This window comes from Populus alba, chromosome 8, assembly GCF_005239225.2.
Source record: "Populus alba chromosome 8, ASM523922v2, whole genome shotgun sequence".
Classification (NCBI taxonomy): Eukaryota; Viridiplantae; Streptophyta; class Magnoliopsida; order Malpighiales; family Salicaceae; genus Populus; species Populus alba.
This window is the reverse complement of record NC_133291.1, coordinates 9,289,200-9,349,402: the sequence shown is the minus strand read 5'-3', so window position 1 is coordinate 9,349,402 and position 60,203 is coordinate 9,289,200. Positions and strand designations below refer to the sequence as shown.

At 33.2% G+C, this 60,203-nt stretch overlaps 10 protein-coding genes across 14 annotated transcripts; 6 read left to right on the top strand and 4 right to left on the bottom strand.

Annotated features, from left to right (window-relative positions):
* Window positions 1–1,333: 1,333 nt before the first annotated feature.
* LOC118053130 (ubiquitin-conjugating enzyme E2 4-like) lies at window positions 1,334–1,663 on the bottom strand. Its single transcript, XM_073410904.1, has one exon. It carries the CDS (start codon window positions 1,661–1,663, stop codon window positions 1,334–1,336), a length of 330 nt encoding a protein of 109 aa, XP_073267005.1.
* An 839-nt stretch (window positions 1,664–2,502) lies between these two features.
* On the top strand, window positions 2,503–3,577 carry LOC118054240 (probable calcium-binding protein CML25). Its single transcript, XM_035065736.2, has one exon. The coding sequence runs from the start codon at window positions 2,682–2,684 to the stop codon at window positions 3,306–3,308; it is 627 nt and encodes a 208-aa protein (XP_034921627.1). The 5' UTR covers window positions 2,503–2,681; the 3' UTR covers window positions 3,309–3,577.
* Window positions 3,578–5,913: 2,336 nt separating this feature from the next.
* LOC118054223 (uncharacterized) lies at window positions 5,914–9,381 on the top strand. The gene is made up of 5 exons (XM_035065710.2): window positions 5,914–6,304; window positions 7,052–7,218; window positions 7,545–7,844; window positions 7,953–8,216; window positions 8,745–9,381. Exons 1-5 carry the CDS (start codon window positions 5,974–5,976, stop codon window positions 9,120–9,122), a joined length of 1,440 nt encoding a protein of 479 aa, XP_034921601.1. The 5' UTR covers window positions 5,914–5,973; the 3' UTR covers window positions 9,123–9,381.
* A 904-nt stretch (window positions 9,382–10,285) lies between these two features.
* On the bottom strand, window positions 10,286–10,990 carry LOC118054231 (uncharacterized). The gene has a single exon (XM_035065723.2). It carries the CDS (start codon window positions 10,750–10,752, stop codon window positions 10,516–10,518), a length of 237 nt encoding a protein of 78 aa, XP_034921614.1. The 5' UTR covers window positions 10,753–10,990; the 3' UTR covers window positions 10,286–10,515.
* Window positions 10,991–24,555: 13,565 nt separating this feature from the next.
* On the top strand, window positions 24,556–26,054 carry LOC118054213 (nudix hydrolase 17, mitochondrial). Its single transcript, XM_035065698.2, has 5 exons — window positions 24,556–24,970; window positions 25,134–25,245; window positions 25,327–25,410; window positions 25,529–25,657; window positions 25,751–26,054. Exons 1-5 carry the CDS (start codon window positions 24,897–24,899, stop codon window positions 25,883–25,885), a joined length of 534 nt encoding a protein of 177 aa, XP_034921589.1. The 5' UTR covers window positions 24,556–24,896; the 3' UTR covers window positions 25,886–26,054.
* A 3,914-nt stretch (window positions 26,055–29,968) lies between these two features.
* Window positions 29,969–33,595, top strand: LOC118054203 (ubiquitin-conjugating enzyme E2 variant 1A). Its single transcript, XM_035065691.2, has 5 exons — window positions 29,969–30,184; window positions 30,937–31,076; window positions 32,358–32,483; window positions 32,556–32,682; window positions 33,176–33,595. The coding sequence occupies exons 1-5, from the start codon at window positions 30,157–30,159 to the stop codon at window positions 33,232–33,234; spliced, it is 480 nt and encodes a 159-aa protein (XP_034921582.1). The 5' UTR covers window positions 29,969–30,156; the 3' UTR covers window positions 33,235–33,595.
* Window positions 33,596–34,959: 1,364 nt separating this feature from the next.
* Window positions 34,960–39,178, top strand: LOC118054194 (probable peroxygenase 4). Its single transcript, XM_035065684.2, has 6 exons — window positions 34,960–35,130; window positions 35,208–35,306; window positions 35,438–35,523; window positions 36,771–36,865; window positions 38,559–38,684; window positions 38,790–39,178. The coding sequence occupies exons 1-6, from the start codon at window positions 35,088–35,090 to the stop codon at window positions 38,938–38,940; spliced, it is 600 nt and encodes a 199-aa protein (XP_034921575.1). The 5' UTR covers window positions 34,960–35,087; the 3' UTR covers window positions 38,941–39,178.
* A 2,299-nt stretch (window positions 39,179–41,477) lies between these two features.
* On the bottom strand, window positions 41,478–45,538 carry LOC118054179 (plant UBX domain-containing protein 2). 2 transcript variants are annotated; one of them, XM_035065672.2, is made up of 3 exons: window positions 44,337–45,538; window positions 43,061–43,339; window positions 41,478–42,065 (listed from the first exon to the last, which is right to left on the bottom strand). In XM_035065672.2, exons 1-3 carry the CDS (start codon window positions 45,264–45,266, stop codon window positions 41,850–41,852), a joined length of 1,425 nt encoding a protein of 474 aa, XP_034921563.1. In that variant the 5' UTR covers window positions 45,267–45,538; the 3' UTR covers window positions 41,478–41,849. The 2 variants fall into 2 exon arrangements, with proteins under 2 accessions (XP_034921563.1, XP_034921556.1); XM_035065665.2 differs by having other exon boundaries at window positions 41,478–42,078; window positions 44,337–45,535.
* A 3,072-nt stretch (window positions 45,539–48,610) lies between these two features.
* Window positions 48,611–49,232, bottom strand: LOC118054173 (uncharacterized). Its single transcript, XM_035065651.2, has one exon. It carries the CDS (start codon window positions 49,191–49,193, stop codon window positions 48,801–48,803), a length of 393 nt encoding a protein of 130 aa, XP_034921542.1. The 5' UTR covers window positions 49,194–49,232; the 3' UTR covers window positions 48,611–48,800.
* Window positions 49,233–52,505: 3,273 nt separating this feature from the next.
* LOC118054108 (plasmodesmata-located protein 6) lies at window positions 52,506–55,489 on the top strand. 4 transcript variants are annotated; one of them, XR_012170457.1, is made up of 4 exons: window positions 52,511–53,522; window positions 54,718–54,840; window positions 54,982–55,049; window positions 55,156–55,489. XR_012170457.1 is itself a non-coding variant. In XM_035065562.2 (3 exons), exons 1-3 carry the CDS (start codon window positions 52,796–52,798, stop codon window positions 54,990–54,992), a joined length of 861 nt encoding a protein of 286 aa, XP_034921453.1. In that variant the 5' UTR covers window positions 52,512–52,795; the 3' UTR covers window positions 54,993–55,489. The 4 variants fall into 4 exon arrangements, 2 of the variants coding, with proteins under 2 accessions (XP_034921446.1, XP_034921453.1); XR_004688471.2 differs by having other exon boundaries at window positions 52,512–53,522; window positions 55,133–55,489; XM_035065562.2 differs by having other exon boundaries at window positions 52,512–53,522; window positions 54,982–55,489.
* Window positions 55,490–60,203: the final 4,714 nt, after the last annotated feature.

Genomic DNA, 60,203 nt, shown 5'->3' with positions numbered 1-60,203 from the left:
ATATATTATTAATATATTTTTATAAATAAAAATTATTTTAAAAAATAACTATAAATAAACTTTCAAACACGTATTTTGAGTAAAAAAATGCTTAAGAAAAATCTGGGGTTACGCCTTTTAAGCATAGGGTGAAGGTCATGGATTCCCTTCGTTAAAGAAGATTTTAGATAGTACAATAATTGTCATTATCATAATAAAGCCAACATGGCCATTATCACTTAATTAAAATTAATGATTTGATTAGAGTATCGAACAGGGCAAGCCGAGGGAGAACTGAAGGCGAGATGGTCCTTACGCGGGCAAGTCAAGTCAAGGATTCTAACCATGTGTTTCCCCTGTTTAGCTCTGCGTGTTTCAACCAATATTTTTATTAATTTTAAATTTTTTAATTAAAATTGAGTGTGTTTATACTTTTTGAATCATTTTGATGCTGATATCAAAAATAATTTTTAAAAAATAAAAAAATATCATTAACATGTATTTTAACACAAAAAATTATTTAAAAAACAACTACTATCACACTGACAAACACGTTCATACTGTCCTTCCCGTGATGGCTGTCGCTGTCTGCATTTACCTATATGCCTAGAATTTACAGTGCTAGGCATGTGGCTGGTGTCAGGTTCCACGAAAATATTTTTTTTCCTTTTTCTACTGTTGGCAAGCGAAAATATTTACATTAAAATTAACTGCATGCGTCCTAGGATAGAAGCAGAGTAGCGGCGCGTAAATACACTCGATGAAGCGAAGGAAGAGGGAAGTGAGTCTAAAAAAAAGGCCGCCATTAGAGCATTTTTCAGCTTGGAACAAAGACGTGGCAGACAAAAAGAAGCAAGCAAGTTCCTCAGCCTATCAATCAGGGATATCTTAGAATAAAATATTTACATTTTATTTTATAAGGAAGATCAGCTTTTTTTACTATCCTTAACCACTCTTTTCTTTTTTCCATTAGTTTATATATTTTTTAAATTATTTCATTAACCATAAATTAATAGTACCATCCTTTTATTCTAAATTAAAAGGAAATCATAATGCTCGAAGGAATAAAAAAATAACAACGACACCTACGCAATCACTTATCCTGCTGGCCCAGACAATCAAAATAATTATAAATTAAACTACAATTCTTATTTTCGTATATATAGTATATTAATACGAATAGGATGTGCTTGTCCATAACTCGTAATTCTTGGTGCTGATCCTTAAGCCTGCATATTTGACAGTCCAGATGCTAGCTACCTGCTCGAACTCGAGTCTATCATTGATGTACTTCTTACCAATACCAGGCACCAAAGGATCATCTGGGTTCGGGGATGCCAGTAGAAGCAATATGCTAGCTGTTGAATACAGCAGTCGTTGTGTTGGCTGCAGTCCGGTTGTTTTTCAATATGTCTACACAGATGCTACCCTTGTCGTTGATGTTTGGGTGGTAAATCTTGGTTAAGAAGGTTAGCTTCGGTGGCTTAAATGGATATTCTTGCGGAAAACTGACACCAAACTGAAACACACCGCCAGCATATGGGGCGAGCGGTGGCCCATGAACCGTGGCCTCCCAGTCGTACGTGTTTCCGGTGGCAATACCTGCACTGAAATATTCAGATGAATTGTCCCTTGCAATGTCACTCGACTCCTTCCTCATCCTGTTCTCCCTGATCCTCGACATTGAATCTATTTATTGATTAATTAATTGGTAGGCACTGAAAGATCAAGGATGTTGTGTATTTCACTAGCAGAAAACGAGGCTTGTGCAAGAGATGGTGAGAGAGAGAGAGAGTCCTGAATCTTATATAGGAAACATTTAGGATGGCTTATTTTTAATGCCTCACCATGCATTCATGCATGCGCAAATTAATTCTAAATGCTCCATTACAGAAGAATTAAATACCGTTTCCATGCCCATATATGTAAGTCATTAATAAAAGCACGTAAATCATAATTTATTAGAATGATCTTCTACAAACTGAATTCTTAATTCCTTCTGTCTTTAAGAAACCATCTATGTAGACTTTATCTGCACAGGGGGATTACTAGTTGCTGGCTGTCTGAAGCACACAAGCCATCCATAGATTAACCCAATACACAAGGCTCTGGAGATGCTGAAGATGCATCCTCGACGTTGTCCATCTAAATATTTTTTTAATTTTTTAAAATTTATTTTTAATTATCACATCAAAACAATAAAAAAATATATAATAAAATTTAAAAAAAAAAAAATCAATTTTTTTTTAAAACACGTAACTAGCAACATTCCCAGACATTTCAAGGGCTTGTTATGATTAGTTTCTTGAATATTTTCAGTGTGCTAAAAGGAGGATCTTGTTGTGGTAAATATATATACGAGTTGCAGAGAAATCCTGAGTAACGTATCAGCACTAGCTAGATGCGATTCATAATAAGAACATGCAAATTCTATCCTCTTTGAGATTTTTTAAGAAAAAAGTAGAAAATGAATAATAATAATTACGAAGAGATTAGAAGCATTAAGAGAGGATGGAATGGACTTCTATGATGGGTATGAAACGCCTAAACTGTCTCCTTCCTCCCTAGCAAACCTTCCAAATTTGCTTTTCCCGAAACTAAATTAAATTTCGAACAACTAATTTTAACATTCTATTTTAAAAAATAACACCACCATTCTCTCCCCTTCATTCATTTTTTTTTTTTTTTTGCATGGGAAAGGAATGGGGTTTAAATGCCTTTTCAACCACAAATCCAAGAAATCGGATTCTTCTATCAATTCGCCATCTGGGATGGCTGCTTCAATAAACGGATCCAAATCACCCTCTAGGATGGCTGCTTCGATAAACGGATCCAAATCACCCTCTGTGAGGCTAAGACCCCAAGTTGAAGAGCTTGAGCAAGTTTTCAAGAAATTCGACGTCAATGGAGACGGCAAGATCTCATCTGCTGAACTGGATTCATTCTGGAAAAAATTGGGTCATGAAGCAAGCAAAGAGGAGCTGCAAAGGATGATAACAGAATTCGATGCCGATGGTGATGGATTCATTGATTTGCAAGAATTTGTGGCGCTAAACACACAGGGGGTGGATACAAATGAGGTAATGGAGAATCTGAAGGATGCCTTTTCAGTTTATGATATTGATGGAAATGGGTCGATCTCTGCTGAAGAATTGCATAAAGTGATGGCCAGTTTGGGGGAGCCTTGTTCAATGGCTGAGTGCAGGAAGATGATTAGTGGGGTTGATAGAGATGGTGATGGGATGATTGATTTCGAGGAGTTTAAGGTGATGATGATGATGGGTGCTAGGTGGGATTCCATGGATACTCTAAGAGGAACTAGGGGTTAGAGAATTTATGGCGGTGGTGGTGGTCGGTATTGTGTTGGTGGTGATTTATGGATTCTGTTTATTTCTCGAAACAAAATCTGCAGGTTATTTTTATTTTTAATTTCTTGTTATTTTATTTTTATTGTTTTTTAATTATAAATTGGGAATTCTGTTGCTGGATAATGAATTTGTGAATATTAAAAAAAAAAACTTGATGGTGTGAAAAAAATATTGTAACAAAGGCGTGATTCATAGTGAATTTACATCTTTGCTTTTAATAAAAAAAAAAAATTGGGTGAACTAGCTTGGGGTAGAATGATCTTTCACGGGTCCATTTATCTTTCACTTGTCAAGGGATAGCTTAGTTTTTTTCTATTTTCTTTTCACAATAAATTTACTTAAATACTTTAAAAAAAAAACACATTTTTAGTTTTTTACTAATATAAAAAAAATATCTAGGTGATTGATAGTGTTTTTAAAATTAATAATAAAAATCTAGGCTCCATATTATTGATATAAATGGATTAAATAAGTTTCGATTAATTCAATAATAGAATTATATATATGAAAAAGCCTAATAAAAATAAAAAACAACAATTACTAACAGGAAAAAATAATACTTATCAATATTATAAAAAATATCATCTAAATATTATTAAATATCTTAACAATCTTATTTAATAATAAAATAAAAATTTGATGCAAAAGAATAACATTATATATATATATATATATATATATATATATATATATATATATATATAAATCAAAGCTTAATTAACAATAAATGAAGTGCAAGAATGGAAAGAAAATCAATTCTAAAATATAATAAAAAAACATGACTCAGTTAAAATGTTCAAATTCATGGTTTCGTCGTAAAATAGAGATAATCCTCCGCAAAAGAAATTGAATAAAATAATAGATATCAACTCTCAAGCAAATTAAATTATGAAAATACAAAACTAAAAAAATTAATGAAAAAACATAAAAAAATCAAGTTAACTTGAATTAACACAACTAATTTATGATTCATTAAATGAGATTGGAATACCCCAATAAAAAAAAAAAAAAAATAATGAAATTCAAAACCCAATAATCTAATGTTAGATAATAAAATTGATTTTTTTTAAATAACCTAAAAAAAATCAAAATTAAACTGAGTTACTTTTCAAAATCCTATGATATGTGTTATGAGAACATAATTATCCCGTAAAAGACAGGCAATAAAAAATCACGAAGTAAAATTTCTAATCATTCAATTTTTTTTTTGAAAAAAAAACAAATAATAATAAATGATAAAAATATGATATAAAAATTAAATGAATAAAATAATGAGGGATGTAATTAAAAAATAAAATCAACCAACTAAATGATAAAAAAATAGCAATAAAAAAACAAGAATCAAATCGGATAAAAAAAATTAAATAAAATCAAATGCTCAGGGACAAAAAAAATAACTTCCAAAAACATTAAAAGCAAAACAAATAGTAATTAAGATAATGAGAAATAAAATTGATACAAATACAAACTAATGGACAAAATTAAATTTTGAAAAGGCATACGTGAAACCTTATGAGGAGAGGGAGGGTAAAAAAAGTTCATTGGTGCCCTTATCGTGTATACTCGCCTGATTACCGGGAAAAGATGTCAAGATGCTTTTAAAGTCATTATGTGAGGTGATGTTTGGACCACTAAAAGATGCCTTACACACCACTTAAAAAAACGATGCATCTTTTCCACTCTCTAAAAAGTGTGTTATAGGTACCAATCACTTTTGATTTTTAAATAATATTTTTATTTATTAAAAACAACAAACTGCTTCTTAATCAACTCATTATAACAAAAAAAATCACGGTGAAAATATAAAAAAATCTCCCAAATTTTAATTCAAATATTTTATTTTTATTATGTTTTTTATAATGTGAGATTTTTTTTTTTGGGGAAAAAACCTAGCTGGTAGTTAAATAAATCTTACTTAAAAAAAAAATATTATTTTGAAAAGATTATTTTAAGTTTTTGTTAACAATATTAAGTAGTTTTATCTGAAACTGTTTCATGTCACTACAATCTTTTTTGACCGAGATTATTTCGCTCACGCAATGAATTCAGTAAAATAATGTCATTAACTAATTATCAAAGAAAGTCCTGTTTCATGTCAATAACCAAAACAGTGATTATCATGCTTTCCTCCTTTACCTCTGATCAAAATTAAAATAGACCACATTTATTTCAACCACTCTTAACTCAAAACGGATAATAGCTAAATAAATTAGAAATCGATGCGTTGGCACTATAATCATTCATTTTTCTCAACACGTGTGAGTGGTTTGATCAGATTTTCTTTGCCGATGGAAAGTGGATGATCAAGATTCTAGACCAGTCTAATCGAGTAAGAAATTGTTTAAATCAAACTTAATCACCTAAACCATTGATTATACTAGTTAAACCGACTGAAGGTCAATATGAATGGCAGCCTCAAATTTGAGGAGCTTAATGTGTTGGGCTCTTGGCCTCACCTTTGTGGCCCAACTATAGTGAAGACCCAAAAAAGAGCAAGATTTATTAAAATCATAAAATTTACTGGTTTAATTTTTTTTTTTTATTTTTAATTTCTTCTTCTGTCTAGTTGTACTCCGTGGGCGGCTTCACTTCAGTGTAGCAGAGCTTGAGGTTGAGGATACCAATCATGGCTGTTTCAAAGTTTGTAATGGCCTCGCTAACCAATTGCCGTCCACTAACATGCGCTGCCACGGCCACAGCCTCATCCTATCAAGAGCGTCTGGTCCCACACCCACCAGACCTGATCAAATGGGTGAGGCGCGAAGGTGGGTTCGTGCACCAGGCCATTAAAATATCCCAAGATGGAACCAATGGTCTTGGTTTGATTGCCTCTCATGATATCCCAAAAGGGTCTCAGCTTATTGTCCTTCCTGATAACATACCCTTAAAATTTGGAGCTGAAGATGGAGTTGATGAGGCACATTCTGTTTTGGTTAAACTGGCCCAAAACATTCCTGGTATGCATTTTTTTCCCTATTCGTGGGTGTCTCTGTATTTTTTGGGTGCTCGTTCTGTTTGATTTTAGAAGACTGCAAATGGGTTTTATTTGGTGGATGGGGGATTTTTGCAATTTTGCTTCATTGTGGTCCTAATAAATTTATATTAATGCTAGTATTGTAACTGTAGTGAATGTTGTATTTCATCGGCCAATATATCCTCAACCAGGATAGCTTAGAAGTCAATGAATGGATCGAAAGCTTAGTTCAAGCTTGTCAGTACAATAATAGCTTGGATATGCTTAAGTTGTTTTTTCCATATAAAACGTGGTTTGGTTTTATTATAAGCTGCTTCCTTGATGTACGGATTAAGAGCTCATGTTGAGTAAACAGGAGATATTGTTATGTACATTTTAGAGGCTCAGAATTGTGAGGCTTCCGAAAACTGAAACTCTGGACTTCTTAACCAGCATCTTCTATTTGATATCAATTTTCTGGGTGATGACTCGTGGAATGTATGTCTTTTATCTTCTGCTGTCAGTTTTTGCGAGGGAACATGTTAAATCATATGCCAAATTGATGGTGATATATTTCTGTTGGTGCTCTTTGATGGAAGGTGCTATTTTTAGTCTTCCAATAATGTGAAACCTTATATCTGTAGGATAAGGTTTTCTTTGCACAACACGAGTTTGTAACTCCATGTATTTTAAATCTGGCTGTTTACACTTTTGAACACGAGTAAATTGGACGTGTGGGAGCATTTGACAGATGAACTGTGGGCAATGAAATTGGGTTTGAAGCTTCTTCAAGAAAGAGCAAGGGTCAACTCCTTCTGGTGGCCATACATCAGCAACCTGCCGCAAACTTATAGCGTGCCCATATTTTTTCAAGGGGAGGATATAAAGAACTTGCAGTATGCTCCTCTTCTATACCAGGTATTTCCATGGATCAGCTTGAAAGTCAACGTTTTCCTCCAAAATCAGGTTGAGAATTAATGGTTGAGGTGAAACTGGAAAACTGTGCCATACATTTGAGTACATGGACCAAATTTCTGTTGATGAGTGTGATTACAAGAAATTATGTAGCTGTTCTTTTGTTTTGAAATCAGGTCAACTGATTCTAGTTATTCCTATCTATGGAGTATGGATAATCCTGAGCAGGCTACCTGGGTCTCATCATATCCTTGTCTGGACCATAAGATGGACCTTGGTTGCCGTTGTTAGCTTTGAAAATAACCACAGCTTATATTTCATCATGCCAGGTGAATAGAAGATGCAGGTTTCTTCTTGATTTTGAACAAGAAGTCAAGCGTGCTGTTGAAAACCTGAAACAAAATGATCATCCTTTTGGCAGGCAAGATGTAGATGCATCCTCTCTTGGGTGGTCAATGTCAGCAGTCTCATCCAGGGCATTTCGTTTATATGGAAAAAAGCTCCCAGATGGAACCTGCATTGATGCCCCCATGATGCTTCCTCTCATCGACATGTGCAACCATGCCTTCAATCCAAATGCACAAATTATTCAAGAACAAGATGCAGGGAGTGCAAAGATGCTTATAAAGGCAGGTTTTTCCATTTCCTTTCATTTATTTTTGACTCGCTACTAATTTGGGCCAAAAAGAAGTGATAGATCAATTATTGGTTAAAAGTCTCATGCTTTCTCAAATCAGGCTGTGGCAGAAACACCAATCAAACAAAACGATGCCATACTACTGAATTATGGTTGCTTGAACAATGATCTTTTCTTATTGGATTATGGATTTGTGATACCTTCAAACCCTTATGACTGCATTGAGCTCAAATATGATGGAGCTTTTCTGGATGCTGCAAGTGTTGCTGCTGGGGTATCTTCACCTAAGTTCTCTTCACCAGCTCCATGGCAACAACAGTTTTTATCCCAGTTAAATTTAGATGGTGAAGCTGCAAATCTCAAGGTTTGTGCTTTTCTGTGATGTTCTGACTATTTTTTCCCTCTCCATCATCCTTTTTAATGAAAGCAACAAGTATTAATTTTGTGGGTTTCTCTCAAAATAAACAACATATATTTTTGTGTAGAGCAACCTAGTGCCTTTATAAATGATCTCCAGGAATCTAGCCAAATCAAGGACTTAAAAACGCTCTCATCAATAATTAGAACGAGATGCTGTAAGGAAAAATAAGCAAACAAACTTTGAAGGCATGTGAATCTGCTGGAGACAATGGAATACTTTTCTCATTGCTCTATAGTTTATATAATAATTGGAACCCCAATACCGTTCTTGAAAAATTATTAGTATCCAGAACTGTAAGTCAGCCTAAAGGAACCCGTAAGTCATAAGCTGCCTGCAGCTTTTCAAAGTAATAATGGTGCTGAACAAAACGAGATTGGTTTTAACTGTATATACATAACAAATCAGGGTTTTTATTTTATTTTGAAATTTGAAGTAATTTGTTTGTCTTTTCCTGTTTGTCTCATTTAACAGGTGACATTAGGAGGTCAAGAATTGGTAGATGGACGGTTGTTGGCAGCCCTTAGAGTACTGCTGGCAAGTGACATGGAAATGGTGCGCAAGCATGATATGGACACTCTCAAATCTTTATCAGCTGATGCTCCTCTCGGAATTGCAAATGAAGTAGCTGCTTATCGCACCATTATTGCATTATGTGTGATCGCACTTGAGCACTTCCCTACCAAAATAATGGAAGACGAATCCTCATTGAAACAAGGTGTTTCAGCTTCCACTGAACTGGCCATCCAGTTTAGAATCCAGAAGAAATCTGTCATTATAGATGTGATGAGAGATCTAACAAGAAGAGCGAAATCACTTTTGTCCAAGGACACAATGGCTTGTCAAGGATAGTTTGTAAAAGGGAGGGGAGTCATTTTAAGTTTTAACTACGTCTTATTCGTTCTTGAGGTCATATTCCAATATAGCAATTGACAATGTATGCTACCATACGGATTGGTGACTGTCTCGTTTATTTACAAAATTCTATTTGGGATGGCGTCCGTATCTCTCCTTGATACTGAGTTGGGGGAGCGGCGGTTGTCTCTAGTTGCATTATGCTACACAAATTGAGGAAATATACATCTTTATAAGATCAATTATCATTTTTACCGAGGCTTTGTAGGGAAATGATCAATTACAGTGCAAGAGTTTCAACTCTGCGCGCTACCTCTTGAATTGGTTGAATTATTCAGCTTTCCCCGTTAAAGTGCTAATGAGCACAACTATGATTCTGCTTGCCGTAAGCCTGTAAGGGAAGAATTGGAAACAAATCACTGTACGTGCATAACTTCTTACTGCCATAAGGGCAAATTCTTTACAGATATTTCTTTTCTAATTTCCTTAGATTTGTTATGCCTGGACAGAGAAGATGTTTTTCAAGCAATAAATTCTTGATGGCAGATAGTAGAAAATGAATATGAAGGCAATAAATGTGTGGAATGGACAATAAAACTACTAAGATATTTCCAATATTTATAGTTTTTCGCTCATATTACACCCAGACAAACAAATGTTCCCAGATTACCAAGGGGTTTGAGTGATCAAGATGGAGATCACCTTGTATCAGAACCAAATGGTTAATGCAGGGACAAACAATGTCTATAATATTGTGAAGATAAAAAATGTACTTCTGCTCTGATCTGAGCATAGGAAAATGAAAAGCCGATTCTCATAGAGTTGATTATGGTCGTTTTAAGGTAGATAAAGCCTACAGCTCTGGCCTTTGGTGCTAAAGTCTTGACTCGAAAGGTTGGCAGGGCTTCGATCCTTTTGTAGAGCTAACTCAAAATTGGTTTCCACTTGTTATTCTAACGAGAGAAATCTGACTAATGATCTTAACGAAGAGAAAGGTTAGGTATGTGGCAATCTAATATTCTGTCCAGTCTTGAATACTATCTAAGAATGAAACAAAAGTGCTGGTTTAATCCGTCAGAAAATTGCTATTAAAAGAGCTGTAGAATAACCATGAAAATAAGAGAGAAAAAAAAAAGAAGAAAAAAAGAAAGCAGAGCAAAGAAAAGAAGCACGGATCAGGAAATCAAAGCTTTCCTGCAGGTCCTTATAGCCTTGTCCTACATCATAAAAGAAATGTACAACTGCTGGTTGCGTGACAAAATTCAAGCCATACACGAAGAAGTGGTTTTGTTATTTAGATTGCTAGACCTGATTAATACTAGCTTCCTGCATGCTTAGCTCCTGATCTTCCATATTTTTGTTGTTATTCTGGTGAATTCTCTGCTACAACTTAGTTGCCTACTGAGATGGGTCTCTCAGCTAGACCTAGTGGTGAACGCGATCGCTGCCTGTTGATCCTGCATTTTACAACCCCTCTCACCTCTAGCTGCTGTAGAGATGGATGCTTGATCTTGTCAAATTCTTGCCTGATCTTTATAACCTGACTGTGAATTGGAAACCCCACATATCCATGATCTCCATCTCCATTTCTGCCTCTGCTGTCCTCGTTGCAGCTATTGTTCTCCATTTGGAAGTGGCCAAATCTTCTTTACAGAAATCACGCTATAGGCCTTGTATGCCTGCCTTACCTAAGAGTGTTTGACGTGTAGACAAGCACACACACACACACACACATATATAGGGAGAGAGAGAAAAGAAAACACGATTGCTTCACGAATACCTAATTAATATTGCTGAAAGGAAAGAGGTGGAAGAAGGGCATTGGGTTCTCCGCATTTCGACTCTTTCGAAACCGAGTCAACAATGATTGTATAAATGGCCGTGTTCTTTTATTTGCTAGGTGACAACTGCTAAAATAGGATAGGTGGCTGCTGAACCGCTTTCTTTCACATCACAGAAGTGGAGGAAGTTTCCTAGTTTCTTTGGCCGTTGCCTGCATTAATCTGAAAATTTTTAATCTCCGACTCAGGATTACTTCAGCAAGAGAGAAGCTGATGGTTTTTCGATTTTCAACCATTCAAAACTTAATCCTTTCATCTCTAGAATAACCATCTCGATGTTTTAAGCGAAAAGTTTTTAAAACTTGAAATTGCATAATTCCAATAGCTCAATCTCTAACTCGTGCTAGGATTTATTTCAAATTAGTTTATTTTATTGATCTAGATTAATTTCAATTTCATTTGTTTTAAAAAATATTATTTTATTAAAAAATTAAAATATTATTATTTTAAAATTAATCCAGCAAGTGACCCTGGCTGAGTTTATAATCATGGCTCATATACATTTTCCTTAAATTATAATTTAATTAGTTTGATAGTTTGGTTATTAAATGTATTATGATATCGTGTTAAATAATCCTTACAATTATTTTATATTAACTTTTTAACATTTTAAACAATTTAAAGCTTTTAATCTTGGAAACCCCAATCGCACAAAATACATTCCTTCAATTTTTAAACACGTTTTAGGCTTTCTGATTAGTTACAAAAATCCCCGCAAAATTTAAGACGCAAACCTGAGAATTGCTGTCCCAGTACGCCTTGTCTTCTCCATTCAAAGTGTTAATTAAGAGTTCTCATCTTCCAATGATTTAGGAGGTGTAAATGGTAAGAATTAGAGATTAAAAAATTTGTTTTTTTTTATTTTAATTTTAAACCTTGTAATTAATAATATAATATTACTGGAAACTTATATAATTATTAATTTAAAAGTATGTAAAATTAGTTAAAATATACACAAGTTAATCCAAACATCAACATTAATAATAATAATAATAAAAAAAAACTTTTATCTTCAATCTGCTATATCAAAGATCATTAATTAGCCCTTGCCAATGAAATTAATGGCAGGTTCTCTTCCATTTTCCATTGTGACGAAATTATAAATAATTATATAATAGACCATCCTAAAACCAATATCTGGATATTAAAATATATGTAATTATTTTTATTTAATTTGGTAATTTATACCAGCTTAATTACGTGATGAAAAACATGGTAATAATGTCCTCTCCATGAACGCGTATCGCATGTTTTTTTTTTTTTTTACTTAGGGGCAGGAGAAATGCCTTTTGAGTCCAAGATAAGGGGAAAAGGACCTAAAGTATCCTAAGCAAAATCGAATAGAGACTGTCCTAAGCTCCTAATTAAGTAATATAATTGCCAGTTGCCGCCTGCTAAAAACGTGATACACACCTCTTGATCGTGTGAAACATGTGTCAGCAGAAATACTTTCGAATATGATTTAATTTTAAGTTTGATTGCTCCTTGTTCCGGTGTCTGAAAACACTTGAAAATTATATTTTTATAAAAAAAATACTTTAAAAAATAACAACAATTACATTCTCAAAAATACTTAATTACGCCGTAATTGGACGGTTAATTTTACAGAATGCTGATCATGGTCGGCGCTCTAATCAGTAATCTTCCACGTGAAGACTAGATGACTTCTTAATTCACACACAAGAACTTAAAAAAAAAACAAATATTCATGAATTTAATATAAAAGCTAAGTGCATAATTAAGATGGATATAAATCAGCATTACGCACGTCAATAATTAATTACTCATATTCCCTGGGCCCTGGACAATTTCATTAGGTTTCTTAACACTTTTTATTCGTATTTTTATTTTTACGTAAAAGGGAAAGGGAATAAAGAAAGATGACAATTGATCAAGCAAACCTGCTGTATACATGTCTTGTCGCAGCTTCAAATTAATAGGTACATTTCAATTTAACCGTTTTTTTTTCCTTGCCACAGATATTATTAAATTTCATTTAGTAATATATATATGAAGATCAACATATTTCAACCTTAACATATAGTTTTCATTATGATGGATATATTTATATTTATAATGGGTTGATGATCGTATTAGAAGTAACCTAACTTGAGTTGAAAAAAGAAGAAGTAGGAGGAGAATCTTTGATTGAGAAAGGTTGTCAAGACATGCTTGAGAAAGCGGTAAAGAATTGAAAGTTTCTTGAACTTTATAGCTAGATGATGGTGCAGTACTATATGATATTGACAAGATTGAAAGAAAATGAGCAAACTAAGCGAAGTAACTCCTCACTACTGCCAACTTTCTTCAAGAGGTTGCTTCGCATTGCAGCTCCCATGCGTGAAAATGAAGCTTCGTGCACGGCCCACTCAATTTTTCTGAGTCTTGACATGAAAGTGATGGCTAGCTAATGTAGCCGATTTCCTTCTTTTCTTTTTTCTTCTTCCAGCGGAGAAGACACCCGAGCCATGAGTAGCTTGCTCTAGCAATGACGAATTCAGACACCGAGTTTTGGAGGGCTAGAATGTAATAATATTCTTATTTTCAGGTGGCTGTTTCACTACTTGTTTGATTTTGAATTTCTTTACATTTGTCCGACGACAGAAACCTCTTTTCGTTGTCGATTGCACTTTTAAGGCGACTGTAATTTTACTCCAGACGTAGGATTTTGTCGAAGATTTTAATTTATTGTTTGATCAGTAACAGACACCATTAATTGTGCTTTTGTTGAAGAAGCACAAGGCTCCCCAAATTAATAATAATCCATGCCAATTGGTTGGAGTTTTTTTTAGTTATTATCCCGCAATCTACTGTGAATCCGGATTCCGTGTTCGTAAATTGGGCTGGCCCTGTTTCCTGGGGAGAAAACTAGGGAACAAGCCTTGTAACATGGGATCAGTGTTTAATCTTTGGGCTTTAAGGTATTCCTATTTCTTCTACTCACCAAAAAGGGAGCTCTTGGGCTTTTCTTTCTTATGCAAAAAATAATTTTATATTTTTTATAGCTATAGTGGAACCAGGTAAAAAAGCCCTGGGCTTGGTCTTTCAGCGTGGTATAGGCCATCTTAATGCTCTCTAGCTCGGTCTTCAAGATAGTATTTTCTCATTGCAGTCGTTTGAAGGCACTTTAATTTTTTTTGTTCACAGCCAAGACCGCCTTTACACAATCCTTTTCAATCGCCCAACGCTTCCGAGAATAAGTGCCATTATAAAGGTCCTTACATTAAAAATCATTTAGCTAGTTAAAGCCATATAACAATGAAAGCTTTCATCATACATTACAAGGATATATGATGGGATGGTGAGGATCCTCTCCAGTGTTCTCACCGCCTCAAGGCTAGCCTTCCCGAGGCTCGTTCTTTTTCTAACCATAGCTTTTATGAATTGTCTCTCCTAACCCATCAGAGTTGGAAAACCAAACGGATTACAACTTAAAGCCAAGTTAGAGAAAAAAACCTTGAACTTTTTAGCACAAGTTTCAGTGGAGTTCCCAGCTGCTGCTTTCTTAGCTAGCAATACAGGAAATTTAGGCACAAAGAACACCTTTGTAAGAGCCTCTATCAATGGGATTGGAGTATGGGTTTTCATCGGGGTATAGATTTTTCTCTTCTTGAAGCAGATGGCTACACCCTACAATCACTACAAGGGAGGTCATGTTTACTTCTTCTCGAGACAAAGGATGTCAAGTTTACTTCTTCCCGAAACAAGGGAAGATCATGACTCTTAGCTTCGGGAGGAGGGGGTTATAGCCCTTACTGTTGTCTTTATGGAGGTAGAGCCCTTAAGAATAAGGATTTTGTTTCCTGAGGGACATGTTCTCTCGGTAAAGAAAAGCCACCTAGGCATAAAGACCCTAATAGTTCTGTATGAAACATATAAATTCTCTTAGAAAAGGTAAAATAGCTCTTATTTACTAGTGGTAGGATATTTTCAAAATCTTTGCGTAACGCACAAGGATTTGGGAGGCTATTGATGGATTAATACTATTTTTTTTTTCTAAGTCCTTCATTTTGAACAAATAAACAAAATTTAGGATGATAACTTATCATCTCTAAACTCACCCAAGTGTTGATCCTATATATATATATGGTTTTGAAAAACTATCAAACCCACAATTTCAAGACTTAACTAAGCATTGAGCCCAAACTTGTGTGGATTTCATGAACCACCAAACCCACAATTCCTGGGCTCAACCAAGCGCTGAGCCCACACATATGTGAGTCTAACAAACTGCCAAACTTATAGTTATAGATATTTTACTTTAATGTGTTAAATATATTTTACCTAAAAAGACAAAGTTATTAATATGTGAAGCTTTTCTCCTTTCATGAAAGGGAGGACCTTATGGATTATAAAAGTAATTGGTGTAACCTTTAATAGGTAAGTTTGATTTTTCTCTATTATGAATGATATATATGTAATTCTAGGGATTTTTTTTTTTCTAAAAATGAACTATTTTTTCTCTTATATAATATTGACTTAATCATTAAAGAGTATCAAAACTCTAAAGAGAGGATTCTTTGTAGTTATTAAGCATAATTCATCAGTCATTTTTTCAAGAAAATATAAGCTGAATTGCCAGAACCAGGAAATTAATAATCTTATCACACGTCTTGGCTTGACCTTTAAGCCCATAAAATAAAATCAGACTTCATCAGCATGAGATCAAGGGCAATAATTACCAATAAAAGTTAATAAAAATTATCATTTTTTAAACTTCAACTTGTCTGAATAAATTATTTTTAAATCTGTGTAACTTGCTAATGAATTTGATTTTTGTTGAACTAAGTTGTAATTTATTTTTAAATGATAAGCTTCGGCATGTATCATAGAGAAAACAAAATATCACTAATTAACTCTATTATTGCGAATAGGAAGGGAGGAAAACTCATATTTGATTTACTTAGGAAAAGTAATGAAGAAAATTGGGTTTGATAAAGGAAAAGATAATGGCAATACACACATATAATTAATTAATCCATCTAGAAAAAGCCCAAAAATAAACAGGCAAAAGAAAATTAAGAAGAGGTGACCTAACAACCATGCATTACAATGAAAGGTATCTTGGATAAATTCAAGAGGAAATTATAATCCTCTATCAATTATTTAGTTGGAAGAATCTTTCAACTTTTCAAGCTATTTTATATTTGTATAGGTTTGAAGATAATACAGTAAGAAGATAGAAGAAAGGGAATAAATTCCCATGCAGTGGGCGGGGCATGCATGCTTTTTTTCCACTATATGTGAGTCCGACCAATTCAACTTACACGACTCACTGGATTTTTTTTAGGGTGACATATCTTGTTTAAGTATTTTGCTCCGTTTGTTATATGGGGTTTTGATCTTTAACCATTATTTGTAATATTGAAAGTAGTGGAGCACATTAAAAAAAATAAATAAAAAAGATAGATAGATTTGGCTTCTTTAACAAAATTTATTTGTATTGAAGAGTAGATGTAACAGGGTATATATCTTAAAAAATTTATTTGTTGAATTGTTAAAAAATTATATAAATTATATTTTAAAATTTTATTTAGTAGCTTAAATTATTAAGTTAAGATGATTATTTTATATATTATTTTTAATGATGATATACTTAAATTGCTAATTAGTGAAAATCATTCATGTAGGAGTGAATTATAGAATTGAATTGGTTGAAGATTGAATTGTATAAATGAAACGTGTTAATTTAAACGCATTATAATTACGGAACCCTTGAAATTTCTAATATAAGAAAAATAGAAGAGAAAATTATCTCAATTTCCGGTCTACCGGTCAATATTATTTATAATCTAGGAAAAATAAAAGAGAAAATTGTCTTATTGTCTACCGGTCACTAAGGGACCAGAACACAAAAATTGATTTTTTCGTCTCGTTTTTGATAAATGAAATAGAAGTTACTTGTAAGTAAAGGAGATTAAGACGCAGATAGATGAGCGACTCGTGGTAGCGGTATTACAGTGGTGAATTGAATCCCATGAGACTGATGTCGGCTGGCTTGATAATTAATTTAGAGCTTATCGAATTGTGGGACTTTACCCCCCCCCCCCTCTCCATCTGTTGAGAAAGTGTTTGGTATTGTAATAATTTTTATTATTATAATTTAAAAAAAAAATTTAATTATGGTTGGTTTGATATTTATATATGTTCAGTTAAAACTGTGGTTAAAACTGAAATTAAATAAAAAATAATTTAATATATTTAGTTGGAAATACTTTTTAAATTGAGGTTATATATATATATGATTTTATATTTAAATATTGTAGATTTAACTACTATTATTATTATATTATAAAATAAATAATATTTTTTATTATTCTATTAAACTATTACAATTTCATTACTTACAAAAATTCATCCGATAAAGATTACAGTTTTCATAATTTTTTGAACGTGCAATAAAATAAAAAAAATATCATCAAGAATAAAATTAAGATTACAGTGCGAGTGAATTTAATTCACTCTATACTAGTTTTTCAAGGAAAAAATTATTGTTCCTGTGAACATGAATGTGCAAGTGAATTTAATTCATTGCCCTAGTTTTTTTTTTAAATGTTGTTAACTTCAAAAAAAAAAAAAAATAGTGCAGTACTGTTGCAGTGTTTAGTTTATTGCATAGAAAAAAAAAAAAACCAAAAACTGCTTTGATTTTACCTGCCTTTTAAACACGAAATGCAGTGAACCCCATTAAAGAACTTTAAAAGGCGTGGGGAAAGTACTGTAGCTTCCCCACGCCTTTTAATTTATACTTAATATAATAATAATTATTATTATATATAATAATTATTATTATTATTATAATTATATTATTATATTATAATATTTTTTTTCTCTTCTATAGCATTTTTTTTCTGTTTTTTTTCCTGCTTTTTTTTTTTTTCTGTAGCCTTTTTTTCTCCTTTTTTTTTCATTTGTTTTTTTTTCTGGAGCTTTTGCTTTTTCCCACTTTTGTTTCTTCTTCATTTTTTTTACATGTTTTTTTTTTTTACCCAAAATTGACTTCTTTTTTTTTTTTAATTTTTTTTCAAAATTATCTTTACTAATTTTTTTAAAAATATTGAGATGGTTGAAAATTTAACTATGTAGTTTTTTTCTTTAAAAACATTATGGATTGCTATAATATTTTCATACATTGTTTTTTTTTTTTTTTATGATTTATTTATTCTTTTTCTTTTTCAAAATGATCTTTGTAGATTTTATTTTTTATATATATTAAGTTGGTTGAGAATTTAGCTTTGTAGTTTTTTTTTTTTTTTTAAAAAAAACAATATGGATTGCTACAGTATTTTCCCCTTCATTGTTTTTGTTTTGCTACAGTGTTTCCCCCACATATTTTTTTAAAAAATTATCTTTATCGAATTTATTTTTTCAATATAGCTTTAGCTTTCCCCACATGTTTTTTTTATTTTTTTTATTTTTTTTTTTTCAAAAATTGTCATTTTTTACATATTTTTTTTTTGTTTTGTTTTTTTTAGAAATTATTTTTGTTGATTTTATTTTTTTTGCTATTGAGCTGGTTGAAATTTTAGTTTTTTTGGTTTTTTCTTTTAAAACATTGTAGCTTTCCCTGCGTGTTTTTTTTCTCGCTTTTGTTTCTTTTTTTTTATATGTTTTTTTTTTCATTTTTTTTACCCAAATTGAATTTAAAAAAAAAAAAATAGTCTTTGTCAGTTTGTTTTTTATATTGAGCTGGTTGAGAACTTAGCTTTGTAGCTTTTTTTTAAAAAAAAAAAAAAAAAAACACTATGGATTGCTACAGTGTTTCCCTTACATGGTTTTTTGTTTGTCTACAGTGTTCCCCCCACATGTTTTTTTTTTTTTAAATTATCTTTTTTTGTCGAATTTATTTTTTTTAATATTGAGTTGGTTGAGAATTTAGCTTTAGCTTTAGCTTTAGCTTTAGCTTTAGCTTTAGCTTTTAGCTTTAGCTTTCCCCACGTTTTTTTTTTTTGTTTTTTTAAATTTTTCCCAAAATTGTCTTTCTTCTTTATATTTTTTTTTCATAATTATTTTTGTTGATTTTATTTTTTTACTATTGAGCTGATTGATAATTTAGTTTTTTAATTTTTTTTCTTTAAAACACTAGATTGCTGCAGTGTTTCTCTACATGATTTTTATTAAATAATTTTTTTTTCAAAATTATCTTTGTCGATTTTATTTTTTTTTTATATTAAGCTGATTGAAAATTTAGCTTTGTAGTTATTTAAAAACACTGTAGATTACTATAGTGTTTTCCACATGATTTTTGCCTTGCTACGGTGTTTCCCCACATATTTTTTTTGTCAATGTTTTTTTCCAAATATGTTTTTGTCAAATTTATTTTTTTCATACTGAACCGGCTAACAATTTAGTTTTTTTCCCTTAAAACATCATTGATTGCTACAGTGTTTTCCCATATAACTTTTTTTTGCTATGTTTTTTTTTAAATGGTCTTTGTCGTTTTTATTGTTTTTTGATATTGAGCTGGTTAAAAATTAAAACTGTTAGATTTTCTCATGAAACACTTTAGATTGTTATAGTGTTTCCTTGGATGTTTTTTTTTCCTTTCGTTTTTTTTTTTTATATTTGTCAAAATTATCTTTATTGATTTTTTTTTTTTAATATTGAGCTGGTTGAGAATTATAGTTGTATATTTCCTCACAAAACACTATAGATTGCTACAATGTTTTCTTAAATGATTTTAATATTTAGCTGGTTGAAAATTTAGCTTTAACTTTCCCCACATGTTTTTTTTTTCATTTTTTTATTATTATTTTTTTGCTTTTTTTTTCTTCCAAAATTGTCATCTTCTTTTTTTCATTTTTTGTGTTTTTTTTATAATTTTTTTTGTCGATTTTTTTTTTTAATATTGAGCTGGTTAAGAATATAGCTTTGTAGTTTTTTTCCTTTAAAATATTGGTGGATGGTAACATTTTTTTATATGATTTTTTTCACAAATCCACAATAATGCACAAGCATGCACGAGCCCCGCATCGCGCGGGCATGTCACGCCTTTACTAATATATTTACTTATTAATATATTATATTATAATGATAAATATAAATATTATTATATTGTATTGTATTGTACTATATTATATAACTATTTTTTCCTTTTTTTTCTTTTTAATTTTTTTTAATGAATTTTTTTGTTTAATTTAGTTTGTTAATGTTATTTTATTTATTTTATTTAGTTATCAGATTTTTTTCATGATACGGATCTCGGGTTTGATGAGTTAGCCTGATTTGACAAATTATTTTTTTCATTTAGTTTAGTTTGTTAAAGTTAATTTTCTTTCTATTTAATTATCAGACTTTCATACTTTCATGACATGTGTCCTAGGCTTAACGGGTTAACTTGGTTTGATAGGTTAACCCAGTTAATTCTGGGTAAACCCATCATTTGTTTTTCTATTTAGTTATCAAACTTTCATGATGTGAATCTCAGGTTTTACGGGATAACCTGGTTTAAAGGGTCAACTCAATTAATTCAGTTTTTTTTTAATCAATCTATTTAATTATCACACTTTTATGACACGACCTTATATTTAGACCCACATCCAATATTCTTGGGTTCAATGTTGCAGCCAGACTCACTTAAACTTGGGTCATGCAAGTTTAATTTTATTATTAGTATTATAAATATTACTTTTAGGTCAAACGTTGCAACCAAACCCAAGTTTCTTGGGTATAACTTTGTAGAAAAATCCAAGATTTTTAAATTTTTATTTGTTTTAATATTTTTTATGCAAAAAAAATGACCCGCGGCATCGCGCGGGTCAAGTGTCTAGTAAATAATAAATAGCGTTTGTTACTTCACCAAATAATTGTTTGCTGTGATTTATTTCAAAACCAGACCACTTAAACAACAAACAGCCACTTAAAAATAGATTCCAAGTATGCCGCATGGGATCCTTTACGGTTACTATCAGATGTAAATAATCTGGTTTTATTTTAGGTCATCTTTGGAGACTCTGCATAGTCAGGAAATTTATATTTATAATTTTATATAGTATATGAGGTGCCTACTAGTTCTCGTGGTAATTGGCTGCCAAGGGTTCTTAATGATGCTGGACAAGTAAATATTTAAACTATTGGAGTAAAATTTTTTGTTTTCACATTTGATTCCCAACATTGATTTTAAAAAAAAAATTATTTAGAGAATTTTATAATACACAAAAAAATTTATTTAGAGAATTTTATATAAACTAATTGATACAGAACAATTAAATGCAAATGCATATTATAAATTAAGACAAATGATGATAATTAATTTTAAATATTACGATGGATGCAACCACCGCGAGATATGAAAGTTACCATTACGTAACTATCGTTATATATAGCTACGATCGATGCATCCAAAATGCTCCGTTGCATGACAAGATATGGGTTGTAATGTAACTAAAAGCAAAATGCTGTTTATATATGTGAATAGAAAAAAATTACAATTTTTTTCACGTGTACACATCCAAAATTAAATAGTACACACACACACATATAGACATATGAGACTATGATCACGTTCATGTCCACCAAGGATAGTAAATGGGTAAATGAGTGTGCAGCTTCATTGTTTTATATGGAGCTTCATTGTTTTATATTATCATTGAAGCTTCTCTTTGCTTTTTTTTTTTTTTTTTTTTTCATTTGCCCCCCTCTCTGATTGTTTTTCCATTCCCCTCCTTTTTCTTATTATTTCAATTTTCATTTTTTCTCTCAAATTCATCCTCTTATTCTTCTTAATAGTTGCCTAATTGCTTTTAGATTAACCAAGTTTAATGAATCATATTAATATAACTTCCATGTAATTTAATATTTTTGGGCTAAACAAAAAGTCGGGTCAAAATATTTCAATATCATAATTTTTTTTAAAAAATTTATTCTTAAATTTTTCTTACTTGTAAACCAAGTTATCTTTGGACTTGTAAAGTTGATAGGTCAAATCAGAGCAATTTTCATATAGTTTACTTTTAAACTCATGTTAAATAAAAAGTTAGACTGAAAAGTTTTTTTATGTTAATTTGATTTTTTTTCTCAAATCCATCTTTAAATTTTTTTTATTGATTGACCAAGATATCTTTGAACTGGTCAAGTGAATTAGATCATACCGGGACAATTTCTACATGTTTTTATTTTAAACTTAGATTATATAAGATGTTAAATCAAGAGGATTTAAAATTGATTTCAATTAATTTTTACCCAACTTGCAACGTAGATCAGTAAACTAGTTATTTTAAAGATTATAGGTCTAAAAGCTTTTCATGTCAATTAATTGTTTAAAAATAATTTTGAAGGTAATATATGCTATTACCATGTCTTTAGGTGTGTTTAAATATATTTTTCAAAGAAAACCGAACCGTAAAAAAATAAGATTTCGAGTGCTTATGATGCCGATGGGACGAGGGAATTCAGCACAAATGCCAGATCCCAACGATTAACCAAAGAATGCTGCGGTGTTACATCCTCCTTTCATTCTACTCGGGCTTGCACAGTAGCCTAGGTCTGTGTGGCTATTTTTTTATCGTTTATTTTCATTTGCTTCCCTTTTTCTTTTTTTAATTTTCCAACGTTTATTTAATTTGGAAGTGAGTCCTCATGAAGTTTCTTGATTTCGCTCTTCCATCAAGATTTTGGCTATAGCTGGTGGAGGCGTCATTAATGGAAAAGAAATTAGTAATATATATTAGTAGCAGAAAAGTAACGAAGAAACCACACGTGTTTGTTTTGGGCCACAAACACATGTTCTTCTTTGTTTGGATGCTCTATATATGGTCAAATTCAAAAAAGATCAACAACCCCCCCCCACCCCCCCCCCCCCTCTCTCTCTCTCTCTCTATATATATATATATAACAATTGGCATTTTTCATTCAAGAGTGAACTCCTTTCTCGTATGTGACATCTCCTAGGGCATACATACATATATGTATATATGTATGTATGTATGTATATGTAGAGAGGGGGGGCTCTTCCATTATATCGTCAGCGTAGTATTAAATGTATGTATGTATGTATATGTATATGACACATAATGATATGTGTCATCATATTAAATAGATTTAATATGGGAATGCCCCTTGAAAGAGTAATAAACCGCAAGATAAAGATTTTCAATGCACTTAAAGCTATTTTCAGAAGAAAAAAAGGCCATTAATTTCAAGCAGGAGATCCACTAAATCTATGAAACTAATATTTATTAAATCCAAGAATATTTAATGAACACTAATTACTTTTTTTCATTTGTATCCGTCCATACAGTGCACTGTTTCTGCGTGCAGTTATTGCACATAGAATAAATATAAAAATATATATTAATAGTAAAATATTATAGAATACTTCACTTACTATAAGATCTTAATTAGTTTTTGGATCAACTCAAATTAATTTAACTATCAAATTCCTACATGAGCATAAAAGTAATATAAAAGACGTTTGAGAATGCATCACTCATCACAAAATTTAAGTGTTTTGAATGTAACTCAAATTTAACTATTTAATTATAAGATATTTTTCACAAACACCATATATATAGATTCAAAAAATGCTACGTGGATTTATTATTTCCCTCCAATATTTACTAATTAATGAATCTATTTAAATAGGAAAAAAAAATAAAAATGAATATTTTGAATGTGCGTAAATTTCTTTAAATAATTAACACACCATAAATCTTTATTTTTATATGGTTTAGTTATGACCAATTATTTAAATTATTGCATGTGCATCTATAACAATACTTTGCACTCAAATCACCGACGTCGATCCCAGATGTAACTTATTTCATTCTATATATTATATATATATATATATATATAGAAGTGTGCATGTCTTTTTAAAACTTGGAGGTTATAACGTGACATATATAGCTAAATTATTTTGTCCCCTTTTACAAGAGGTTAGTTTGATATGATCAGGATCGCCTGCAACTCTTGCAATATTCAGGAAGGTAAATAAAAAGTCATGCTTAAGCCTTGATGCAAAAAACTAAGTATCAAGTGACAAATTATTCAAGGCTAGCCTGACATGCATGCATACTACTATATATATGAAGCAGGGAATAAAAATAATAATAATAATAAAAAAACACAGAAGCAATTAGGAAGGGGAGGAGACTTGGGAGAGTAAAAAAACAGTGAAGAAGGAAAGAGGAAAAGAAAAGAAAAACTATTCTCCAAAGACAGGTCAGTGCTGGCAATGTATGGACCACTGTAACACGGAGCGTGATAAGTTTGTAATATAATATTCCATACAAAAAGAAGTTAAAATATTTATATCGATCTAGGGGCTACATGCATGCATCCCTATCCACCCAAACCTAACAACTATGACTATACTCGCACGCGTGGGTATGTTCTCCCAAGTCAACTCGCCTTCTTCATACACCGTGTGGGCTAACCCAATAAAATCACCACTACGAAGTCTACTGCCATTATACCATTATACCATACCATATAATAATAATAGCTGGGAAACTACACAGAAAGGACACGTACGTATACCACGTAGATGCCGACGCGTTCATTACACATCTTTGTGACGACCAAACCTTAGTTTTTCCTTAAACTCAAAAACATATAAATGTAGAAGCATCCCTGTTCTCTATATATAGCAGTTCTGCATACTCTTTGTCAGATAAAAAGTATCTCTTTAACATTTTATAGCTAGGGAGCCATTCTTGCTGATCCCTTGTTTTCTATTTAAAGCCTTTGCTTCGTTGTTGTTGCCAGCCAGCCTTCCAGCCTCATTTTCTTACTAGTTCCTTCTATTCCACCCCCATTAAAGCTAAGAGAATATATTTGTTAAACCTATCCTTTTTCTTTTATTAGTGGTGGATTTTTCGGAAATTAAAACTGGTTAAGGTTTACTGATCAATCCCTCACCGTAGATTGTCTTAATTGAAGAACTATAAAAGGCACCTTTTCTTCTCCAGTACGAATTAATCTCTGGAAAATGGCGTGTATGGTTGCTCGATCAGGGAGGGAGTTGCAGAGATATGATAACATGGGCCGCCGCCAAGTTGTTGGGTGAGCTTACTTTGTTTTTTTCTGAATTCGTGGTCCCCATGAGTTTTTCCTTCTTGATTGTGGCGGCCTTCCTCTTCTTTGCTTGATATGAAGTTAATCATGATTTGTTTATATTAATTTATTAGAATTAACTCCTAATTTTACTCAATGTTTGGAATTGCAGATGCATCCCATATAGATTCAAAAATTGTAGTGATGGTTTCAATGGTGATGAATTGGAGGTTCTAGTCATCACTTCACAGAAGGGTCAAGCAAAAGGAATGATGTTCCCCAAGGTAATTACGCAAAAAATTAGAAAATGGCTTCGCATTTTACCTCTCATGTATATCAAGAGCCTAAAATTGCATGTTTATCAGGGTGGCTGGGAACTTGACGAGTCCGTGGAAGAAGCAGCTTCCAGGGAATCGCTTGAAGAAGCCGGGGTTCTTGGCAATGTTGAGGTTGGTGTTTTATAGCCAGTTGCAAATTACCTTTGTAGTTTTTTGCCTCGTTTTTAACATTATGTGCTGGCTTGATGTTTTTGAACAAGTTTTTAATATGGATTCACATACATGGCAGGATAAACTGGGCAAATGGAACTTTTTAAGCAAAAGACATGGCACATTTTACGAAGGATTTATGTTCCCTTTGTTTGTCACAAAGCAACTTGATCTCTGGCCGGAGAAGAGTGTCAGGCAAAGAATTTGGGTATGTTGCTTTAGTTTCTGCTGCTGTACCCTGTTAAAATCACTAATTTGCCACGATATCCTGTCCTAATAATATAATTACACTTGAAAACAGATGACCGTGGACGAAGCCAGAGAAGTTTGCAGGCATTGGTGGATGAAGGAGGCCTTGAACATATTAGTTGAGAGGCATTCATCTCTGCAACAACTACAGAAGGAAGAACTTGAGCTGTCATGCTCTTTAAGTTAGGAAAGATTAGATTATTTGTACATAACAAATTCCCAAGTCTCCAGACGGATCGAGAACTAGTAATCAGGCCAAGGCGTGCGGATTTAAGGCGCACGATTGTAGAAAAAGAATTGACAACCGTCGTTTTCTTTATTGGAGGCTAATATAATATAATAATTAAATCAAAGCAGGACGAAGTAGTTGAAAAATATTACATTCATTTCTTTAGCGAGAAATTAAATCCTTCATTTTCCATGGAATGAGCTATTTAATTATGTGTTCATACTTGCTGCCGTCTTTTCATTGTCTGCCATAAAGACGTGAGTCGAGTGCCTTGATGTCATACAGATCAACAAACTAAGCCTTATCCCAACCTCGCTCGAGACAAATTTTTGCCGCAGTCTGTATGAACATGGCATTTCGAACTTCATTTCTGTTCCCTGATAAAACTCCCCCTAACAAAAAATTATTGTATTTATTAGAAAAATAATATAAATTATATCTTATAAATTTATCTAATAATTTAAGTTATTAGATTGTGATGGTTATTTAACATGGATATCAGAGTTTTGATAAGCAGTCACAAATTCAAATTTCATCAATCCTTATTTATTTGATAAAAATCAAGCATAATGTAATGTGAATTTATACAAGTTTCAAGTTTAAAGAGTTTTTACTTAAAAAAATATATTAGAGAATAATATAAATCATATCCTAAAACCTTATGTAATAATTTAAGTTATTGGGTTGAAATAATTTTTTAACGGCGTTGAATGTAATTGTCGATGTCTGTTATGAACTCAAATTGTAATGAGGACACTGGCTTGGAATCAAGATGAACGAAGCATCTTGTTAACTATGCGGACCATGAATGATTTGGAGTAGATATTCCTAAATAGAGGTGCCATGTGTTTGCTTAATTTGTCCATTAAAGCGATCAGTCAGGCATCACAATCTATGCCCTCTCAGTGCCTTTTTTTTTTTAATCCCCCAGTTTCTGCAATGAGTCAGCCAGTGGTATGACAGCGCAAGGCCAACCTGAAAACTTCGACAGTTTGTGGCTTTAGCGGAAAAAAGTCTCCATAGCCGATCATCATGTGAGACTTCGGTGATTCCATATGTTTAAGTTATCAAACTCCAGGACAAGATGCGCATAAAACCATATAGCATCTCATTTGCTCCATCGCCAGTAGAATAATAAACCTCCGAAGACGCCATTTATTTCATCGACAAACCATGACCTCTTAAATATATAAAATTCTCATGAGCTGTAGTTATAAGCTTGATGCTATTAACTTCAAGGACATGATCGTGTTTATACGTTTATAATTGGTGATTTCTTGTTCATTCACTAATTGGTTCTGCCATCATTAATTCATTACGCATTACCAGTAATAAGGTTTGGTATTTATGTTCATAGATGTTCGTTCCACCATCATTAACACGCTGACAATGAATTAAGATGAGTGATGGGCCGGGGTATATGCTCTCTAAACACGGTTATGTCCCGATGCTTAAAATTAAACCCGAGAAAGATACGGACCCAAATCTATTAGACAAACAGAGCTCAGAGACAAGATAATTTTGAAAGGACTTGAGAAGAAGATTGAAGAAGCCAGAAGTAGGGAACACGGAGCTTACACAATTACTAGAAAGTCCTCTATGAAGGGTCCATTTCTCCTCATTCATGGCACAAAAACAATTATGTCAGCAGAGATCAGGTGCCCCGATCATGTATATGCAGATACTGCTGACTTTAGTTGCTGCAGGTTCTGGAGAATTTTCTCAGCTGCAATTGCTGGAGTTATTGAATCCTTAGCTTTAGACACTTTCTCCTTAACACGTTACATGATTAGTTTGGATTAGGGAGCAGGATTCCTATCTTGAGTCCATATGGCAAGTCAAAAAACACATGTCATGTTTGAATGATTTGCAGGCATTAGTTTATATGGCTTTCCAAATTAATGCATGTCTTTATTTTGTAAGAATGTGGTTTTATTCATTGAAAAAAAGAGAGTGTAATACGTGTCTTTAATTTGTTTATTGTTGTTGCATGTGTGTTTTTGCTCCAGACTATTCTGATCACTTGCGACTAGGTGGATGTTGCCAGGAAAATGGATAAATCAAAGTTTGTAAACGGCTCATCTTTCATATAGACGTATGGTTTCATTTAAAGCTGTGTATTATCAGTCACAGAAGTAAGAGGCCTTGTCAAGTGTTATGGAAGAACAGTACGGGCTGAAGTGGGCTAAAGGTGTTCGTTTCAATTGTCATTTGTAGTAAGCCTATGTTAATCTAGTAACATGAAAGGTTATCGAATATTCGACTTCGAACCAAACTTGGCAATCACAAGAGTTCTTGTCCAAAATAATTAAATCACAGAGTTACTCCGCAGTCTTGTTTCACTAAATTCTCCTCGTCATAACCTTACAGTTAATCGAAATACAATATAACACAATGACATGCCTCGTAATAATAATAATATCCTACTTCAATATATACATTCAACTCGCCTCAAGTTATTATGGCGACCGATCGAGGGCTTTCAACCTGTAAAATATGTTGGCAAACTTGGAGAGAGCGTTGGAGGTTCGATCATGACAACTAAACCTGATGGCACAGGTTTTAAACAAAGCAGTTTTGTAGTTCCAAAAATGAGCAATCGGAACCCATACATTGAGCACAAAACAACCAAGAACAATATAGATTTGAACACTTTGATCTCACTTTCTTTGTATCATTCGTTATATAAATAATCCCTTTGCGTCGCGCAACAAGATGTTTCTTCAACGCATCTTTAACCTGCTGCATGTTTAAGAGCACTATATATACTAAGAGCAAATCGAGGATCATTTACTGTTAGTAGACAGTCTTGAACTTCCTTGTCCTAAGTTCCTCACCCTACTAGAGATCTTTGTTTTTACTAGACAAATCTGCTTTTTAAAGTCCACCTGATCGGTGCGAGTTTTATGAGGACAACCGTAATTAACCTCATATTTTATATTGGTAGCTTTCTATAATAGATGGGGCTGATCTGGTGAAACAGTTTTATTTTGGAGTGCCAAATTGTTGGGTAAGTTTGTGTGATGGTTTGGAGTTGAAGTGGTGATTTAAGTTTCCTAGTGGGTGGCCTGGTGGTGCTGTATTCTTCTACCTCCTCTTCTACTTTCCATGGTTTTTTTTTTTTTTTTTTCTGGAAAAATAAAGAGAAATACCAATTTAGGCTTTCATCAAGGATCGATGATTGTAAAATTTGAAAGCTAGTGGTTTGTGTGGCTTAACTGAAGAGCCTTTCTCCTTCCTCGCTCGCTCCCTGCGATGGAGCCTGTATGATCTGGAGTTGTCGCTGTTTCTTGGGAGCACATTTTATGGTGGAAAAACAATTGGAATCTAGATTGCCAAGCAAATTCTTATTGTATTATTGTTACTGGTGATGCAAGACCTTATTGTGCTGTACTGATCTACAATTTTGCCTTACTAGAGTTCCACGTCTTAAGTTAGCTAGTTTCTCTCTATGGACTTGTGTTTACCCAGTTTGGGTTGTTTATTTTTTCAGCCTTTTTTTAATCATAGTGTTTTTAAGAAATAAATACATTTGATGAGCACACAACTTCCCTGTAATATATTAAAACTAATTAATTAGTTTTTATAATATAAAAAAATGATTAATGATCATCCTCATTTTATTAGTTTTTTTTCTTTCGAATTTGTCTTCTTTGATCATCAAAATTTTATATCTTATCTAATCTACTTTTCAATCTCTCAAAAATATCTATATAATTACAAAAGGATGAACCACGTGGAACAATTAGTTTTGTTAAACGACATGTATTCTCTCGAGTGTATGGGGCCCATAATTTAAGTGTGGTGAGGTTATTTTATAAAGTATTTATTTTTTTAGAAAAGATATTAAAATAATATTTTTTATTTTTTAATATTAACCTATTAAAATAATTTAAAAATATTTAAAAAATTAAATTTTAATAAAAAATATATATATTAAAACTCACTCACAGAAACCACTTCACTCGGCCAGCAAATTTTAGACACTGTGAATCCGAGAAAGTACAACGTAATAAAAAGAACAAGTACTACACAAGTGGACTGATCTGTTCGACTTGAGATTTGGGACACTGTTGTCGGACTCAGATACATTACTTTCCCTCTTTTCTTTTCTAACCTCTCATCTCTTCCATTTTTCTTTTCCTTTTTCTGGTCTTTGAATCTACAGTATATAATTATTAATAAAGAGAAATCATACCTCCTTTCACTGAATTTAACATTCAATATCAATGGGTTCTGAAGGATCGAGTGTTGTTGGTAAGATTACCCTTTCAAGGAAAAAAACCTAACTTTCCTTGTTAGATTTTGTAGTAGTAATTTTTCTTCTTCTTGTATTTTTTCACGAGGTTAGCATTCTGTGTTTCTTTGCACTTTGCAGTATCTGTGGTGTCTTTGAGTTGGAGTTTTGCTCCGAGGTTTACAATTGGTTAGGGTTTTCGAGTTATCATTGAGGATAATCTGTTTTTGAGTTGAAATTCAGGACGATCCGTTTCTCTTAGACCTTTTTTTTTCCCTGATTGGCTGTGTTGGAATGGTTTGGAATTTATTGTTTTGGTTAGATGGTTTTCTTTACAGCATCTATATCTTGTACTCGAGCATAAAGAAATTATCTTGAAGTAATTTTTTTTTTAATTTTTTTTGCCTTGGAAGGCTATTTTCCAACTCTTTGGTTTTACCTTTAGGGGGTACTTTTAAAATGGGATGTGATACGTGGGTAATGGCAGAAGTTAGATGGTATGAGTTGGTTGAATTGAAAGAGATCAGATTTAAGAGGCCTAGAAACAATTGATTTTTTTGCTGATTTGGGCAATGATGCAAATTGTCCCTGGAGTGGAAAAATAAAATCCTACTCATGTGTTGTAAATCAAGTGAGCTTCCTAATTAAAAGTAGTATTGATGAAATACCACATTTTTGCCCCATGATTTAATTTCTTTTTCTATTTGATGATTCCTAGAATGCATGCTTACATGATTACTATTTTGTAACTGAATATTTCTGTCCTCTTCAGTGCCTAGGAACTTCAGACTACTGGAGGAGCTTGAGAGAGGAGAAAAGGGGATCGGAGATGGAACTGTCAGTTATGGAATGGACGATGCTGATGATATCTACATGCAGTCATGGACAGGAACTGTAATTGGCCCCCCCAATGTATGTAATTTTTGTGCTATTCTCTCTTTCAATGTTCTCATTCATGTTTTATGCATGCTGGATTGCTAATGCATGAACCGGTTTTAATAATATGCTTGGTTTAAATTGCAACAAAGTGGTAGGTTACGATTCATGATGCCAGCTCATTTCATTGGTGAGATGTCTATGTTTATCGCCTTATAGGATGAGAATTCTTGCCTTAATCCTTTAACTATGCTTTAGCTGGTGTGGGCTGTGGAGGCATAAAAGCAGGGTTTTCTGTCAATATGGATATCGATTTAAAGTTTCCAAGATGATATTCGTGTTTATATGTGTGGGTTTGTCTATCAAAAAGTTTAATGTATATGAGTTCACATGTTTTTTGCTTATCAATTAGACTTTCTTTCATTGTCATAATGAGCTATTATAGGATACAGACTGCAGTTGACTGGCAAAGCAACTTTCTCGGATTTGAACATCCATATGAGCAAGACGAAATTTTCAAGGAATAATTTATCTTTCTTACAGTTCATGTCATCAGCCCATCTACATTTAAAGCTTTACTACTCATGAAAATAAACATTTGTGAACGTCATGTTCTAAAATTATTATTGGATGTCATTTGAAACAATTAAAATTTCCTCAACTTCACAGCAAGTCAGTTACTTATTTTTTCCCTCCAGAATCACAACTGTCCTTTATCTTTTGATGACAGATGTTATTTGACTAACTTAATGTATATATCTGCAATCTCTTTAAATCTCTTCTGCTTACTTCAGCTCTCCTATTAAAAAAATTTATCTTAACATTGTTAAACCTTGGTGTCCTTTCAGACACTCTCAATCAGAAGTGTAATGTCTTTGTAATGCATTAGCAATCCAGTTGCCTTTGCATATTGTTCTGACTTTTTTGTGAAATCTTCAAGGTTCTCTTTTTGTTTGTAGTTTGAAGTTTTAAAATCATTTCTCTTTTATTTCTTTTTCTGCATTAGATTGTCAATGGAAAACTTATTTAACAAACAAACAAATAAAAGATTGGCACTGCAAATCATATGTTGTCAAATCTTCTATAATGTGATAATTCCTCATAAATCAAGTAGCTTTGATGTCAGTCCTGGCTTGTCATCTGCAGAGGTTGATTTGCAAAGCAGACCACCTTATGACTTTGTTGGCCTGGCGTGATAGTCATACTATCTCTGCCTTGATCCTTGAATGATGAAACATGATTTTTCAATGTAATTATGTATGCTTTATATTATTCTTCAAAAGGAACAATAATGTATTGACTCATGCTACTTGCCAGACTGTTCATGAAGGGCGTATCTACCAGTTAAAATTGTTTTGTGGCAAGGATTATCCAGATAATCCTCCAAGTGTGAGGTTCCAAACTCGGATAAATATGGCTTGTGTCAATCCTGCAAGCGGAATGGTAGGTGATGCAAATTTTAGTTATTTTACACTGATTGATTGAAAATGCTCTCATGGGTAACTAAATTAACAGGTCGAGCCAAGTCTTTTCCCTATGCTTGCTAATTGGCAGAGGGAGTGTACAATGGAGGATATATTAACTCAGTTGAAGAAAGAAATGATGGCTCCACAAAACAGGAAGCTCACCCAGCCTCCTGAAGGTGTGTCTATTTTGCTTCTTCATATTCTTGGTATATCCTATCTATTTGGTATTGATTTTCTAGTCAAGCCAGAATAACTTAATGAAATTAACAACTCTTGTTTTCATGGGGAGGGAAGGAGTTGTTAAAAATAATGAAATGTGCTGTTTTGGAAGTGAAAGATAGACACCACCAGTACACAACCAAGGCAAAAACAAAATTGAAGTGTACATCAGTTAATGATTGTACTGTGAATCAGGGGTGTGAGTTTGATTTACTGCTCAAATGTTTGAAATGATTCAACTAAATTGGGATCTGTTAGCAGTTATTAAATGGAGTGAAACCCGATATGAACTTCATGCATTAGCACTGGCACCAAGTCAGGATGGTAAGATGCGGAATTATGATCTACTGAACAATGGGCATCTTCCTTGCAATGCAATTACTTGGTTTATGCATATGTTTTGTAAAATTCTCAAGAAATATACAGTAATCATTAGTTGTGTGTTTGCAGGAAATGAGGAGGCAAGGTTGGATCAAAAGGGGCTTGTCCTAAAGTGTTGTATTCTCTGAGTCATTTGAAGGTAATGAGCAAGTACTGTATATAGATACACAATTCCTCCTGCAGGCTTAATTCCAGCAATATATAATCTTGTGTATGAGACAGATAACCTTAGTTCCATCAAATGGTGGCTAAATAAATGGGTCCTGATGAATTATTAATTCCTTGACCACTGAGGTTTGGTTGTGTGAAAACTAATGTCAGCGAATGACTGCCTTGTCTGTTTCTCCCTGAACACACATTCATTGAACATTATCAGGGACAGACAGATTATGCTCGCAAACCAAAGCCATTGTCCGCTGTGTTGATCGATGCTCTGTAAAATATAATAGCATGTTGCTTATAAAAATACCATTTATATCTATTTATCCATACTGATATCTAGATTTGTGTAATCCTTTTTTCAAGAATGGGGTATTTGCATAGAAAATAATTTGTTAACTAAATAACTAAGATAATGTATTAACCTTTGTCCGCCCCTTTTTCCTAAAAGAAAAGGAGAGACGGATCAAATTTTCGTTAATCATGTCTTTGGACATTGGGTAATGAGTTACGTAGTATGTCTAAAGAAATGGTAGCAAGAACAAAAAAAAAAGCACGAGCTGATATTAGATTAGTGAGATATTTGCTTGTAATCAATTCTTATTGTTCTATACAATTTATAAATTTAAGAAGTTTGCAAGGCAAATGTTAATTAATGGAGCCACCCACGTTCCATAAACACCATAATAATACATAAAGAATCTACTTGATTCAAAGATTTAAATAATTAGATGAGATATTATTATTGGTTTTATATTACTATTTTAATGTGTTTTTAAATGAAAATCTATTTATTTTAAAATTTTCACATATACAAATTAGTTTGTGATATTATTTAATTTTAATTAGAAAAAAAACTAAGGGTAGTAAGATTTAATTTTGTGATTGGTTAGTAAACAAAATTCTAATATCATATAAAATAATTATTTTAACTTAAAATCTTAAATTGTTAAATAAGATATTATTATAATAATTTCATAGCCGTGTTCTGATATAAACGGCATCATTTATACAAAAGTACATTAAAAACGCGAGGATTTTCTTGCAATCCTATTAAACCTAAGCAAGAAGATAACTCTTTAAATCCTTTTAACTTAGATCTTTGACTAACGTGAGCTTTTGGTGAAACTATATAAGAGATAACTCAATGTGAATTGATTTTGTTAATAGATTTAAATGAAATATGAAGGTGTGTTAATAAAAAAAATCATCTTAACTCAATAACTTAAGCTGTTAGATGAGATTTTAAGATATGATTTATATTATTTTCTAACACACCTCCTCAAGTGAAAGCCTTTCAAGCTTGAAACTTGTACAGACTCGCATGTTTTATTTTTATCAAATAAATAGGAATAGTGAGATTCAAACTCAAGACCGTTTAGTCATCAAAACTTTGATACCATGTTAAGGAACTATTTTAACCCAAAAGCTTAAGCTATTAGGTGAGGTTCCAGAATATGATTTACATTATTCTCCAATAATATATATAAAAGTCAACAATAATAAACAATAACAACTTTCCTTTCGTGCAACAACAATTTACAAAATTAATATATTAATATTTTAATATAAAAATAATTTTTAATAAAAAAAATATATTTAAATTTTTAAGGGTTTGCATCGTGTTTCCAAACGGTGTCATCACAAAATGCTGTTATTTGCAATGGATGCCATCGATTTCCTTCCCTTTAAGTAGAACAGAACAGAACAAAGGCTTAGGTTCTCTTCTTTAGCACATACAGTATATATCCTTTCCACCCCAATAAACGCTTCTCATCTCTTTCTCTAATTGCTCTCACAGTTTCATCATACTGGCATAGTTATGACTTCCTCCACATTATCATCAATCGATAAGCAACAAGATGGTAATGGAATTTGCTTTCCATACTTCTTGCTCTGTGCTTTTTTATGGATAAAGTTAGATATCATTTTTTTCATGCAGGAAAATTTGTGCCAGATGATCATAACGTACTACAGAAGCATGTTTTCTTCTTTGATAGGAATCAAGATGGCATAGTTTATCCCTGGGAGACATTTCAAGGTGTGCTCTCCTGTTTTTCTTTTTCTTTTTCTTTTGTATCAATATATTTCCCACTCTTCCTTTTTTTGTCGAAGAAGAAAAAAAGAAAAAAACCAACTAATGGCTTAATTTTAACCTGGATTTGTTAACAGGTTTTCGCGCAATTGGGTGTGGTATCTTATTATCCACTGCCAGTGCCTTTCTGATCAATATCGCTCTCAGCCAGAAAACTCGACCTGTATTTCTCTCTAGCTCCTTTTCTAATTAATCTTTCGAATCCAAAGTAATCTTTCCTTTTTTTTGTGTGGTTATTTTTTCACTTCTGCTGATAAGATTTTCTACTTTTTCGTTCTTGGTGGGGAGAAATTGTCGTCCGAGAAATTGAAGGGGGAAGTAGTAATAAATAACATAAGATCACCATAGGTGTCGGTGCATGATTGAGATGCAGCTCGTTTGGTCTTTGGTGTCGTCAATTGAACTTGTGCTTGACTAGAAGTTGACATGAGCTAGCAGCACTGATCTTTTCATCTGTTTAGTTTTTCTGTTCTTTAGAAGTCCAAGATCGTAGAGGATAGATAACTGCGTATGCACTTAACTTTCTTGGCTTCAGAACAACATGCTTGCAAAAGTGGTAAATATGCTGCCGTAAAAGCTCGAAGATGGATGGATAATTGTCCCATTTAATCTGGTTATGAATGGGAATCTGTGGTGTCTATTTTTTCTTTTTTTTTCAAATGATTAATATATCGCTTTACTTGCTTATATTTACCGGCTGTTCTTGTCAATATCTCGTGTTTTTGCTGTGCATGCACTGTTTTTGTCTTGACATTTCTTTTGGGAAGACTTACAAGTCAATGATCAATAATTTGCTTTCTCTTGCTAAGATGGGCCCGTTTAAACATTTAAGAATTTCCCTGTGCATTGCAAAAAAGAATTCAACCCGCGTGCATTCTTTTAAGAAAAAAAAGAAAAAAGAAAAATCGGTCCTCGAGGATGGACGAGTTCCATTATCACGAATTCAATTTTGCTTTTCCATATTTCGTTCAGTTCACATCGTCTAGACAAGAAACAAAATACTAGCATAGCATATAAATATAAATATAAAATAAAGTTATGAGCAAGATTTGAAGTTAATACAAGTTAATCAAATATGCAAGCTGCGACGTCCAGGTAGGGTCGCATATTAATGGAATCTGGTAGAAACACAGGGAAAACGCTAGCTATTGTTAGATCCCAAGCAAAGGTTTCCCTTCCTTTCTTGCTTTTCTTTTAAATTTGTTCATCTCTAGTTGCTTACAAGCAACAAACTCGCATAGTTGGGATCGGATGCTTGGAGCTCAGTTATCCAGTTAATAATGATTGATTTAAGTATGAAGATGTGCAAGGCATTATAAAACTTGGACAGCCTAAAAACAACAGTCACTTCACCTTTGATCTGTGGAATTGTTCATGTATTATTAGTCATCATATTTTCATTTATTACAGGGGAAGTTTCCATCTCTATTGTTCCCTATCGAGGTTAAGAACATCCACCGAACCAAACATGGGAGTGATTCTGGTGTGTATGACAGCGAAGGAAGGTATATATAATTATATTCCTGCAGTCTCATTTGTTTTATGCTACAATTTATTCATTAGTTCTTGCCACGAAACATGGCCGCTGACCATTGTGACAAAAGTGGATTATTTTCTTATCGTATTTTATCATGGTGATAGCATGAAGATTGGCCGTAATTAATTAATACCCATATTACTTTATAGAATTACATTTTGATTAGACTAATCTATTTTTGATTATTGATTGGTACTTGTGCCAAATGAGACCTAGTTATTCTATTATATTCATTAGAAAAGTTCTTAATGCATAGTTTTTTTTTTTTGGTTATAGAACCATAGCGTAATAGATGGTGAAGAGATGATGTTTTAGGTCTGCTAAAATCTGTTATCGAGTTGCTATCCATTTTATCAAATCAAAAGCTAACATAAGATGTTGAATTATGCAATGAGTTTTGGCCATAATTAATTAATACCCATATTAGTTTATGGAATTTCACTTTGGCTAGACTAACCTACTCTTGACTATTAATTGGCACCTATGCTAAATAAAGCTTGGTTATCCTATTTTATCTGTTAGAAAAGTTCTTAATGCATAGTTTTTGTTTTGTTTTGTCGGGGTTATAGAGTCATAGCTTAGTACGTGATGAAGAAATGTTGTTTTAGGTCCATTAAAATCTGTTATCGAGTTGCTGTTCATTTTATCAAATCAAAAGCTAACATTTATAAGACGTTGAATTATTCAATGAGTTTTGGCTATAATTATTAACTAATACCCATGTTAGTTTATGGAAATTCACTTTGGCTAGACTAATTTATTCTTGACTATTGATTAGCACCTATGCCAAGTGATGCCTAATTATCCTATTTTATTAGTTATAAAAGTTCTTAATGCATAGTTTTTTTTTTTTTGGGTTATAGAGCCATAGCTTAGTAGGTGGTAAGGAGATGCTATTTTAGGTCTATAAAAATCTATTATCGAGTTGCTGTTCATTTTATCAAATCAAAAGCTAACATAAGATGTTGAATTATGTAGTGAGTTTTGGCCATAATTAATTAATAACCATGTTTATTTTTGGAATTTCACTTTGATTAGACTAACATATTATTGATTATTAATTGATACATGTGCCAAGAAAGGCCTGGTTATCCTATTTTATTCGTTAGAAAAGTTCTTAATGCATAGTTTTTTATTTATTTGTTGGGGTTATAGAGCTATAGCTTAGTAAATGGTGAAGAGATGTTGTTTTAGGTCCGCTAAAATCTGTAATCGAGCTGGTGTCTATTTTATCAAATCAAAAGCTAACATATGTAAGACGTTGAATTATACAATGAGTTTTGGCTATAATTATTAATTAATACCCATGTTAGTTTATGAAATTTCACTTTGACTAGACTAACTTATTATTGACTATTGATTGGCACATGTGTCAAGTGAAGCCTGGTTATCCTATTTTATTTGCATAGTTTTTTGTTTTTGGGAGGTTATAGAGCCATAACTTAGTAGGTGGAAAAGATATTATTTTAGGTTCACTTAAATCTGTTATCAAATTGGTATTTATTTTATCAAATCAAAAGCTAATATAAGACGTTTTGGTTTGGTAGCGCGATGAGGCCATGTATCAACCAATGGCTTAACACATGCTAATATATAGTCCTAAAGCATTTTTTGGCTCCTTTATTTTGATATTCATGTCAGTTCTCGTAACAAAATTGTAGGTTCGTGCCTGGAAAGTTTGAAGAAATTTTCAGCAAACATGCACGTTCGCATCCAAATTCCTTGACAGCAGACGAACTGATGGGAATGCTCAAGGCTAACAGAGAACCTAAGGACTTTAGAGGATGGTTAGTTTCTCATTTCAATTTTGAGAATCCAAAAGTAATTAGTAAATTATATCATGCCTTTCAAAATATGAAAAGGTAATTAAATGTTAATTTGTTTTTTTCCAGGGTTGCTTCCTACACCGAATGGAAGATCCTGTACGATATTTGCAAGGACAAGAATGGTTTGCTTCACGAAGATACAATTAGAGCTGTCTATGATGGAAGCCTATTTGAACACATGGAGAAGGAAAGAACTTCAGCCAAAAAGAGAGCGTAATGGATACATTAATTTGCTTCATCTTTGAATCATTGTGTTAGTCACCCAAATAAAAGAATCGTGGGAGGAAAAGATTTATTTTCAATTAATGCAGTGGTGTGTAAGAAAAGGAATGTATATTTGGTAGGTTTGGGCACTACTTCTCCAGTTGGCCATGCTTCAAGGATGGTCTTCGATTCTAGTAATGTGTAAATCACAGATCGTCGAAGTGTAATTTGATGTTTGATATTGTCTGTAATTCCTTATGAGAAAGTAACAGTAGATACAAAGCCGTGATAGCTAGCTAGGAAGGGGATGCTTATGAATGTGCATGCAACTGTATATCAATGACATTTATGTAGGAAGAAGCAAGACGCCCCTCAGCAGCTCTCTGATATTATGGGATAGGAAGCTTTCTTGGCTAAGGTTGGCTGACACTGGCTAAGGCTGTCCTCGTCTGTCGAAGATGGTTAGACTGTTGCTAGGCTTTCTATCCAGTAAATATAAACTCGATATAAAAAAAAAAAGGAAATTTTGTGTGGAATATATATATATATATATAGGATCGCATATCAATGCCGCCTGAAAAGAGGGAAATTTCAGGCGGCATTGATATTTGATCCCTCTCTCTCTCTCTCTCTCTCTCTCTCTCTCTCTCTCTCTCTCTATATATATATATATATATATATATATATATACAGGGATCGAATATCAATGCCGCCTGAGAAAAAGGAAATTTCGTGTGGAAAATGGTTAGACTGTTGCTAGGCTTTCTATCCAGTAAATATGAAGGGTATGCTTATCACATGAAATTCTAAATGGTTATGTAAAGTCACATATTGATATAGTGTTAATGTCAGAGAATGTTGCAGAGCTACCTGAATATATGTAATATGTATACTCAAAAAAGAAGAATGAAGTCCGATAGGTAATTTAATAAATTAGATTTTGAATTTGTTTTTTAATAATTATAAATTTAAGTTCTTTTAATATCACTAAAAAATTATATGATTGTTAATTTTAGGATTTGTGGGATTAATTAAAATATATATAAGTTGACTTGAATATTCATTTTAATTTTAAAAAAAAAAGAAAGAATAAAATGTTTAAAAAGGATACATGAAGATCGAAATAAGCAAAGAGAAGCATGAGAAATTTACGCAAGGATAAGAATGTGTTTGATTAGAAATATCAATGAAATAAGCAAAATTAAAGAAATATATGCAAAAACTTTTGGAAAAGGAAATTCTTGTGCTTCACTTTCAATAGAGAAAGAAAACTGAAATAAATAGATGAATTGTGTTGTGGAGTATTTGTTAAAAGTGTTTTTAATTAAAAATATATTAAAAATAATTTTATTTTATCCTAACTATTTCATGTCCTGCGCTAGGAAATTAGTTTTTTTTTTTTTTGTATAATGTTATATTTGTATCAATTAATATGTACTTCAATTCCATGATTGTATGATTAAATTTTAAATTAACAGTTTGTTTGGTACTGTAATTATTTTTTTAAGTGTATTTTATCTGAATATATTTAAATAATATTTTTTTATGTTTTTAAAATTTATTTTCAGCACCAATATTTTAAAAACATAAAACACTAATAATTTTTTTAAAAAAATCAAAATTTTTAAAAAACACATAGCCAGCTGCTTTCCTAAACACGTTCTAACAAAGAATCAAAACCATATGATATTCTGTTATTCTTTTCCTAGTGACGGGACCTAGAAAATCTTTTTCCTTTTGATCCATTACTGGCCAAGCCTGCTGAAAATTATATTTTAAAACTATTTTCAAATAAATTAATTTGTGCATAGAAAATATTTGAAATAAAATAAAAATAAATTTTGACATCCATGTTTTATCAGTTAAAAAAATAATTCATATAATGAGTGGATGATATTTTTTACAACTCGCCATAATAAATTTCCTATTTTAAAAAAGTTGAATGATAACTGTAGTATTGCTGTTACATACGAAAAGAAAATATATTATAAAAATGGAAAATACATTAATAATATCTAGAATTAAACTATCAAACTATAATGGAAATGGATTATAGTGTATTAGATTGAAATAAAATACATAATCCGTGTATTTGACAATGGTGTCTTGATATACATGCATACAAGTGGAAGAAATATATAAGAAAAAAAGGATCCTAAAGTTTACGGACTAATTTGTCAAAATTATTAGTGTAGGGACTGTTTTGTGTTCTGGTATCAATTCTTAGGACTGAAGTAAAATTTTGAACAAGACAAAAAATAAAATAAAATAAAACAAAATAAGAATCCGACGGAGAAACTGTTTCATTCTATGTAGCACTGTATCATGCTCCCAGGACTAATTCCAAAACATATGGAGGCAATATCTTAGCAAGGAAGATATCAAACATGACTGAAATAGAAAAGCTTGCACCGCTAGTCTTAAAGACTTCTATGTCATGAGAGCTCCTTGCTGTAAAATAATATAAATCATATTCCATGTAAAAACTTAAGTTACTAACTATCTCGAGCACGTCCCTGTTCAAGCTACTTAGCCATGAACGAGATAAAGTTGTTGAAGATCATAAATAAAGCAAAACATTTATGGGGGGGCAAGAAAAGGAAGGGCATCGTTATTCGGTGTTTATGCAACAACAACAACCTATAGAGAACAATACCCTTTCTGAAAAAATACACTGTTCTAACTTAGTGTACAATCTAGATTGGCCAACAAATGTATTATTTGGAAATGGTAAATGAGTACAAGAATAGCTCTTGCTGAGTATAATCTGTTCAAGTATACATGAAAGAGAGGGGAAGGGGATGGATGCAAACTTTAAAGAAAGATTATCACACGGCCCCAACCCATCGAGTTGATTTTAAAGCTTACACTGAAACCAGATGCAGGAATTGAACTTGCGATCTTCCACCACACTAAATCAATTCAGTGGCTCACTGATCTCAAGGAGCTCATTACAGAGCCCTGTAAAAACAGAGGAATCAGTTTCAATGGGTCTGAACTTGATGAGAGCCGAAGGAACCAAATCTTCAGCATCAAGTGTAGTGGCTCTCTCTCCCACTGAAGGAGTACGAGGGATAACCCTCCGTTTGACTGCAACAGGATGTAACAGCTCGAACTCCAAACCAGGTTCTTTAAGTGCTGCGCTCACAAACTGAAAGTAAACAACTTCACATCATATTTAACTAATAGAGACAAGTAGATTTCTGTATTAGTTCTAAAATTATAGCTGCAACATAATGCACAGAAGTGGCTGGTTAAGAATAAAGCTCGTTTGAAGCAAATTTTCTGAAAACCATAAATATAATTGATGTTAAGTAGTAAGTTCTCTTTTCTTGGGAAGACAATGTTTCATCGTGATGAACAAATGGCAATTTAGAACACTTTGTGAAAAGAGTTGGGGCAAACATTGGACCTATTATTTTAAAATGAAAGGGAAATAATACAGTAAGCTAGGAAGCATGAAAGAGATTTCAAAAAATCAGATGATAGATCATTATAGTCAAGAAAAATGAGAAGGAAGGGTTATCAGCTAAAGGAATTCAACAAGAAAAAAGAAACAGTGTAAAAGGTTGCTTGAAATAATTACAAGTCAAACACCACAAAATTCAATAAATCCAATCACAAGTTCCAGAAGAGTAGACCAGGAAAGATTGTGGGAGAGCTGAACGGATTATCCCATCCTTCACATGATTGCAGCATTAAAATTGCAGAGTAGGAGCTTTAAACATGAGCTTTTTTCCATGCAATTACTGAAGCATTTCATTGAGGCACAATTCAAAAAATTTCCAGGAATGAACTTCATCAACAAAACTGTTTTTGGATAGAATACTATTTTTATTTCTTTTGACCATTACAGAGATACATATTAGAACTTCTTGAGATGTTTCATCACCTGATTTTCAAAGGGATAGCGCAATCAGAATATTGTAATCTTCTTCTGTTTCTATAGATAAATATTTTCCAGTCGATAAGCACTGTTGGCATTAACAAGAAAAAATTGACCTTTCCCGTTTAACTATGAAGTCTCACTTAAAGAAAATGTTGCCTCTTGATACAAAGAGTGTTGTCGTTTTCATTGCTAACCATGAATGAAACAACTATAAAATCAGATAAAAGCAGTTAAGATGACTAACCTTGTAGAGAGTAGTTGTTGATTCCCAAGGAGCAAAGACACCTTGAAGAACCACTCCATCAGGAAATTGGATGCGAATTATAGTCCTTTTGTATCTCTTCCTACCAGCTTTTGCTTGCTTTTCTTTGTAAGACTTGGGGATCAAAAGCTGAGATTCTGCAATCTTCTTCTTCCTCATATCAGCTTCTCTTTTTAGCTCTTCAGCGGAGAGGCTGTAAAATGAATCTGGCAGCTCAATTCTTGCTGCTACATTTTCAGGGACAGAAAAGAAGACCCTTATCTAACAAAACCGAATAAATGGATTAGAATGCTGTATAGACTACATAGACAATTTGAAGACATTATTCATAGGCGGGGTGCCCCATGAAAATACATATAAAATATGGCTACACAAAGTTTAGACACCACATTACCAATGGACACATTCAATAAATGAGAAGAAACAGTAGAGAGTGCTGCCATTGGAAGGCAAGGAATCATAATTTCAGACCCTCCATTGACTTTCATAAGCTTACAATTACATGACATCTTAAACTACTGATAAGCGACCATGGGAAAACACCAGAAAGCATGTCCCAAGGCACAGTAAACCCTTGATGCTCCTTCTCATTGGAGGAGAAGTAGCAACCAATAAACTAGATGACAATGCGTTCTTAAAGGAAGCAAATTGAAGTAAAGAAATCGAGAAAAGGCAGTGGGATGGGGGGTTTGACAGATTCCTAGTCACAGGCAGCAATCCTCCACAAATCTAAGCTCACATGTGACATGTTTCCATTCCTTATGCATGTTGATTCAACAAATGCAGAAAACTCACACGAATCTAAGTTGGATAAGAATTAGCTTGTTCAATCAATCTTACATGTGATAGACATTATTTATGTTTCATAAATATCTTTAGTCAAACCTTCACATAAGAACCTGTTATAATAATGAACTAAATAATGCTTGAATGTGCCAGAGAAAGGGCATCCCTGAGTTGAACATCTTTTGTCATCTTTAATGCACAGCTATATAACTAGTTTTGAACCAACGCTTTCATTCGAAGTATTGCTCTGCTTCTGGGGTTTAAATGATTCGAGTTCTCTGCTTCTGGGGTTTAAATGATTCGAGTTCAACTAAAACATAAATAATCCAATTTCTAGAAGTCTATCACAGAAAGATTTTGGAATTCTTGCAAAGAGTTTCTACGAAAGCAAGAAAAAGATACCAAAAATTTTAAGAACGCAAAAACGAAGAAGGAAAAATCATAATTTATCAAGCAAAAACTGTCATCATACCTGCCTGTCAACCTTCTTTGGCTCAACCTGTTCCTCTGTCTCAGCTGGAGCATCAGATGGCTTAGCCTCGGCCCTGGGCTCTTCCTGCTCCTCCTTCCTAGGTTCTAATAATCCTATCACCTTATTAATCAAACCAATTCTCTCCTCTTTAGGAGCTTCCTCCAAGATGGCCCACATTTCTCCACCCTCCTCCTTCAATCCAAACCCTACAATCTCCAATAACTCGACCCCTCCAGCAACCTCAGTCACTGCCTCTCTTATCTTTGGATTCGCCATTCTAATCCTCCTAAATTTTGCATTCGCAGGCTCCTTGACAATATTCCTCAACAGTCTAAGCACAACCTCCACCGATCCCTGCAGCGGCTTTCCTGACAAGTATGCACTAACACAAGTCTCCAATTCACTCCCACTAGAATCTTCTACCGCACTATCATCACCAACGACACGATCATTGCTTTCAACTGCAATATTAGCATTACTGTTATTGACACAGGTTTCTACATGTATAGAGACCTCTTCTTCTGATTGATACGACTGCCCACAAATTGGGCACTCAAACACATTCAACGAGTATCCATTTTGAGATCTTTTGCTAGTGGTGATCAATGAGTCAAATGGGTCGAGGCCATTCGTGGTTTTGTTGGCAGGAGTGGGTTTGTTTTGATCAAGATTGGATCTTTTTTCAAGCAAAGGCTTGGAATTTGAAGAAGAAGTAAGTGAGGAAGATGGGTTTGGCTTGGGCTTCGAATTATTTGAATTAACAGGTTGAGAATAACGGGCATGGAGAGGATTAGTAGGTCCGGATGATGATTGAGAAGGAGTGGAACCACCACCGCCCAAGACACGACCTTGGCCCTTGAATTTAGAAGGAGAAGATGAAGAAGAGACTTTCTTCATGAAACCCTTGAACTTGTCTTTCATGTCATCCATTCTTTATTTCTTTCTATTTGGTTGATCCAAATCAACGAACAGGGAAACCAGGAACTGTTAATAAAGATGCAAGGAAAGAAGAGATATCTGGAAGATCCAAGGTATAATGAAATAGAAAAACTTAAAAAGGGAAAAGGGTTGACTTTCGACTTAGGGAGCTCAGAGGAGGAGGAGATGAGGTCAGAAGAGCGATGGGATTTGGTGTTTTTGGCCGTTGGATTGAGAATTCAGAATATTCGATGGTTTATTGATTTACAGCGCAGAGCCTCGTTCCACAAGGTGGAGTGAGTTTCCGCGTTAAGTAATCAATCTCCAGAGTTATGCCACGTCAGCTAGGGGATACCAAAACGGCAATGCATTACCAAAACTGCCTGCAGCATTGCCGTTTTAGCAAAGATTTTTCTCTCTTTTTTCGGGGCTTGAACATTTTTTTTTTTTTTTTGAGTTTATTTTAATTGTGAATTTTTCATTTTTGGAGCACCAAAAGGAGGGCAGATCTCGTTAACTTTTTGTTCGTTTTTCCCCTCTACACATCACCTTTGTGATAATTATGTACAGTTTGATCAATAATTCCATTAATCAAAGCCCATATTTGTCGAACAAGACCACATACCGAGCTTCTCGATTTGGATTTGCAATATCATAAGCATCGTAGTCATGATCCATGGATCAACAAGCATAGCCCATCTTGGTCTAGAAAGTAATTACAAATGTCTATCCTAAAAACTTCTGGACTAAATCTAGCTTTTATGGTTGTGTATTGGGTTGAGATGTATGGGCTTGGATATCTTTTTTGTATGTAATCTTGGCTGATTTTTAAAAACAAGATTTTTATTGAAATATAGAACCTTTTAATGCTTGAATTAATAAAGGTAGAAGAAGAAGATAATGTGCATAAAAAATAAATAGAATGAACAGATATGAGGTCATAAATTTGTCTGGCTTAAATTTCCTCGACTTAGAATATACCTTGGTTAAAATTATCTAGCTTAGGTATTTTGTTAAGCTTGGCTTAAATTAGCTGGATTAGCTTGAAATTGGCTTTCTTTTTTTAAATAATAACCAAGTTATTTATAGACCTTGATTACTTTAACTTATTTTGACGAGTGTAGTACCTCAGTGTGTATTGAAGGTGCATTATTGATGGAAAGTTAGCATTGTCATGGGTTGTTGTGTTTGCATGTGACATTGGAGAAGAAATGCGAATAAAAAATAACCAGCGGCCAAAAAAGTGATTTCTTATCTATATAGAAAAATAAATGTACGGATCCTGGAATTTGACAAAATACATTAAGGTGTATCCAACATATATTAGATAACTCGCGATGAAGATATCTGGATGGAGTGGGAACCTTTTATGCCTGGACATGGCCCAAGCATTGGGATGGGGGACTCTTTGATGCTCGAGCACACTTTCAAGTGCCCTTAAACTTGGGCTTGGCCCAGGCATGAGAAATGTTTTATTTATTTATGTATCATCTTTTGTTATTTAGACCAAACTAGATTTGTGGGTCCGCGTTACACCGCTGTCTGTAATATATTTTTATCAATACAAAAAAGATTCTTGGGCAACGTAAATGTATTTAAAAAAGTAAATAAAAAACAACTCAATGCATAGACCCGACTGAGTTAAAAAAACAGATATAATCTAATCAGATAATAAAATAAATGACACCAACATTTAATTGACCAATTTTTTTTTTTTTTTTTAAAAAGGGGAATCATAGAAACCTGCAAAAAAAGAACGATCATCAAAACAAAAAAAGTGACGAAACTAAGATTTCAACCAGACAAATGGAAAAAAAATTGGAAAAAGAATGGGAAAAAAACCTGACCTGATCCAACATAAACAAGCATGTCGAATATGCAAATAAGCCAGCATAATGCAAAGGAAAGAAAGTTGAAGTCGAGGTCCAATTCTATAGCAAATCAAATATATATGGAAGAAATTAAAAAATAAAATTAATAATAAAAATACAACAAATAAGACAGGCTAACCAAACTTTGTAGCCCAAATTATATAAATGAAATAACCTAATAGAAGGCAAATAAAAAAAGATTGCCAAGCTCAATTCCAAAAACAGAGAATGAACTTGTAAAAAAAATAAAAATTATCTTAAATAAAATAAATAATAAAAAAATGAGAAATAATTATGAAAGACAAAAAAAAAATATTTTTATAAATTATTCCTAGTAAAAAAATTATATATAAAAAAAAAACTTGTTTCAAACCTTAATGAATAACAACTTGAACATCTTATTTGAATGGGCAGATGTCGCTACTGATATTCACAAATGCATAATTTCGAGCAGCTTTGCTTTAACCACACAACACCCATCGCCCGAGGCTCAAAACTCAAGAGAAGCACCCAAATAAATGGTAAAATTTGGGCTGAAAGGATGCAAAATTGACTAACATGGGAGCTGTGCTTGATGGGTAATGCGAATTGGCTTTGATGATACTGAGTACTGATGATAGATCTGCTACTGGAGGGTTATTTTGGCCTTGTAGAGATGAATTTCAAGACAAGTGAGAGATTATGAACATCACAATAGTAGAAGATCGGCTTCAACAAACCCGTCACTAAACAGGATGCTAGTTAAATTGTCACATTGCCAAACAAACTCTGACACCCACCGATCACAGACCCAAACTAACTTAAAATCTACTCCTCTGCACCAAGAAGACCACCACAACCACCTCTCCTTATAAACTGGTACCAATTCCCTCTTCTGATCTGCTCCTCCAGCCCCCAGCCACTGCCTGCCACTAAGAATTCACATATCCCATCACCATTGCAAGTGATGAAACATCAAGCCGATACAAGTTGCAACGATGACAAAACTAAAACGAATTCCAAAGCCAAAGATGACCATGCGAGAGAGCACATGTGAAGAAAAGGTTGCCTCGGAGCCAAACGAACAATATTTCCAACGATGAGAAGGAACGGAGTCGCTGTGAGTGTACATTTGACGAGTTCAGAGTAGAAAAGGTAAAAATCTTTGGATCTCATCATCATTTTCCTGGCTGGCCATTATTTTTGTATGGTGATGGTTGTCTGAGATAGGGATCAGAAGAGACTAATATAGCTATTGGTCAGAACAAGCAACAGCTTGCATCAAGTTCACAATCAGAGTTTTGACATGGCAATTGCATGACTAAAATCGAAAACCCACGCGTGTCCTCTTCTCCTACCCTAATATACTACAGATTCATCCGCATTAATCAGAAGAAAGAAGCAGATAATAAAACTGCCTAATACAGATTTCACAATCTCATCAATTTACACTTTCACAAAACACAATCCATATTCTGATCAAAATTGGAACGAATTCGACACGCAGGAAAAAAACTCCCAAAATGATTAAGGAAAAGTTGCGTATTAATAAGTCTTGACATCCAAATCAAACATAGTTACTACCTACACGAGAAAAATAACTGAATTGAAAACGCCAATTAAAGTCTCATTTAATAGTAGTGATCCATGAAAATAGAAAACAAAATCCATTTATATCCATCACCATCATCATCACTTACTCCTTGCTCTTGAGCCTCTCGACGCGCTGATTCAATTGCTCGATCTTCACAACAAGATGAGTGACCGAGTAAAGAAGCCAGTAGAAAATTAGAGCAGCACCGATCAACAACGCATTCCTCTGGCTTTTCATAATAGATTTCTGGTGACGGAGGTGCTCGGTTGGAGAGCAGGACTCGCCCTCGCAGGTCGGCCTCGTCTCATACTTCCAGTATATATCCATCAGCAGAAACAGGCAAAACGGAACCACCGACATAAACGGCTTCAGCAGATTGCGCGTCACCGCGAGCAGTCCCTTGCGCAGTCCGTCAAGGCCTGGGATGGTCAAGAGAAGGACCATGATTGCCTCTGCGCCTGCGGCATAGCCTAGTACTACCCACTCAAGTGCCATTAATGCTTGGAAACCCTAATAGATCTGAATCCGATTGGGATTATTTATTACAGTGGGCATGATTATGGGTTCCACTGTTCGCAGAACACTTTTTTTTTTTTTTGTTTCTTCTGGAGTAAGGTTTAAGAATTAAAATGTGAACTTGTTGGCGATGGTCAGAGAGATAAGGCTCAACCACAGTTTTAACCAAACACCTAAAAGTATTTTTTCTTTTTTTTTTACAACACATCTAAATAGAGGGGCAAATACTACGGTGCACCTAGGAAATAGATAAAGTAAAATTCTTAGTCCTTAGATCAAAGTGAAGAAAAATTTTAAACCAGCCACAATAAAAATAATTTGAAGATATCATAACTCATTCAAATAGATTTTAAAACACAAAAAAAATTCTTCCCTCTTGTTTCTTTGATAATTTTCGCTAATCCTTTTTATTCTTGTTGGATAATTGAAATGTATTCATTCCCACTGATTATGATTTATTTTTATTTTTCTAAAATTCATAAATTCCATTCCAAACTCTTTGAGCTTGGATAAAATAACAGCCCAGCTCTTTTAAGTCCAGTTTCGGATAAAAATCCAGTTTTACAGGTACAATTACATTTTAAATCATATTTTTTCTACACCATCAGTGAATAAAGGCTCATTATATTTTCATATGAGATACAGTATGTAAAAATCTTTTAAAAACATCATATTTCTATTAATATTAATATATATATAAGAAATACTTTTTCTTATTAAAACTATTAAGAAAATATCGTATTTTAACCACTACTTTTCATAAAAAGTTTCGAAGGTTATAAACAAATCATGAATTTTTCATCCATAAAAAAATTTAAAATCTCTATTATCTATTACATGTTTATTTTTAAAATATCTCTGTATAATATTATTGTATTTTCTTAAAAAAATACTTACTTAAGTATTGAATAAGCTCTAAATTTACACATAAAAATATATTTTGTAAGTATCAAACACCCATCTTCAGCTACTTTGACTAAAACAAATTAATTAAATTATTAAAATTAAAAAATTAACTAATTATTAAAATTATAAGCTTTATTCTTCAACTACTTAATTTTATAAGACATCACGAGTAAGTCGACTTTTATTTTCCTTGTATATTTTTTACGACTTGATAACCATTTCAAAAAACTCTGAAAGGAGTAAACATGAAGTCAATGTTTTTTTTTTCTTGCAAACTTGTATAAAAGAATCAATTACAAAATCATTTATAACGAATAAAAAATCCTCGTAGCAATCCAAAGGCCTTTATATCATGTACTTGTGAATCTCGTAGCTGATTTTCTCAAGCATTTTCAAAAATCAGATGCCGTTCTAGAATATTCAGTGAATGGGATTATAAAATCCGTTGCAAGAAGCATTTTTTTTATTATTATTTCTTCTAATTTCATAACGAGTGCAGTTGTAACACATCATGAGTATTTTTCATTGCAAAATGTCATGAAGATCATTTTAGATTATTTTATATTTATTGGAATTTTAAAGTAAAATTATGAATCTAGTCAATATATTTTTAGTTTGTTTGGAAGAAAAGTTATGATTGTAATTATAATTGTTTTTAAAGTGCTTTTTATGCTGAAATATATCAAAAAAAATATTTTAAAAAAATTATTTTTAAAATCAACATCTCAAAACGATAAAAAATTACTTTTTAATAAAAAATTATTTTTTAAAAAACACAGGTTGATTTGTGTTTTTAAATGGGCTCTAAATATAATGGACATGAAAAAATATCAACCTCTATAACCCTGGATTATTTTACCCAAGTATTTGTTTTTACATTTATCTTGTATTCTAAAAAATATTTCTTTTTATACTATTTCATCTACATTAGATTTTTTTTTTATCCTCGTCATTCATGATATTATATCACCAAGTAGATATTTAAATTTAATATATTTTGTTAAAAAAAATACCAATACATACATGACCGTTATGAAATTGGTCAAAAATATTCTGGAAAATTGACTTTGGAATCTAATTCCTTAGACAAACACGTATGAGAGAGATCGAAGCTTTTAAAATTCTCTCACTCCTCGGCCAGATAATCTTCACTGGAATTTAGAAGCGTAGAATTCGAAATACATTTTGTAAATCTTCAAATTAAAAACTGAAAGCCCATTGATTAGCAACTTTTCAGCTCTAAAAAATAAATTTAAATTTATCCATATTAATATTAAAAATAAAAAAAAAATTATTTTAATTCATTTAATTATTCAGAGATAAATACAAAACAGGGAGTAAGGAGGGAGGACGGGCCGCTGACAAGATTTTGATAGATCTAACGGCTATCCCCTCCGCCTAATTTTCAGGAGCTGTGCTCCCACTATTTTCAGGGAGCATCGGAACACGCCCCCTGTTTCGTATGGTAATCAAGCATATAAATAATCAGAAGCTTCCAGTACTATCTTCGTAATCAAAATTTCCTTCGATTGTTCTAGAGCTTAGCTGAGGTAAGGTAAATAATTAGATTTCCCCTGCACAGCAGTTCAGTGATTCGGAGCATCCAAATACGCCTCGCATCCTTGGGGACTCGTGTGTTAATTAATTCTCTTTATTATTATTTCTTAGAGAAGAAATATTAATGTTCTTTATTGGGTTTAATCCATGTTTTAGGCGTCCCCGTACGAAGTTTAAACTATTTCAATTTGATTCCTGGTACGAAGTTTGAAATGAAATACATAATATAAACTGAAACTATTGCTAAAAAAATAAAAAATAAAAAAGGTTCTATTTAACTTTGAAAGTGATAAGATATATGTTTTAAAAATGTTTTTAAAATAATTTTATAATTTTTTTTTATTTTAAATTAATTTTTTTAATGTTTTCAAATTATTTTAATGTATTAATATTAAAAATAAAATTTAAAAACAATCTTTAAGACATTTCTAAACATTTGATAAGCATCGAGGACAATAAAATAGAGAAGAAGATGGAAAACCTAATTTAATTTGAAAGTTCTTTCTAAACAAGAAAGCATTTTCTCATCACGTCATAGGAAGCATGGGCAGTTTTTTTATTATTGTTTTTTTTTTTTACCCGAACTAGACGGAATTGTCGTTGCAGCCTCGTAGGAAATCAAGTCCAGGTCCGGACCTTGATTGATGCTGATGGAGTCAACCATCACGAGCCATCCTCGCTAGACGCCATAATTATTAACCGTTTTAAAAATATTGGAAAGGGAAAGAATAAAGCCCTGACCAGAGCTTCTCATAATCCCAATTCAAGAGATGCGACTTGTTTATTAGCAGAGCAACCGGTCATTTTCTTCTTTAGCTACCTGGTGCTACTCTATGGTGCAATACACTTTGACAAAAATTGGAAGGTAAAAAAAAAAGGGAAGAAATTTCAAATAAAAAAAATACAAATGAAATGAAGCTGCGTCGGCGAAGAAAGAAAGCCCTCTCTTACGCAAATTCTCCTCAAAGCAACAACCACTCCCTCGCCCTGTCTCTCTCTCTCTCTCTCTCTCTCTCTCTCTCTCTCACTCACTCACACAAAAACATCGCTACAATTGCCAACAATCAATTCTCCATATACTCGCACCCCTTACTACCTATCAAAGCAAACCCAGAGACATGTCTAGGACATTAAGGATGGCACCTCTTATCTCCCTTCTAATAATCGCACTTCTTACAACCCCAGCAATTTCCTCCGTAGACACTTTTGTCTACGGTGTCTGTTCACAAGTAAAATACACACCGGGTTCTCCTTACGAGTCCAACGTCAACTCGCTGCTTACCTCCCTTGTTAACTCGGCCACGCTCACCATCTACAACAACTTCACCATCAAGTCCCCAACATCACAGGACACCCTTTACGGTCTCTTCCAGTGCCGGGGAGACCTCTCCAATGGTGACTGTGCTAGCTGTGTAGCTCGTGCAGTGAGTCAACTCGGCACTCTTTGCCTTGACTCGGCCGGTGGCGCCTTGCAGCTTGATGGGTGTTTCGTAAAATACGATAACACGACGTTTCTTGGTGTGGAAGACAAGACGGAGGTGTTGAAGAAATGTGGGCCGTTGATTGCGTATGATTCCGATGAGCTGAACAGGCGCGATGCGGTGATGGATTACCTGGGGACTTGTGATGGGTCCTACAAGCCTTTCAGAATTGGTGGGTCCGGGGATATTTCTGCTGTGGCGCAGTGCGTACAAGATTTGAGTGCGAGCGAGTGTCAGGATTGTTTGTCTGAGGTGGTCGGACGGCTGAAAACTTACTGTGGGGCCGCTGCCTCGGGGGACCTGTACTTGGCCAAGTGTTATGTTCGGTTCTCCAAAGCTGGGGCCCACTCCCACGGCGGATATGGTAAGCTGTTGCGCCACCGGCCGGCTGGGTGGTGGTTTAAGGTTTTTTGTTTTTGGCTAAATGTTTCTTGGTTTAAATTAATGAGTAATTAGTGAAAATCCCCATCTTGAATGATCTTGAATTTTACCTAATTTATACACCATGGCAAACCTAACCTGTGAGACTGGTGCTGTAGTTTTGCATGGTTATTTGGGTAAATTTCAAATTGTTCAGGGTGTTTTTTTTTCCCACGTTTTTTTTCCTTTTTTTATTTATTTTGTTTTGGTTTCCCCCTTCTGTGTGTGTGTGTTTAAGAGTGGGAAGTCTGATATGTTTGTCACTTGTCTGGCTAATGATGTTTGGTGTACTAATTTATATGATGATGAGACTGCCTTGGTGTGATCCGATTTCTTGACGCAAATTCAAGGTGAATGTGGAAGTGTCTATGAAGATTCTGGAGCAAAGTTTATTGAATTTTAGCATTTCTTTATTCCTAGAGTGGATAATTTCAAATTTTTTGATGGATACTTAATGCTTGAATGCTTTTTCACTGAATGATTTGGTAGTGGTTTTAATCATGGGTTTGACATCAATCCCGTATTTATATTTATATACTGTTAAAGATTTGATGGATTTGGAGGTCAAAACCCAAAAGGGAGAATCTCATAATCCTGAAGTATATTTGCTTTGTTAAAGTTGTTGCACACATGTTCATAAAGAAAAAGCCCTCTAAAGTTCTCAGTTACCACACCATGATATAATCAAGGCCCCACTTCTAAATTAATGCCTAACTAGTATTCAAGAAAGAATCCAATGCAAATGAAGTTATTATGGCCTTAGTTCACAGTATTTCTTCCCAGGTGTTTGAGATTTTATAAAGGGGGAGCAAAGCATATTTTTACTCAAATAATGTTGAGATTATTACTGCTACAATTTCCAAAATGAATTGGACGTGCTGTTCTTGAAAATACTAGCATAATGAATCTTGTTTGACAACTAAGTTGAAGTAATCAATAAATCCTCTCTCCTAATTATGCAGAATGTAGCAAAAATCATTCACATATAATTAGGTTTCTCTTTATTGAGATGATCATTTAGCAACTTATAATTTGTAATTGATAGCAAGACACAGCGATTACCTAGGATTGCTAACTATCCTGTCATTGTGCAAGGATAGTGAGATGGTATCTAATTGTTTGATTTTTACTTTCTGCAGTAGATCACGACGAAAATGATGAGGTCGAGAAGACACTTGCAATTTTAGTAGGACTTATTGCTGGGGTTGCATTGCTCATTGTATTCCTTGCTTTCTTAAGAAAAGCTTGTGGAAAAGGAAAATGTAAGCTACTTGTTTATCTTTCTTTTCATCTTTATAGTTCTCTTTACTGTGTTCCTTGAACGTTGTCAAAACTTTTCAAATTTTTTAGGTTTAGAAATTGCCAATACTCGTATTATATACGTGACATCTTTCAATACGCAGGTGGTAAATAATTGAATCGAAGAAAATATGATGATTCAGGAAATGGCATTTCTCCCTTAACCCCTCTGGTAACTTGCTTTGCATTATGTGTGGCTCAATTGCTTCCCCTTTGTTTTTGTGGTCTTGATTTCTCTCTCCCCTCTTTTTAAAGTTTCTTTCAAATTTCTCCTAAAGAAGGCTTGGAAGGGTAGATATGAAGATGCCCATGGAAACAGGTACCTTGAAACAAGTGAAAATAAAGGTTGCAATAAGGTGAAAAAGCCCAAGGATTCCACTCTCTCCTTACACCCACTTTAGTCTTACAACGTTACTTTAATGTTAGTCCTGTCTCTAATTGTTTTGTATAAATTGAGACACTTTTGTGAAAGTGCTCTTTGAAATGCTGTAGTCAGTGCCTTTGTTGGGTGATATTAGAGCTTTATAGTTTGTTTTCATCCAGATGTTGTATTCACAAGACTTGTTAAATTTTGTGTCAATTCAATGTTCACTTTCCTTTATCTGCAACAAATCCTACTTGTTTTGCTGTTAAAATCCTCTTTATTTCCTGTCATGTGTACTAAGCAAACTGTTTCCTTCTTTTCTTTTCTTTTATCACAAGCAAACTGATTTGGGTACAATAGAATATGTGGGACTAATACCAAGATAGAGTTTAACAGATGATCACTATACTTGAATATTTACACTTTCAGATAAACTAATGCCTTTTTTTTTCTTGTTTGTCCATGGAATGGTTGATTTTGGTATTTGGAACTGTTGTTTTGAATGCCATCAAGCCATGCTTTTTTTTTCTCCCCCCTGGCAATTGAAAGCTTAGCAGTTGCAGTTAAGTTGGGGGATTTGATGGAAGTGCCTAATGATGCAAGGCAACTTAAGCTTGTCTAGATCCGAAGAATACTGTTCATGAAATTTTAGCACTTTCTCATGATATCATCATCATAATGATTAGGACAATATTCTTAGAAATTTCCCTATAACTTATCAAACTAATTGAGGCCTAATCAGTGAATTAAATTGGACAATTGGTTTGTTAAAGAATCAATAATGAGGATCATGCATGATACCAGTGGGTGATGAGATTCATGAATAGGGCAGAGTCTTGTCTCTCTCTCCTCCATTATCCCTGGCTTTTAAATTTGGAGTTTTTTGTAAGGCGTGGCTGTGCCCAATCTAGTCCTTCACACCATTACTTTAGTTTTCTTTAACACGCTTGGATACAAATTAAGATTCGCTCTATCTCTCTCTCCATACCCCTGTATGATTGAGTGGATTATACCATATATAATGAATTGCAACCCCTGTCACTAGTTTTTTTTTAAACCCTTGTTTCCTGAACTTTTTCCCTTCTCCTCTTACGAGAAAAACACGGAAATGAAGGCCTGGATGCCTCGATGGCCTTTAATAAAGGAAACATGAATGGATCAACTAAATTGACTTGAGGTGTAGCAAATTTTTTTTTTTTTTTTTTTGGGGGGGGGGGGGTGATTAGAGAACTGCATACCATAAAGCTCGAATAATAAACTCGTGAATTTCCTTGCATTAGGATTCATTTTCAGCTATCCTAAAAAGGGATTCTCATTTTCAGCCTCAGCTCAACGCGCAAATATGTCATTCTTGTGACAGCTTGTGTTCTATCATTTGCTCATAAGTTTCTGTCCTTCACATAATACAATTTTCCTTTTTTTTTTTGGAAAGAAAGAAAAGAACAAAATCTCATCATAGTTTAGCGCCACTCCGTGAAGGTCCCAGCATTTGGCCCCCCGAAACTTTCTTTATCAAACAAAGACGAGAATTTGTTCTCTTAGAAGCCACTTGTTCCGCAATGGAAATGGTGTTATTAAATCCTTCGTAATTGCTCCAGTTAGAAGGAGGATCTTGTTTTTCTTGGGAAGCTTACCGTGTTTTGTTACCAGGAATGATCTGCTTGCTGTTTATCAAATTCAAAACGCTAGGGCACGGTATGCTCCAGATCTCCGAATTAAGGTTTTTTTTTAAAAAAAAACTAGGATGGTAATCAAATGTTCCACACCAAAATCCAAAATCTGCAAGCCATCCACGGCTAATTACCGTAACCAATTTTTCAGTCTCTTATGGTCAACATGCGCAGCCTATACACTAATAATTGCTTCATGTGCAAAAGGGTGACAATGACAAAGAAGCTGCTGGGAACCCTATTGTTCGCTTTCATTAGGTGATTGATTTGTATTATCTGATCAAATGGAATAATATAAATATTATATATGATAAAAAATATAAGAGATAGATATTAAAACATAAAAAATAAAATAATCATGTTGGTATGTTGTCATTTAATGGGCAACAACTTTTCAGTCTACTAAGGAAGAGATGCCATTGTCAAAAAACTACAATGATAATTGTACCAACCATTGATAAAATGGTGCAACCCTTATGTAGCCACCATTATTAAAGATGAGCTGGAGTTGGTGGCACCATTCTTGTCTATAAATAGACACCAAGAGAGAGAGCAAAATGAAAGAGAGAGTATGAAGAGAAGAGAGGAAGAGAGAAAAAGAGAAAGAGGAGTGGCTGCCAAAGGCGGTAGCCCTGCTGCCATGTGTAGCAGTGTGTGAGAGCAATTAGAGTTGAGTATAAGTGAAGTGATTCTCCTCCTCTATGTGTGTTGTAACCCTTTCTCTATCTATTTCTAATAATATTGGCTCTTCTTTCATGAATGTAGACAGTTTGCCGAACCACATTAAATATTGTGTTGGTATGTTAAGCTTTCAATGGATAATGATCAGAACATCATCGGTCGGATTCCCCAACAAATGAATCCATCTCATGAATATCCACATAAATTTTAGCTAAATTGGATTTATCCAACCTATTTAGGTCTAAACAAATTATATGGAACAAGTTTATGACTTGTAAAGTATTAAAGGTTGAATCATATATAATTATGAACTCAAAACTGCATCCAATTACGTCCATCCATGAACTCCCTGGCTTTCACGAGGCTTTATTAAACGAGGTTTAATCATGAAACAAAGAGAGGATAGGTTGTAGGTGGAGAGCAATCAGTGTGTGTCAAATTAATTCGCAACAAGAACCTTGTATTTTTATCCAAGTGGCAGGGATAAAAAGGAACTGGGAATTTATAAGCTTCCATGACAGGTCTCTGAAGAGTGGCAAGTAAGGCACACGTACGGTTACAAATTGAAAATCAAGATCGTGAAAGGGATGGGAGAGGAGGGAGTGTTGCAAGGAAAGTCTTGGCAAGAATGTGGTTGAACGTGCAAAAACAATTAATGGATTGATTGGGAGTTTGCAAGGGATCAGAGAGGGACTGATAGTGATTTTATATTGCATGTAGTTATGAACTCATTAGATTCCATGATGAATGATGCAGCTTACCTAATTGCAGAGAAGATATAGTCTTCAAAACAAAGGGCAGTACTGTATAGATAGATGCTTTGAAGCAGCTCATCCTTTTCTTCTTAACAAAAACACGTTTATTTATAATGGCCACAAAAATATATTTCTCCTGTTAAGTTATTTGTTCTGGGAAAAAAAAACACAGAAATATGAGTAATTTATTTCCAGCAAGCCAAAGAGACTACGAGAATGCAAAGAATAGCATAAATCATATAATCCTTTGAAATTTTTCATGGACAAGATATTCTTATCCATGAAAAAGATAAAACGCACTCTCGAGCTAGCACCAAAATACTCCTAACCAATCAATAAATGTGCTCCAAATACGCTAGTAATTATGATATTGTAGATAATGTATAAAAGGTGATCAACAGAATCCTCTAGAATAAAATATAAAAGACACCTGGCATTTTGTGCTTCACGCATAGTTTTGAAACCCGGCCCAGGCCAGTAAATCGACCCGGGACCCGTTCAACCCAAGGTTGAAACTGGGCCGGGTTAAAGAAAAAAATAGGGGGGAAAACTCGGCATCATCCGGACTGACCCATGCGGGTTGACCCAGCAAGACCCGGTCAATACCAGACTACAAACCCGTTGGTTTTTATTTTTTTTGTTTTTGTACTAAAACAATGTTATTTTGATTTTTTTTAAAAAAAAAATTTGACTCAACCGACCCATAATTAAAATCTAGAATCCGGATCTTGAACTGAACGGGATATTAAAACTATGGCTTCAAGAATATCCTCTCACCAAGATACCTATGGAAAGCCTTTCCTATCTTCTTTAAACTAGAATTTTTCTACCTGATCAGGTTTCTTAATTAAACCAAGCCCAGGCGAAGTGTCCAATTTTACCACACTGAAAAAAAAGGTGACCTCGTATTTCTTCTTAACCAATAAATTGTTTTATCGATTTAATACAAAAGTTGTCAATTAGATCCTTTGACTTGCAAATTTTCCCTAAAATTCTCTCATCCTGGTCCCCAATATTTACACAACAATGTAGGCAAAATATTTGTGAAGGGAAGGATTAAATTGAGGATTATATAATGGGGATCTAATAGGTAAAAAGTATATGTTGGTAGCATCTTAATTGATAAAAGGCTTAGAACATGTTTGGTAATGTAGTTGAAATTACGTTCTTTTAAATTTAAAATTTTTATTTTTTATTAAAAGTAAATTATATTTTATATTTTAAATTATTTTAATGTGCTGATTTCAAAAATAATTTTTAAAAAATAAAAAAAATATTATTTTAATATTTTTCTGAATTAGTTTGAGGTAAAAAAAAAAAGAAGCAACCAAGTGTCCCCGAAGGCTTGTACACGTTTCGCGTTATACATCCTCCTGTCATATCATATTCCTAGGAACACCGTAGCATGCCACGGGACCTGCCAGGAGAAAACGACATGGTAGTTCTTCGCTCCATCACTTTCATTTAGATAAATTACATTGATTGGTTAGTTTTCATTTTCACACTTAAATGAAGCGGTTGCAGAGTAACTTTTGTGGATATATTGTGCAATTAACATATAAAGTAAAAAAGGGTGAATTAATATGAAAGCAATTTTTTTTAATGAAATGATATATTTTTGGATGTCTTGGTTTTGAACCGTAATATTAAATAAATTCCAGTAATTTTTCAACAACAGATTTCCACAACATTTATATCTAACAAAAATATATTTTTTATTAGATTTATTATTTAGTTTTTTATTCGGATATTTAATTTAGCTAATGATAATAGTTAGTTGAATATTATTTTGATTGTAACAAAGTTTTTACAAAGTTTCTTCTATTTATAAACTATACTTAAAATTTTACTTTATT

What these genes read in the sequence shown, in the direction of transcription:
- LOC118053130 (XM_073410904.1), bottom strand. Translation starts at nt 1,663, where the DNA reads ATGTCGAGGATCAGGGAGAACAGGATGAGGAAGGAGTCGAGTGACATT.
- LOC118054240 (XM_035065736.2), top strand. Translation starts at nt 2,682, where the DNA reads ATGGGGTTTAAATGCCTTTTCAACCACAAATCCAAGAAATCGGATTCT.
- LOC118054223 (XM_035065710.2), top strand. Translation starts at nt 5,974, where the DNA reads ATGGCTGTTTCAAAGTTTGTAATGGCCTCGCTAACCAATTGCCGTCCA. An exon ending in ACTGGCCCAAAACATTCCTG is followed by an intron (nt 6,305 to 7,051) that starts GTATGCATTTTT and finishes AGCATTTGACAG; the next exon opens with ATGAACTGTGGGCAATGAAA. An exon ending in GTGAAGCTGCAAATCTCAAG is followed by an intron (nt 8,217 to 8,744) that starts GTTTGTGCTTTT and finishes CTCATTTAACAG; the next exon opens with GTGACATTAGGAGGTCAAGA.
- LOC118054231 (XM_035065723.2), bottom strand. Translation starts at nt 10,752, where the DNA reads ATGGAGAACAATAGCTGCAACGAGGACAGCAGAGGCAGAAATGGAGAT.
- LOC118054213 (XM_035065698.2), top strand. Translation starts at nt 24,897, where the DNA reads ATGGCGTGTATGGTTGCTCGATCAGGGAGGGAGTTGCAGAGATATGAT. An exon ending in GGGTTCTTGGCAATGTTGAG is followed by an intron (nt 25,411 to 25,528) that starts GTTGGTGTTTTA and finishes CATACATGGCAG; the next exon opens with GATAAACTGGGCAAATGGAA. An exon ending in GTGTCAGGCAAAGAATTTGG is followed by an intron (nt 25,658 to 25,750) that starts GTATGTTGCTTT and finishes ACTTGAAAACAG; the next exon opens with ATGACCGTGGACGAAGCCAG.
- LOC118054203 (XM_035065691.2), top strand. Translation starts at nt 30,157, where the DNA reads ATGGGTTCTGAAGGATCGAGTGTTGTTG. An exon ending in CTGTAATTGGCCCCCCCAAT is followed by an intron (nt 31,077 to 32,357) that starts GTATGTAATTTT and finishes GCTACTTGCCAG; the next exon opens with ACTGTTCATGAAGGGCGTAT. An exon ending in GCTCACCCAGCCTCCTGAAG is followed by an intron (nt 32,683 to 33,175) that starts GTGTGTCTATTT and finishes GTGTGTTTGCAG; the next exon opens with GAAATGAGGAGGCAAGGTTG.
- LOC118054194 (XM_035065684.2), top strand. Translation starts at nt 35,088, where the DNA reads ATGACTTCCTCCACATTATCATCAATCGATAAGCAACAAGATG. An exon ending in AATCGATAAGCAACAAGATG is followed by an intron (nt 35,131 to 35,207) that starts GTAATGGAATTT and finishes TTTTTCATGCAG; the next exon opens with GAAAATTTGTGCCAGATGAT. An exon ending in TCAGCCAGAAAACTCGACCT is followed by an intron (nt 35,524 to 36,770) that starts GTATTTCTCTCT and finishes CATTTATTACAG; the next exon opens with GGGAAGTTTCCATCTCTATT.
- LOC118054179 (XM_035065665.2), bottom strand. Translation starts at nt 45,266, where the DNA reads ATGGATGACATGAAAGACAAGTTCAAGGGTTTCATGAAGAAAGTCTCT. An exon ending in CAAAGAAGGTTGACAGGCAG is followed by an intron (nt 43,340 to 44,336) that starts GTATGATGACAG and finishes CGGTTTTGTTAG; the next exon opens with ATAAGGGTCTTCTTTTCTGT. An exon ending in CAACAACTACTCTCTACAAG is followed by an intron (nt 42,079 to 43,060) that starts GTTAGTCATCTT and finishes GTTTACTTTCAG; the next exon opens with TTTGTGAGCGCAGCACTTAA.
- LOC118054173 (XM_035065651.2), bottom strand. Translation starts at nt 49,193, where the DNA reads ATGGCACTTGAGTGGGTAGTACTAGGCTATGCCGCAGGCGCAGAGGCA.
- LOC118054108 (XM_035065555.2), top strand. Translation starts at nt 52,796, where the DNA reads ATGTCTAGGACATTAAGGATGGCACCTCTTATCTCCCTTCTAATAATC. An exon ending in CCACTCCCACGGCGGATATG is followed by an intron (nt 53,523 to 54,717) that starts GTAAGCTGTTGC and finishes TACTTTCTGCAG; the next exon opens with TAGATCACGACGAAAATGAT.